This window comes from Homo sapiens, chromosome 8, assembly GCF_000001405.40.
Source record: "Homo sapiens chromosome 8, GRCh38.p14 Primary Assembly".
Classification (NCBI taxonomy): Eukaryota; Metazoa; Chordata; class Mammalia; order Primates; family Hominidae; genus Homo; species Homo sapiens.
In genome coordinates, this window is record NC_000008.11 from 86015775 (window position 1) to 86076722 (window position 60948).

The window sequence follows — 60948 nt, forward strand, 5'->3', positions numbered from 1 at the left end:
TTAATATTTTCATCTGCAAAGATACATTCTCTACTGGTCTTGTCTCATTTCCTTCCATGAAACATAGGCCCAAGTCCCAAGTTTCTTGCTTTCCCTTGGCTTGGATCTAAGGGCAGCCTGACTTTTCTAGCTTTCCTCTGTAACTTCTACCATTACACCTCACCCCAGCCTACATGCTGACCTTTCGTTTCCCACCGCCTAGACTGAGAACCTGGTCCACAGTTAGTGCTAAATAAATACTAGTTGCTTTGTCCTTACCATAACTGTCACCATCGCCATCATCATCATCATGACCACCATCACTGTCATCTGTAGAAGTGCCAATTCCTTGTCTGGATTTCCAGCCCTTTGTTCCCCAGCTGGTTAGCTTCGGTGGGCAATCCTGTCTATTTAGGGGTATGGATTATCAACTTTGTCTGCTCAGAAATACATAACTTACCTGACCACTCCCTATCTTAGCCAATTTCCCTGGTCTTCAACCCCATGCCTTCCTCAATCCCTGGTACATTTATTTTCTTCTTCCACATAATCACAGCTTGTTAGAAGTAGAAATCATCTTAAAGATCATCTTGCTTAACCCCTACATTTTAAAAATGAGAAAAGCAAAATTTAAGTAGGTGTTATAACTAGCGGAGCCCACTTTCCATTCTCCAAGTCCAAGGTGTCTTTCTCTATGACCATGGTTCTCAGCCAGGGATGATTTCGGCACCCAAGCAGTGTCTGAAAACATTTCTGATTGTCAAAACGTGAGGGGCAGAGTATGCTCCTGGCATCTGCTAGTGTTTAGCAGTATCCTTGTCCTCTACTCACATTTAATCCTACTGCTGTAAATGGTGTTATATAGGAGACAAATGACGTTAAGAAATTAACGTAAGTACACTTGGCTAGTAAGTACAAAAGGCATCAATTACAAGGCCATCTGGCTTTAAGACACAATCCACTCTCCACAGTTGTGCCCTTGTCAAAAGAAAAGTAAAAAGGTGCTATATACTTCTGTTTCTGGCCCGGCCTCTTTCTTTCCGTGGTGATAGCACTCACACAAACATGGTGAACATTCCTAAAACCCGTCGGACTTTCTGTAAGAAGTGTGGCAAACACCAACCCCACAAAGTGACAAAATACAAGAAGAGCAAGGATTCTCTGAATGCCCAGGGAAAGCAGCGTTATGACAGAAAGCAGAGTGGCTATGGTGGGCAGACTAAGCTGATTATCCCGAAAAAGGCCAAAACTACAAAGAAGATTGTGCTAAAGTTTGAGTGCTTTGAGCCCAACTGCACGTCTAAGGCTATTAACAGATGCGTTTTGAACTGGGAGTAGATAAGAAGAGAAAGGGCCAAGTGATCCAATTCTAAGTGTCATCTTTTCTTTTATTATGAAGACAATAAAATCTTGAGTTTATGTTCAAAAAAAATGAAAGGTAAAAAAGTAACCCTCAATTATAGTATCATAATATTTTATATATTATAGTACATTATCATTTTTTCATTTTCCCAAATTTGGACCATTTATAGTTCTGAATTTCACAAGCATAAACTTATGTCCCCAGGGAAGAAAATTACTACTGTCCTTACTTGATGAGAAGAGGAATTGGCTTCAATAAGTGTTATAGGGCTCTGGGCCAAGTCTTCAGAGGAGTCTAAAATGATTTACTAGCTCAGCAAAGAAGAGGAGGACATCTTGCCGACAACACTGCAGTTAGAATATGTTACCATAGTTTGTTCTCATTCGAAAAGAAGTACATGAGGAAAAAGAAATATTTCCTGGACCCTGGACTTGTATGTACTTCCCTTTCACAAGTATTTCCTTTGTAAGTTGTTATTCCCCCAGCGGCCCTCTGCCAAAAATGGCAGTCTTTTTGTGTGCCCTTGGACATGAGGCAGGTGGCACCAGGCCCACAGAACCCTGACAAGAGTGTGGAATGACAGGAATGGAAAGAAAACAAAAATGAGAAACAATATCTCCTAAGAAGATCTTTCAGAGTTTATCTTGTCAACCACCTGCAAGAGATGGAGAAGCAGAACAAAGCCCATTGATGTCTATGATTGCATTTTAACAAGAGAGTGTGGCAGACAATTTCATTCCCGATGCTCTGACATGTACTATTTTTCAGACTCAGCGATCAGCACCCATGTTCTCTGCCCGTTTTGTTAATGATTCAAAGTGTACGCTTATTTTTTTTACCATATGTGCTATCTATATACACACACTTAAATCCATAAAATCATAACAGCATTTTGATGTAATCATGCTGTCTCTCAATGGTTTCTAATTGGTAATTTGCCTCTAATTTTTATAGTTACTTGAGTGACATGAATCCTAGAATAGTCAGGAAGCCCATGGTCTTGCCATAATACCGTAATTACCATAAATAATACTTTGATGAATCACAGCTTCTTTATTCCTTCTTCTTTACACAACATTATTTCTAACTTAGTACTGATATCTTTATACTGCTTTTTTGTTTACCAGACTGATTCTCCTAGAAGCTTGTAAATTCCTTGAAGATAGGAATCATGTCCTATTTTTCTTTTTATCCCCAGAGCCTAGGATAGTACACAGCACAGGTTAAGTGCTTAATAAATATGGGTCAGGCTGGGCACAGTGGCCCACGCCTATAATCCCAGGACTTTGGAAGGCCGAGGTGAGTGGATCGTCTGAGCTTAGGAGTTCAAGACCAGCCTGGACAATATGGCAAAACCCCATCTCTACAAAAAATTTAAAAATTAGCTGGGCGTGGTGGCATAGGCCTGTAGTCCCAGTTACTTGCGGGATTGAGGCAGGATGATGGCTTGAGGTTGGGAGGTCAAGGCTGCAGTAAGCCACGTTCACGCCACTGCACTGCAGCCTGCGTGACAAAGGGAGACTCCATCTCTTAAAAAAATCAAATTACATTAAATTTAAAAAATAAAATTAAAAAAATAAAGTTAATATTGGTCAGGTTATCTAATGAATAAATAAATAATTGCTTGAGTGAATAAATGAAATAACAAGTCATGACAACTGGATTTATCAGTAGGTCTTTATCTGCCATAATAAGGACACAGAACCCACATTTTGCCACTATCAGAGGATCAGGGAATGAGGCAAAGGAGAAGTTTCTGGACACCAGAAAGCTTTCTCTGAGAGTGAAAGCTAAACAGCTGCTGGATGCTTCTCAGAACTGTGAATAAAGATATCAGCTTTCTAGGGCTGCATTTACTGTATACATAAGTTAACTTGAGTATTACACTACTGACAAAGTATATACTTGCCATCCTAAACATCAACAGGAACTAGAATAGGCAGTATTGTTAGAGCACATTAAGTTTTGTGTCTTCTGCCTCCCAAAGGTTAAATATCTGTACACTGGTGGCAATGAACTGGATATATACACCACAATCCCTCCAAGCTCCAATATTCTGTCACCACTAGGGTGCTAGGCACCACTAGAGAACTTGGGAGATGCAATTCTAAATTAATCTTCACATTAGCATGTCCATTCTATGCAATTCAGCATCTCTGCACGACAATTGGCAAGTTGCTTATTTTTCTAGTCTCAGTTTTCTGGTCTGAAAAATGGAGACTATAAAGTGAGTTTATAGTACTTGGTGAAGAACCAGACACACGTTAAATAAATGTTAACTGTTGAGTTATGTTTATATAGATGTATTGTTAATGTGTTTCAGGATTTTATGAGATTCCTAAAATCTTGATATGTCTTAATATATGTTGTCAGTAATAATTATGATTATTATGTTAAGTTTTTATATGCCACAAAAATTACCAAATTTCCTTGTCAATTGTGTCTGTCCTGAAACTTTTGCATTCCACAATTGTTTTGCTTTGATTCTTTGCAAAAAGCAGCTTATAATCAGCTACAGTCCAGGGCTTTCTTCTCTGGGAGAGTTCATGAAAAGGACTCTTAAATGCGTGTTTCTCATAACTGGAGATTGTGCCACTGGACTAGAGAAAAATGTCCAGGACTCTAATTAAAAGGTGGATGTGTCAATAACATTTACAAATCCAATATGAAGCAGAGCAGAAGTTGATTGCATGGACTGAACTAATGGAGGACAGAAGTACTTTTTTATGGCTTTTTTCTTTGAAACATTGCTGATTCTTTTGCTTTTCAGAGTCGACAGAACTTTTTTCTTTGAGCTATTTATAGCCTTTAGCAAATAAGTAGAGTATGCAGAATTTGAGACATATTTCTCTCTTTCTGTCTAATTTCTCCAGAATTCATAAACTATTTGTGAATATTCTTAATTCATGACAACGTGGTTGTTTGCATAAGTTCAATAAAAATTTGTTTTCTTTCATAATGGGATACAGTTGGAAGAACTGGTTATTTTCCCAGGGCTTTGACTAAAATGGCCTTGTGAGAGGTTTCAGAAAAGCCAGTTTAGAAGAGCCTATATGGACAGTGATTCTTGTTGCACTTCATGTGGGTAATCAGGCCCAGTATAGTGGGACTGATGATTATTTTGCAGGTAGGTTGGTCCTGCTGTGATTTGTCTTTGGTGAAAGTTGGGGACTGGAGAGAAAAAAAAGTGTGCTTCTGAAGAAAATCATGATATTAGATCAACCTTTGATTCCTGAGTGGTCACATGGTCACCCATTGCATGGAACTACCCACAATGCCCTTCCTTAGCATGAAGCAGCCAGAAAGATGAACGATCAGATTCCACACGAGTGAGGAACTGATAAATAGGGGAAACTGAAACTGGCCCAATTCTCCCATAGAAGTGACATTTACAGTTTATTTTGAATAAACATAGAAATTGATACTCCCAATCTTAAAACTTAAGAAAGTTACATTTATCTTATCTGAGTCCCTTTCTCAGGAAACAAACCATCAGTCCTCCCAGATAGTATCAAGAAACTGAAACTTACCAGATCACTGCATCTGAACAGTAAGATGCCAGATCTCTCACCTGTCATGATTGCCTATCTGACCATCTGCTTCCTGTTGGTTAATTAACTCCTCTTCCTTACTCAACCCCCCAATTCCTGTTTACACACATGTAGTTATGTTCCTTTCCTGCTATATAAACCCCCAATTTTAGTTGGTCAGGGAGATGGATTTGAGTCTGATCTCCCATCTCCTCTTCTGTAGCATTGGATTAAAGCCTTCTTTCCTGGCAATACTCATTGTCTCAGTAATTGGCTTTCACTGTGGCAAGCAACTTGACCTAGGACAAACCTGTGGTGTTTTGGTAACATAATCTTTGCAAAGGTGGTTTCATTCCCCCATACCTTGCTCTATGTACCTCTTCCATTTGCCTTTTCCTGAGTTGTATTCTTTATAACAAATAGGTAAAGATAGTGTTTCCCTGAGTTCTGTGAGCCATTCTAGCAAATGATCAAACCCAAGAAGGGGGTTATGAGACCCTCCAGTTTGTAACTGGTCCATCAGAAGTTGTGGGTAACCTGGGAACCCACTACTTGCAATTAACGTCTTACATGGGGGCAGTCATATGGGCCTGAGCCCTTCACCTGTGGGGGTGTGCACTAACTTATGTTGGTGTCAGAATTGAATTAAATTTGGAAAACAAAAAGTATCTGAGACAGGTCTCAATCAGCTTAAAGGTTTATTTCGCCAAGGTTAAGGACTGTGGCCCACAACACAGCCTCAGGAGGTCCTGAGAATATGTGCCCAAGGTGGTTTGGTTATAGCTTGGTTTTATTTCGAGAGACAGAAATTACAGGCAAAGACTTAAATCAATACATGTAAGGTATACATTGGTTTGAGCTGGAAAGGCAGGGTATCTCAAAGCAGGGGCTTCTAGGTCATATGTGGATTCAAATACTTAGCAATTGGTTGGAAAAGGTGAGCTCTGCCTGAAGAGTTGAATTCAGCAGAAAAAGTGCTTAAGTTTAGATAAATGAGGTGTGGAAGCCAAGGTTCTTGTCATGTACATGAAGTCTCTAGGTAGCAGGCTTCAGAGAAAATAGATGGAGAATATCTCTTATTTGACCCTAAAAGGTGTCAGACTTTGCTGAAAAGACCTAGCAAGGGAAAGAGATTCTCATGTTAAACAAATAAATTTGAGGATAAAATTACTTTGATTCCCTTCAGGGCCTGTTTTCTGTCATGTGATGTGATATCAGAGTCAGAATTTGGTATATCTTGCTACAAAGTCTGTTTTGTGAATTTTAAGATATCTGTTTTAATGTTAATGCTGGTCAGTTGGGTCTAAGTTCCAAAGGGATGAGGGTGTAATGAGGTATATTCACCCCCTTTCATAGCATGGCCTGAACTAGTTTTTCAGGTTTCTTTGGGGTACCCTTGGCCAAGAAGGGTTCCATTCAGCCTGCTGGGGAGATTAGAATTTTATTTTAGGTTTACAAATTGTAGGGCACCCAGTTGGTGTCTGCAAAGAATTGGAGAATTGTGTAGTAAAGGAGAAATCCCCATGTTTTGGTGACCCGAAGTGTTCTGAGAGTATAGAAGAGAAAAAACATTTTTCCCCCAAACAATCTCCTTTAATCTTCACTAAAATGCTAAGAAACAGGTATAATTGCTATTATCCTTATTTTACTAATGGGTGAACCAAGACCAAAAGAAGTTAAGCAATTTTCAGCAGAGAAGCAGAGCTGGGATTCTGACCTTATGTCAGACTCAGAGCCCCACACTGCACCCTTACCTGCTACGACCCTCCCTCTAGGTCAGAAATGGTGGTGACCATCTCATCACAGGAGGGATGCTCATCTTTCCACATAAAGGAAGATCTGAATTACTGTATGTCAAACAGACATAGATTATTAAAACAAGCAATGGAACTTAGTCTTTCAGGCAAATGCCAGAAAGACAAAAATGGTTTGAGAATGTGAATGCCACATTTGTAATTCAATAGAAATGCTGACTGCATAAAATGAGATCGTGATGGCCTTGATGTTCTGTGCTAACAATCATTCAGTATAATAATCACCTTCCAAAGAAATGCAGCCAGCAGCACAGAGAAAAATGAAAAACATCATTTTGCACAAATGTTTGCTTTTCAAAAACACTTTGTGTGCATTTCCTTGGAATATTTTTGTATTTCTACAACTAGAAAATGCAGATTTATAACAGCAGGATATGCACTCCAGAGCTGATCATCTGCCAATGTGAGGCTTCCTCAGGAACAGCCAGGCAGCACTATGAGATGTGACTCCGAGAGCAACCAGCAGGTTAATTGCACCTGAGACAAGTTTAAATTCTTTTAGCCTGGACACATTCCAGAGTGATGGCCATGTAATGGACCTAAACAAACAAAATGTATGATCAACACTAGCTGTAGGCCTAGTAAGCTTCCAGAAGAGAATAGAAACATCTAAGACCAAAGATGATCTCAACATCTCTCCAGACTGAATGACTCCCTTCTCAGTAGGCCTTGGACAAAGCACCAACCTCATGAATCTGTTTTCTAATCTCTGAATAACAAATAATAGTATCTTATATCCAACCTTATGTCTAAGAGTTCTGAGGATCAAATTGATGGGTAAAAAAGAGTGAGGCAGTGTCTTATACATAAACCTTGCTCAACTGGTGTTCCATAGTTTTTCTTGCTGTCATATAGGTGCTGCTTTTAACTGCATTTCAAATAATTAAGTTTATTCCTACAAAGTATAATCAAAATGAGGTATTCTTCAACAAATATGATGCAAATATAAAACAAGGATGATGTAATGAGAATATTGTTGCTCAATGACATCTTCTCTGAGAAGGTGGGGTCTTGAGAGGCCCCAGTGTGAAGCCTGGGACTGAGAAAGCTTCATGAGGTGGTAGAAGCAACAGGGCCAGGCAGGTCCCAACTAGATAGAGGCTGCGCAAGACGATTAATCAAGCAAGGGCTCTGGAGTCCAACATTCTAACCATACCTGCCCAGGAACCACAGAAAAGGTACTTAGTGCCTCTCTGTATCCTCATCCATACTAAGTCTCAGGACTGCTCAGGTCATTTGAATGTCTTACGTGGACACTGCTCTCCTGTCTATGTGATTTTACGACTTTAGACATTGTAACTCGGTTCTGACTCCACCAAGATCCCAAAAGGTGCTCTTTTTGTTGGATTCCCTTTGTCATCCTTTTCTTGGAAAATAATCTTTTCTTCTTGATTGAACACACAAATGAACAAAAAAAGACAAACAGCCTGGGAGTAGTGGCTCACTCGTGTAATCCAAGCACTTGGGAGGCCAAGGCAGGGGAATCGCTTGAACCCAGGTCTATGAGACCAGCCTAGGCAATTAGTGAGACCCTGTCTCTACAAAAAATAAAAAATTGGGCAGGCATGGCGGCACACACCTGTAATCCTAGCTACTTGGGAGGCTGAGGCGAGAGGATCACTTGAGCCCAGGAGGCCGAGGTTGCAGTGAGCTGTGATTGTGCCACTGCACTCCAGCCCTGGGTGACAGAGTGAGACCCTGTCTCAAAAAACAAACACACAAGCACAAAACAATAAAAACCTTCAACATCACATTTATCTACCTCATCTGTACCAGATTGCGTTCAAAACACCATTTACTTTATTTCCAGATTGTTGCTTTGGGATTGCATTCTATATTGTTGCAAACAAGCCTGACATGAAAACACAACCATAACATAAACACAATATGTGTAAATACATGTAAATCAAGCAATTACTTACCAAAAAAGCTGACCTTTCATTTGTGATTTATTTATCTACAGTCACATACTTGCAGTTAGCTTTTTTATTAGTAAAGAGCTGTGAAGCAGAGATCTTGACTTCTGTCTTCCATAATCTTGGGCAATCTAAATAACCTCCCCTTTCATGGTTTATTTAATTGGAACTAATGTTTGATGGTTACAGGTAGCCACAGAGTTAATGAACATAAAATAAAGTAGTTTTATGGGCTTGTGACCCCAAAAAGATATACAGAAGTCCTAACCTCCAGTATCTTTGAAAATAGGGCCACTGGAGATTGATTAGTTAAGATAAGGTCATACTGGAAGAGGGCATGCCACAAATCCAGTATGCTGGTGTCTTGTGGGAAGAAGAAAGACAGACATGCAGGGAGAAGGCTATATGACAATGGAGGTAGAGATGGAATTGCTGCAGATACAAGCCAGGAATACCAAAGATTGAGAGCAAACCACCAGAAGCTAGGAAGAGGCAAGGAAGAATTTTCTCCTGCAGGTTTCAGAGGGAGCATAGCCCTCCCAATGCCTTAATTTCAGGCTTTTAGCCACGAGAACTGTGAAACAATACATTTCTGTTGTGTTAAGCCATCTAGTCTGTGACACTTTGTTACAGCATTCTAGGAATCTCATCGGGGCAGCATGATAAAATCTTTGAGAGATTTCACCCTCTGAGTGAAAGGTCTAGCAGGGCATTTACAAACATTGGGCAACATATCAGCAAATAGAGCTCATGGGTCAGGCACTATGATAAACACTTCACTTGAATCATTTCAGTATATTATCACAAGAAATAAATGATGTTGGAGCTACTACCATTAATATATAGTAGCTAATGAAACCATGGCACAGACAGTTCACATGACTCACTTGAGGTCACATTATTGGTAATTATAGAGTGTTGTGGGAACATCATGATGTTTCTTGCCCTTAAGGACTTGAAAATCTAGTAGGTAAAAACTAAAACATATGCACATTGGTTTAGTTATTAATTGGTTGTGTCTTTAATGTTTACTCCCTGAAATATTAACTAAAAGTATTCAACAGAAGGATCAAGAAATGTTAAGAGAGAGAGAGGCCAGGCACAGTGACTCATTTCTATAATCCCAGTATTTTGGGAGTCCGAGGAGGAAGGATCACCTGAGACCACATGTTCAATACAAGCCTAGGCAATGTAGTGAGACCAGGTTAAAGAAAACTGGGATTACAGGTGTGAGCCACCATTCCTGGCCTCTCTCTCTCTCTCTTTCTCTTTCTCTCTCTCTAAATCTCTCAATCTCAGCCTTACTATGTTGCTTAGGCTGGTCTCAAACTCCTGGGCAAAATAAATCCTCCTGCCTTGGCCTCCCAAAGTTCTGGTATTACAGGTGTAAGCCAACACTCCTGGACCCTACAAAAAATTTTTCAAAACATCAACCAGGAGTGGTGACATGGGCCTGTTGTCCCAGCTACTCAGGAGGCTGGGGAAGAGGATCACTTGAGCCCTGCAAATTGAGGCTGCAGTGATCCAAGATCATGCCACTGCACTCCATCCTGGATGACAGAGCAAGACCTTGTCTCAAAAAAATAAAAGACAGAGAGAGAGAGAACATGTAATGGGGACATCCAATCCTTAGCAGGCCTAAGAAATATAAATACAAGCCTGCCAAGTTCCTTATATAATCATCACATGTGGGAATAATTCATTTTCATAATCCCCACAGTCATCTCAAAGTCCTGACTTGAGGCAATTTTCTAAGTTAACATCATTCTTGTTCTTGAAATTTTCCAGTATTCTACCTGTGATTGTATTTGCCTGGCTCCCACTCACCCAGGGAGTGGGCATTCTGCACATAATTGCTTCCCTCCATTCTCTGTGTTCAGCCCAGCAGTGAGTGGAGATGGGCTGTATGAAAAAGATTTTTCCTTTCATAATAAAATGCGAAGAGGCACACTTCGCTCCCTTTACCAAAAGAATAGCTGGCATATTTTGTTCTGTTTTCTCTTCTTTGTTATAAATTTAAGATGTCTAGGGCCTTTTTTCTAAAAGTTATCATTGTGCTTGGCTATGCCAAGCCAGCCTCTTAACTAATTCCTCCCCACTCACTCTCCTTCTGCACTCCTTCAGGGAGAAGACAAGGAGAGGCAGAGAGAAAGAGTTAAAGAGCTGTTCTTACCAGCCATTTTTCTTAGAGCTCTTCTGCCATGGCCTTTCTTAACCACATTTTTCTTCTTGCCTAGCTACTACAACCTTTCTTTGAATTTTCTAAGCCACGTGGTATAAAAACTTATGCATGATCCTCCGTTAATTTGTGTGTCTCAGCTCATTTTATTCTATCATTTTCATGATGACAAGAGTAACGACTGCTCCAAAGTCACTCCAACTCTTTTGCTTCACAGTAACCACAATGTAATTTTTAAGTCTCTTAATTATTATTTTTTAGATAGTTAAGACAAAACTACCTGTACTGAGATTATCTTAATGATGTCAGTGTCTCGGGGTGACTGACATGCCAAGTAGCTGTTGTTCATCTACCATTGGAATTTCTGTGCAGATTCTGGCAAGGAACATTTAATATAGCCCCAGAAAAGCAAGTTTATTTCTGATGTTAGTGAAGTTCCAGTGAGGTAACTCTCAGATTGAATGAGTGCTGATTTAGGCTTTATGGATAAGAGACTGGATTCTGATGTGTACTGAATGCATCTTGAATGTTGACTTCTTGTTACCTAATATTGATTATTTCCATTTGTGGGAGGCACTGAACTGAGTGTTTTACAAGTATTATTTCAATTCTCATGCAAATCCGTGAAGTTAAATAATACTATTTTCAGGCTGGGCGTGGTGCCTCACACCTATAATCTCAGCACTTTGGGAGGCCAAGGCTGGTGGAGCACTTAAGTCCAGGAGTTCAACACCAGCCTGAGCAACATGGCAAAACCCCATTTCTACACAAAATACAAAAATTAGCTGGGTGTGGTGGTATGTGCCTGTAATCCCAGCTACCTGGGAGGCTCAGGTGGGAGGATTGCCTGACCCCAGGGGGCAGAGGTTGCAGTGAGCTGAGATCATGCCACTACACTCCAGCCTGGGTGACAGAGCGGAATCCTGTCTCAAAAAAAAAAAAAAAAGAAAGAAAAAGAAAAAAGAAAAAAAAATTATATATATATATTTTTTTCCTTATGATTTCATATTTTATTTTAGATTCAGAGAGTAAATGTGCAGGTTTGTTACATGGGTATATTGCATGGTGGTGAGGTTTGGGGTACGACTGATCCTGTTACCCAGGTAGTGAGCGTAGTACCCAGCAGTTAGTTTTTCAAACCCTGACCCCTCCCTGTCTCCCCCATCTAATAGTCCCCTGTGTCTATTGTTGTCATCAGTAATACTGTTTTCAAGTCCATTTCACAGATGAGGCTTTAAGGGGTTAAATCGCTTAGTCAAGAGAGAGCCAGTATTCAAACTCAGATCATCTAAAGCCAAACTTCTATGTTCTGAACTGCTGTGCCGTACTGCTACTTGTCTCATCCCAGAACTCTGCTGAGGAACCACAACATTGGTTACAGCATTTGAGACTCTTTTAATGGCCAGAGTAACAAATGCAGTCATATTTATGCTAAATGGTTCTCTTCCTTATTTTCCAGTGTGGAAACCTCAAAAGGGAAGATATATGCCAGCCAGAAAATATATCCTCTTCCAGACAGTAGTTAATTGCAATGCTATTTTGTAATGTAAACTGTTTTTCCACTGCCATCCCTGAAAGCATAGCATGAAAGGCTCTTCCCAGGCCAGCCACAGCCTCACCTCCCAGCCTCCCTTTTTATCACTGCCCACCACCTGCCCCTACCCCTTCACACTCAACGTCTCTCTGATCTTCAGATAAGCTGTGCTCCCAAACATCATCATGCCATATGCATACATTTCTTCTTCCTAGAATTCTCTTTCTTCTTTCTGCCAGGTGGTGAGCCCCTACTCATCTTTGAGGACCTAGTTTGTGTCACCTTCTCTCTATAGCCTTACTTGACTCGCCTAGGGAGAGTGAATTACTCTTGTCTGCACTATTGCGTGTTTCCTTGAATATCACAAGTATTGCTCTTATTTGCTTTATTATCACTATTTTTTCAGTTATTTATTGTCCCAAAAGCTTGTCAGTAAATATTGGCAATATTGTAAGCCCTGCAACGGAAAACTGTGATTGCAATTGCTATTCTCTGCATTTCAATTTCCTTCTGTCAACATGTGCTTCTCTGTTATGCTTGTGAAACATAAAGTCTTACATACACAAAATAACAGATGCTTTCTTTCCCACCCCAGGTTCAACCAACCTGTTACCTTTAAATTCTATTTAGTTTTCAGCTTCAAGTTCATCATCAACCTCTGATGACTGGGCACTCACTTACAAATTAATAATTAGAACTTAGACATTTTCTTGGCTAATAAAGAAATTGGTCTTGAGCTGTGTGGGTTTGAGTGGAGTCAAATATGTATTTTCAAATATTGCGCTACTCCCAAAGAGCCATTTCTCCCTATAACCGTAGCTGTTAGTTGGCAGAATAATTTCTTAAAGGAGCAAGATTCATTAATGTCTTTACATAATAAATATTTAGTGTGCCTTCCAGGTACCAAGCACTGTGTGAGATCCTGAGGAAATAAGAGCTTCATAGACTTTACAGTCTAGAGGAAAAGACGGGCTCAATTAGCAATCATTCAAACCAATATATAATTCCAACTGTACAAATGCAATAGTGAATATGGGTGCTCTGGACAAAAACAAACAAACAAACAAAAACAGAGACTAAGGATTCCAATCAAGTCTCTCTCAGAAAACAACATTTAAATTGAGACATAAAAAGTGAGCAATAGTTAACCAGGAAAGAGAGGAGAAAATGTTCTGGAATAAGATAGTAACCAGCTGCTCAATTTTGTATGGTCCAGATGTATATTTAGCTTGGCTTCTAGACATGACTACTAAAGTATAGAGTTGTTTCCTAAGACAGTGGACATAACTCACCTTTTAAAATTTCTATTTAAAGAAAATATTCACTACATTTAAACACACTCCTTGATCAGTTGGCTATTAATCAAGATTAATTATTGCTATGCCTTAAAAACTGTGGGAAAGAATTATGGGAAAAGTGACTATAGAGAGCTAGGCTGAAAAGAGTGATTCCAATTGGGTCTTGATTGGTTCTATGAAATCATGAAGAATCCATCTGAATCTCAGTTTCTCAGAATACATGTGGTCCATCATGTATGGAACACTGGGGAGTGAAGTCAAGGAGCTAAAGAGGAGAAAGGAGTCCTGAGCAGAGAGAAGGCCTGGAGTTGGTGCACGGGGCAAAGTGGTCTGTAAGTCAGAGAGGAGCAGTCAAAGCGGAAGATGCAAGCAAGGGAGCTGCGCCTCTTCAGCCTTTCAAAGACTCTTGGCACGCCCACATGAAGAGCCAGCAGACTCAATGTACCCATAGCTATGCTGGTTTTATTCGCCCTCTCTGCACTCCAGCCACCTCTGTAGAGAATCTCCTTTACATTCTAGGTCTTTTCCAGATCCAGGAGAGATTTCAGTTAAGAGTCTGACACCTTTTAAGGTCCATCATGTAAGACATATTTACCATGTATTCTTTCTGAAGCCTGTTACCTGGAGGCTTCTTCTATGTAACAAGAAACTTGGCTTCCACAACCACCCTTATCTTAACTCAAGATTTTTTTCTGCTGAGTTCAACTCTTCAGGCAAAGCTTAACTCTTTCAACCAATTGCCAATCAGAAAATCATTGAAAGTGCCTGTAGCCTGTAAGCTCCCACTTCAGGATGTCCTGACTTTTCATACCAAACCAATGTATATCTTACACATATTGATTTATGTCTTTGCCTGTAACTTCTGTCTCCGTAAAATGAGTAAAACAAAGCTGTAACACAACCACCTTGGGCACACGTTCTTAGGACCTCCTGAGGCTATATCCCAGACCATGATCACTCATATTTGGCTCAAAATAAACCTCTTTAAATATTATGTAAAGTTTGGCTTTTGAAGTCAACACAAGAGTAAAACTCTTAAAAAGCAATTTCTGTTTAGCTTCATAGCTTTTGGAGGCCAGGATATGAAAGGATTAGATTGCCGGGAGATAACAAGTGAGGGCTGGGCAGAGTGGGGGTGGGGGTGGGGGCTAGTGGCCCCTGTGCCCTGGGTGTGTGGCAGTAATGGAGAATGTGTTGGAAACATCTGGAATGCAACTTATATGAGCTCTTGTGGGGCTGGGAGCAGCAAGGATCACACTCCAGGGACTCACAAAGGGCATTGGCCAAACTGAGCAAGTCATGTCACCAGTGATGGGGGATAGAATTGTGGAGGGGGATTCCCTGAGGGAGGCACAAAACCCGCCTTATCTGCCAAGCTGCATTCATAGACAGGGTGGGAATTCTAGGGAGCCACAGATTGCTTTATCCGGAAGAAAAGAGCAAAGTTGTCGTTGGGACCATACAACTGCAGCAGACAATATTCCATTTGTGTAGGCAGGCTTGGAAGATGCCAAGCCCCACAACCCACACAAGAACAGCCATCACTCACTTCACCTCCATCTAATTTATCTTTCTCAATGCTGGGTTTCTTTTTCAAATGGTAAAAGTGGAATTCCAGTCCATATGGTGGACTGAGCTAGTGGGAAAAAACATCCCACTCTTTCAAAAGCATGATAATTCTAGATAACATTTAAGAATGGAATATTTTAAAAGTATGCCTGAGTGCAAATGGGAAAAACTTCTTAGGCATGTTTTAAACAAAACCAGAACTGGGTACCAGAGCCACGAGCAGAAGCAAAACCAGAGAGGACAGTGAGCTTTTGTGCTCATCTAAGGCCTCAGGGCTAGATGTCAGCTTTGATCCCTTGAAAGTGTGATGGTCCCCTGAGTATGGAGGAAGATGGGACACTGAACTGAGGAATTTACCTGTTTAAATCTGAGAGCCATGAAAGGCTATTCAGTCTCCAAACTAAGACAAGAAGCTGAGCCACCCATCCTTTGGGCTCAGGGACACAGTGTGAGAGGGCCTTGGGTGGAAGGAGATTCACCCCTTAGAAATCAAAACATCAAGTCCCCACCCTGTGTTAGTGTGGGATCAGAGGTGGCCTTGTCTACATGAGGCCCTACCCAAACTGATAACTTATCACCAAAGCTGGTTCAGACATGCAGAGGCAAATGTGACCTCACCCTATAAGGACACCTTGGCAACCCATGGCACCGCAGGACATCTGTGGAAAACAATTCAATTTCACTTGGATAAGCTCACAGTCAAAAATTACAAACTTCTGGCTAGGCATGGTGGCTCATGCCTGTAATCCCAGCACTTTGGGAGGCCGAGGTGGGTGGATCACCTGAGGTCAGGAGTTCAAGACCAGCCTGGCCAACATGGCTAAACCCCATCTCTACTAAAGATACAAAATATTAGCTGGGTATGGTGGTGGGCACTTGTAATCCCAGCTACTTGGAAGGCTGAGGTAGGAGAATTGCTTGAATCTGGGAGGCAGAGGTTGCAGTGAGCCGAGATCGCACCACTGCACTACAGCCTGGGAGACAGAGCAAGACTCTGTCTAAAAAAAAAAAAAAAAAAAAAAAAATTACAAACTTCACAAGGCAATGAGTAACCATAGAGAAAGCCAGAAGATGCAACGAATGACATAGGCTGCTTCTCAAGAACTTCTGATCATGGAGAAATCATAAAAGGAACACACCCTAACAAAGCTAACATTTATTGAGCACCTACCTAATATAAAGTGCTATGCTGATCGCTTCACATTTGTGATTTCATCTGTTGCTCAGAGTGACCCCATGAGTAGGTTTTACTACCATACTTTACAAGAGGAGACTGGGGCACAAAGAGGTTAAGTAACCCACCCAAGATCACACAATCAGGATGCAAACCAGGCAGTCTGACTCCAGAACCTCCACCTTTATTTAACCCTTGGCACTAAACAACTTCTCCAATAGGATCCCTAAGACAAGATCTAATAAAAAAAAAGAGCAGACCAAATAAAATAGAAATAGAATTATAGAAATAAATGCTTAATGAAAAGATTAAATAACAGATTGAACAGAATTGAGAAAATTAGCAATTTTGGAAGATAGATTTGGGGAAATTACCTAAAATATGGTATGGAGTGATAAAAAAAGGAAAATAAAATATTTGGAAGATAAATGAAGGAGCTCCAACACTTATTTAATAGAAGTAGCAGAAAGGGTGAATATAGATGGCAGAAGATAGATATTTGAAAAACAAATGAAGAAGATTTTCAGATATGTTAAAATTCACATTAAGGCATCCATTTGATCTTTGACAATCTGACATTATTAGTCATCCTGGCATTTATTAACAATATGATCTACTGCAAATTACTAACTTCTTGGAGACTTAGTTTCCTCTATCATAAAAAGGGAATCATGAATCATGATAATTATTTCAAAGGGTCCTTTTGAAAACTAAATGATATTTTATGCTTAGAAAGCACTTAGCCCAGGTTATAATACACAGGAGCATTCAATAATTGCTCATTCATTAAATTAGAATTTAAATAATAAATATGTTTCTATTATAATTCTATTATCTGTTCTTACGGCAAAGTTTCCTGAAAATAAAGAAACTCATTAGAATGCAAATGCTTCATTACTGGGAGTAATACTATCTAGACTCATAACTTATAACATCTTGACATAGAAGACAGTGACCGTTTAATAAAGATTGGACCTGAAAATATAAAAAACACCAAACATTTTGCTGTATGGTAATATCTATGTATAATTTTTAAACAAAAAATCCACTTTGTAATCATCTAAAATGTAGGTCTACAATTTATTTAGTTTTTGAAGAATATATAAATGTATGTGAAAGTAAAAAATGTTAGCTCTGTAAACTGTACCTTTTCCTTAATAAATTTTTAACCTCAGACTTCTGTTTGAACTAGTATTACTCCAGACCTACAAAGTGCTAACATCTGAATGTCTTATGGCTCCATCTAGTGTCAAATGCTTATTAATACAATCTGCTTTATTAGGAATAAGCATCTGAATCTTAGATATATAGAGAATTCATCCATCATTTAGAAGGGGCCACACCGGCAATACTAGGTCAGAAGTCCTTTGTTAACATCATGCTCTGTACACATTTCAAGACAATTACCTGTTGAGTCCACGTGCTTTGTTCCCACACATGCCTATTTCCACTGTCCTAGACAGGTAGGAACCCAGTCTCTTTTATCTTTGTGGCCACCAGGCTGTATGCAGTGCCTGGAACAGACCAAGTGCTAAGTAAATCTGAATGGACAAGAGTAGAAATATCAACAATTTGGTAGAATAACACTGCCATTCAAAAGGAAAAATTTTGATATCCAAAGTGATTGTCTTACATGAGAGAGGTGTATCCTTACAAAGAATATCAAAAATCTCTGGAAGTACAGCTATACAAAGTCATTTTTATGTAACTTGGCCTTAGTTGAGTCTTTCAGCGATTTGATATTGATGGCCTGATAGTGTGGCTGTGAAGGATCCTTACTCAAAAAAAATGCCTCACATTAGTATAGCACTTTAGAGAGAGGAATTGAGGTTAGAAATATGCAATTATAGCATTTGCCTAACCACAAGCACATGCAGGTCTCAGCTGTCTAGGTCTGTAGCCTTAAAGAAGAATGCCCAGTTTCAGTGAAGAATAATTCACTCTGCTTGCTTCCTTGCTTTGTTTGTTTTGCAGGACTGGAAATTGGTTTCTGAATTATAAATTGAACTGTCTCTAACATTTCAACAAAGTAGAGTTAAAAATTGGTATTTTCATTCCTTGTGAGAAGTTGCCAGCTACTGGTGATAAGAGTTCTTACATTTTCTACTTATTTTATAACCAAGAGCCTGTTAGTCACCAGCAACTTCCCCAAATGGAGGAAAGCCACTTAACTGTATCCTCCCTGAAAGCATAACTGCAGAATTCTGATGAGAACAGTTGTAGGCACTACAAAGACAAAATAAATGCAATTTATTTTCTTTTATCAACATTTTATTTCACAGAAGTTTTGAGGCAAATGAGCAGTCTATTCCTGCCCCTGCCTCAAATTGAAGGTCATAAACCATCACTGCTTATATTATCTTGGTCCTGAGTTTAGACACATCTCAATCTTGACTACTGAGTGAGCCCTGAACCCTTCCCCAAGCTCTGATGTCAGCAGCAGAGGGAAGAATATGGGATTGCCAAGAAAATCTCATTAAAATAAGCTATTGTATAAAATTTGTCAATAAATTATAGTACAAGGCATTTCAGGCTTGACTATTTTGTTTGTTTTATTTTTGATAGGCAAATAAAGACATGACAGGGGTTGAGTAAAGACGGCTTATCAAAGTAACATACACTATCCTTCCATACATATGTCCTGAGTTCTAGTCTCTACCCTCAAATTCATCTTTGGGCTCACTTGCTGCTGGAAAGTAAAGAAATCAAAATTAAGTCAAGATATCATTTTTCATCTATTTGAGTAGACCAGATTATTTTTAAACTACCAGTACCCAATATCTTGGCAAGGGCATGGGAAGTGTACATTTATGTAAACTTTTTAGAGGGTAAAAAGTTCATTCTCTTTGATCTGCCAATTACATTCCGAGAATTTATCCCAATAACAAAAATGGAAAGAAAGACATTACAAGCATTTTCATTATACCATTTATTTACAATAGCAAAGTTTTGGAAATAAACTAAATGCTCAAAGGTAGGACAATGGCTAAATAAGTTATGATATATCCACGTGCTAAAGCATCAGGCAGTCATTAAAAATGTGTGGAAGAATATTTAAAGAGATAGAAAAATTCCACAATATAAAAGTGGAGACCAAACAGCGCATACATAAAGTATGGTAATGTGGGCAGTAGATATCTCTGAGTATTGTAATTATGGGTAATTTGATTTTCTCTTTGGGGTTTACATATTTGCACAATGAGCATGTACATCTGTTATAACCCAAAAAAAAACAATAAAATTTATACACAAAAAAATTAGTCATGAGTTGGATAAAGTCATGAGCCTGAATGAAGAAACAGGAATATCCATTGTTCTTCCAAAAGAACCATGACTATAACTGCAACTCAGCAGTCATAACACAGGCTAGCCAAGTGTCATCACTGTTTAGAACCCAGGTGATGAGATCACATGAATCTACTTCAGATTTTATTTTCATAATAGCTTACACTAGTGTTGTTCTGGAGCAGGACCAGATTAGGCAGTGATAATCTAGTCTAGATTAGGCTAATCTAGACTAATGACTAAGACAATTAGTGATTGTCTTACATGATAGAGGTGTGTCCTTACAAAGAATAAGAAAAATCTCTGGAAGTGAAGCTATACAATCATTTTTATGTAACTTGGCCTTAATCGAGGCTTAATGCTGACAAACAGTAAAAACAGTAGGCACACAGCTGTGGCAAGACATTACAATTGGAGTCACTGAAAGAAAGTGCAGCACCCACAGAGTGTTTCAGTGACCTGGGGTCTGCAGTGTCACCACAACACATGGTGGGTATGCAGGCAGGACGAGGGTGAGGAGATGACTAGAAAGATGGCATGAGAAGACTGTAGTTGGAGTTTCAATATATTCAGTGGATTATTGGTAGGCCTTTTCTTTCAAGGATTTTAAGAATGCTGATGCCACAATCAAGATCTGTGTTTTAGAAGTGTGTGTGTGTGTGTGTGTGTGTGTGTGTGTGTGTGTGTGTAATGTGGAAAATGAATTAAAAAGAAAAGAAACTGAAAGCAGAGCTACCAGTCTGAAATCTACTGCAGTAGTGCAGAGTTTGGAAAAAAAAAAAAAGATCTAAAACGGGAATGGATAAAAGTAAATGAATGAGAGAGACATTGTGGAGAGGCATTGTGGAGGTAGAGGACAGGGCTTGGTGATGAAATTGAAGCAGAAAGGGACAGACGGGACATTTGTAAGGTGGCTGCTCATGCTGTGATAATGCAGCTAGCACAAACCTTGGATGTTTTTATCATCATAGTTTATATGAACGGAAAAAGTCCTACAGACCCTTTAACAAGTGACAATGTGCCACCTCCACTCATAGCTTATTATAGCTACAAGGAGTTCCTTAGAACCCTAGAGGACATGGGTTCTTCCCGACAGGTCCAGCTACCTCTGCATTAAGTACAAGGTCAGAAGAGCAGTGGCATGGTTAATCTGAAGAGTTATCTTTTAAATATTGGGTTTGGAATATTTAAACCTGTATGTTTTTTAAATAAGCAATTTTTGACCTAACCAAAAATAAAAAAGAATTCATTATATTTATAGGTTTTATTATTATTGTTGCTGCTGCTGCTGTTTTGCTAAGTGACATGTGAAGCAGACACCCTCAGCTCTTTAGTTCGGCTCAATAAAGTAAATAAAGAGCCTCAGGCCATCTTTCACTTGGGGTAGAGGGGAATGGGGGTGTTCAGCTGAGCTAGACAGACATAAAGAGGCTGATGGATGAGAGTCATGGTGAGTCATCACCCCACAAAGAAGCCACATGTGACCAGGAGTCCCAGGCCTGCCACACTGGCTACTCCAAAAAGAGCAATCAATCATTTAGGCAAAGTGTCTAAGGATTTTCTGATCATTGACTTGTGTAGGCTGCATCTCACATCTCATATTTCGCCCTTATATCTACAATGGAAATGTTCATTGGCTTAAACAAATTTCAGAGTTGGCATTTCTTTTGAAAGCATAATATTTATCATCACTTGGAAATGCTACTAAAATCTATTGAAAATTTAAAATAGAACTGGTGGCTCTATTTCATGGTGGCTCTCTCCTGTAATCCTAGCACTTTGGAAGGCCAAGGTCATAGGGTTGCTTGAGCCCAGGAGTTTGAGACGAGCCTGGGCAACATAGTGAGATCCCATTTCTACCAAATTTTTTTTTATAAATTACCTAGGTATGATGGTATGTGCCTGTAGTCCCAGCTATCAGAGAGGCTGAGGTGGGAGGATTGCTTGAGTCTGGGAGGTCAAGGCTGAGGTAAGCCATGATTGTGCCCCTAGGCACGATCCCAAGCCTAAGCAACAGAGCAAGACCCTGTCTCAAAAATAAATAAATATATAATAAATAAAAATAAATTTAAAAATAAAACTGGGTAAATACATAGCTACAGTCAGGCGCAGTGGCTCACACCTGTAATCCCAGCACTTTGGGAGGCAAAGGTGGGTAGATTGCTTGAGCCCAGGAGTTTGAGACCAGCCTGGGCAACATGGTGAAACCCCAACTCTACAAAAATAAAATAAAATAAAATAAAATAAAATAAAATAAAAAGTAGCTGGGCGTGGTGGCACACGCCTCTACTCCCAGCTTCTAGGGAGGCTGAGGTGGGAGAATCACATGAGCCTGCGGAATCGAGGCTTCAGTGAGCCATGGGCGAATCACTGTGCTCCAACCTGGGCAACAGAGCAAGACCCTGTCTCAATATACATAACTACAGCATTCTTAAGGATTGAAGGTGATCTTAGCAGAACAAAACTTTGTGAAAGAAAGTTTTAAAATAGCAGTGCTTTGTATACAGAGAAGGCTGAAAAAAAATGGATGTGCATTGACTAACAATGTGATGCTCCGACCACAGAACTACTTAAAGACTATTAGGAAGACTGGGCTTCCATCCTGGCCTCTGACTATCTTTACAACTTCTACAAGTATATCCCTTCCTTCTGCAACTAGAGGTGGGCTTTCCTATCTTTAAAAAGGTAATCTGTTTCTTTCCCTAAGATGTAAACTATTAACTTATCAGACACTGCAAAAAAAAAGATTCCATTTTCCCGTTTTTCTCTTCTGATAAATTATAGGCTGGGATATAAACAACAATTATATTCTTAATCTTCTTGTGAAAAAAATCTGCTAGGAATAACAAAGATATTCTGTGGCTTTTGTTGGCCTTTCCTTTGCTTTTGACTCTGTGGACAAAATTCAGTTGAGGTTGCATTCCTGAGTCCAAAGCAAACATCAGGATATTCAATAATATCAATAACTTTAATCCTTCTGAGTGTGCAGATTATTAGAAATGTCATTTGATAGCTTTGATTAATGGTCTCCAAACTTTCTTATTTAGTCTTTATCAGTAAATATATTTACTTATTTTTGTTTACTATTAAATTATCTACATATGCCATTATATGAACATACACTTCAGGAAAATTGTGCAAAACTAGAAATTTCAAAAAGACAAGCTAAAAATAAAACAATTCTTTAAAAGTAATTTTAACTTGTCTTTATTAATGGTAAAATATAATTATTTATTAACATAGGATTTATTTTACTTTCATAAAAATTATATTTAATAAGACAAATATGATGAATTATGCTTCATTATTGCTGAAAAGCTTGTTTACTACTTTGCAATGTAGTGGTTAGATGTCTGTTTCTCAACGAGATTTACTTCTTTCCTTGTTTTGAAAAGCTATCAGAATTTTTTTTAAAAAGTCTGCATTTTCAAAATTACAACACCCATGTTTCAATCCATCTACCAATTTTGTAAAGGCTTTTGATAAAATTGTGCTCAGAGATTTTTTTCTTCCCTGAAGTCTGCATAGGTATGAATGTTAAGAGCCCAGGCCTGGACTGATTTCGCTTCTTTTCTCTTATTTTGTATCCAGCAGCCACAGGCTATTCTTCACAAAGAGGTCCTATTTTCAGAATCACCCATACTGCAATATAGAAAACAGTTGTTTCAGTAATTCTTATCTTTCATGTACTATAGTTCCACTGGGGCAATGCACTTCTTTCCACTAAGAAGCCTACTTTCTGTGCTGGCTTTTGTACACAGAGCACTTTGAAGTTGGCATTTGTGCACAGCCACATTTCCAAACTGCCTCCTTCTTCCCTGGTTTTCCTGCCAGAGAAAAATAAGCCTGGTCCCCTCAGCTGTTAGTGTCTCCCGCTTTGTCTGCGAGTGCCAATGGAGACTGGCCATCTCTTGGAAATATGCCAGTCCCAGTCCCGGGTCCTCTGCCTTGGTTGGTGCCTGGATTAGTGAAACCCTCAAACCTAAGCTGTGATTCACAAATAACTCTGGGGTGGCTTCTCCACTCTGGAGGGGGGCTTTATTTCAGATGAACTCTGGCAGAGGAAGAAGAGTCCCTGGGTTGCTTTAAGGACATTGGAGTGTGTGCTAAGAAGTGGTCACGTTCTCGATTCCTTTCCCTTTTGCTTTCTTTTTCCCTTCTAAGCACAAGTCTGTCCTAAAGGCCATGAAAAGCTCTCTCCCGCATGATCCACCCCCTGCTCACTATTCTGCTTGTCTCTAACTCACACCTGTGGGTAGGGGAAAATGGCAGTGACTGTGGCCAGGAATGTCCTTAGCGCTGAAGCAATGCTAATGCAAGGCGCCCAGCGCTGAGCTTCGCTAATCGCTTCAAAACTGAAGCCAGCTCTGGCACAGAGTGAAACAGCATGCTTCTGAAGTTGCTCTAAACTGTGGCCAGAGCCGCCACACCAAGTTGGTACCAGGAGACCTGCCTGGGGCATGAATCTAACTTTAGACATTTTGTGAGAACAAGGAGATCTCCGCCTCTAGATCCAAAAGAGAACTACCCAGCTGAACCCAGTCGGTTAATCCCCTGGACGGCTCCGTAAACACGCAGCAGCCTCTGCATCCTCCTGCTACAGACTCACTGCCCCACTTTTTAAATGCCGGAGGTGTTGATGTTGAAGGGGGCTAGGAGGTGTGGGTGATCAAGGACTCAATATAAAAGTCCAAGATTTTCCTACTCTCCCCAAACCTTTGCAGCATCATGGGAAGCAAATGTAATTGGCTTCTCTCTGGCTTTGCTGTGGCATAAAGTATCCAAGGAAAAGCTTCTTGCTCTTACTTTTCTGCTCTTCTGCTGAGACAAGCATTTGCCTTCACCAGTGGGAGGAGATTCCATCTGTGCCTAGATGATTTATTATCAAGAAAATGTGTTAATAATTGATAAGGAATCCTATAAAAATAAAATCATAAGTAGCCAAAATATAGATGAAGAGGCTCTCTTATCACAAACTAGGTATGCTTTCAATAGATAAATGACCCTCCTATAGGATATCTGCTGGGAAGAAGAACTAGAGATCTATTTTTAAATCCAAGTCATCATTTTCATCAGAGGTTCCCCAACTTTTAACTAGCATAAAGATATTAATTCTACATAACACACTAATTCATTCAATTTCCCTAGAAACAGTTCTTTATGCCAGTTTATTTTAGAAGAAGGTACACCAAGAGGGGACACTAACAATAAAAATCATGTGACACTTTATGAAATTTATTTTATGTATCAGAAGTAAGTATTTTGCCACAGTCACTTTAAGGTTTTTCAAATATTAAAATAATCCATGCCATTTACTGTGGAGTTTTGGTGGCCTTTGTTGCCCCTTCTTTTGGGCACTGCAGCAGGCTCCAATTTCTGAAGAAAATCCTGGTGGCATCCAAGGATATGCCCTCATCCCACCTCCATGTGGAGGGGAGGCAGCTTCTGTCCAGCGTGTGTGTGGCACAGGTTGTCAGCCCAGCCCACTGGCTGCCAGCTCACCCACATGGCTGTGCCCTGAGCTGGCACTGCAGGCAGCCACCTTGCAGGTAATGTCACGTGTAGGACCTGGAATCACTGCTGTGCAGTGCAAACCAAAATCAGGGTGAGAAACAATATTTCTGGAATATTATTTGAAAAGCAAGTAAGCTATTCCTTCATTTGAATCTTCTAAAAATCCCTCTCTCCAGTAATCCAGACAAACATGGAGCTCCATCCCTGGACCATGTTCTTTTGAGCTCCCTGGACTTGTTTTCATCAAATTACCCACTGGCCGACATTGAGGGACATTATGAACAAGAACCTGTGGAAACTGCTCACTGTGTTTACTACGAGGATGTTGCTGATTGCATTGCACTTGTTAATTACATTGTACATCCTCCCTGGGAGATCCCACAAGAAATTCTTTTCAGTCTGGGTCAGGAATGAATGTGCTTCCCTCAAGCAACTAATTAAAATTATTTGTTGTAATTTTATGACCACATTGAAGCATGTATCTGCTTTCTTCTTTGAAGGGATTACCAGAAAACGAAGTCAAATATAAAGTCGCCTTCTGTAATTTATGGGTTTAAATGTTTTATATTTTTGTTTCTAATTTTTATGTGAGAATATTATCTTAGTTTTTCCTATCCCTCCTACTTTCAGGGGTTTTTTTTCCTGCATTCCTTTTCCACTCAATTCAAGTGGCCTTTTATCTCATTTTTATCTATTTACGTAAGATACCTTAAAACCTTTAAAACAGGAAAATGAATAAATAAACAGACAGTAATATCTGGTACTTTCAATTCATTATTTCTCAGAGGCAAATAAGATTCTCTCTTTTCCTGAATTTATATACCAAGAAATAGAATGTAATTACATAATTTTATGGAATTGGAACAATTACATAGAATATTGTTCTGAACAAATCCACTAATTAATACTGAAAGCACCATTTCATAAAACATTGAAAGTAGGGCCATAAAGCCAAGGCCAGAGACAAGAGAAAGACAAAGAAAGTGGTTTAGGACACCAGGGCTCAGGGAAGATACCACATATTTTCTTCAAAGCTGCAAACCACAGATGATGATTTCCATGTGTAGTGGGTGGCACAGTGACCCCTAAAAGATACATCCAAGCAGAACCTCAGACTGTGACCTTATTTGGAATGAGTCTTTTCAAATGTAATTAAGGTAAGGATCTAGAGATGAAATCATCCTGAAATAGGATGGAACCCTAAATCCATTGATGAGAATCCTTATAAAAGACAGAAAAGGAAAAGACACAGGGACACACAGAGGAGAAAGCCAAGTGAAGACTACAGCAGAAACAGGTGGGCAGCCATGAGCCATGGAGCGCCAAGGGCTGCTGGCCACCACCAGAAGCTGGGAGAGAGGGACAGAGCAGATTCTCCCTCAGAGCCTCCTGAAGGAACCAAACCCGGAGACACCTGGATTTTGGACTTCTGTCCTCCAGAACTGTGAGGGAATGAATTTCTGTTGTTTTAAGCCACCTGGTTTGTGGTATTTTATTACAGCAGCCCTAGGAAACTAATGCACCGTCTTAGGTCTCAAGATTGAAATTGAGGTCATATTAACTCATGTTTAAGGTTTTAGAACCTCCCTCTGTGAATTTAATTCTTGTTAAAAATCACTTTTTAAAGTAAAGCTTCTAATGGCCAGTTGTGGCGGCTCACATCTGTAATCCTAAGACCTTGGGAGGCTGAAGTGGGAGGATTGCTTGACGCCAAGAGTTCAAGACCAACCTACCATTATAGTAAGACCTCATCTCAAAAAATAAAAAAGTAAAATTTAAAATAAATAAATAAAGCATCTGTAGTAAAAGTTTTAAAAAAATCCCAAGCACAAGTCAATCATTATTAGTCATATTAAATGGAAAGTGTACATTAGCCTAAAGATTTTAACTTTCCAGAATTCTATTCATTTTTCACCATCACGTATTTATATGTAGCTAATAGACAATGGTATAATATACAATAGTATGAAAAGGTGACTACAACTCATGTGAGCATGATTTCTGTTCTACAGGTTATGTTAAACATTATAGAACCCTTCAAAACATAGTCATTAACATTCTGTATATGTCATTGAAGTAGATCTTTTAAACAAACATTTTTAAAATATGGCAAGCAAAGCTGTCTTCCTCGGTACTGCCTATGGAGATGGCAGTCATCTTCTCCATGGCATCATGGCCGTTCTCAGATCCCTCATGAAGCCCAAGATCATCAAAAAGAGGACCAAGAAGTTCATCTAGCACCAGTTAGACAAACATGTCAAAATTAAGCGTAACTGACGGGAAACCCAGAGATATTGACAACATGGTTCGTAGAAAGTTCAAGGGCCAGATCTTGATGCCCAACACTGGTTATGGGCGCAACAAAAAAACACAAAGCACATGCTGCTGATGGCTTCCGGAAGTTCCTGGTCCACAACGCCAAGGAGCTGGAAGTGCTGCTGATGTGCAACAAATCTTACTTTGCTGAGATCACTCACAATGTTTCCTTCCAGAACCGCAAAGCCACATGGAAAGGGCCACCCAGCTGGCCATCAGAGTCACCAACCACAATGCCAGGTTGTGCAGCAAAGAAAATGAAGAGACAGCTCATGTGCATGTTTTGTGTTTCAATAAAACCACCATAAAAAACTGAAAAATAAAATATGGCAGGCAAAGATGACAATGAACTATCACATAGCTTCCAGGAAACAGAAAAAGGGTGAGAGAGAATATACTAAGTAAGAGAGCTCAGAACAAATAATAATATAAGACAAAACCTAAACGAGTATTACATAGCAATGAAAGAAGTTTACATTATCATTCAGGAGACACTTGTTTTTTCTATTAGGAAATAAGTAAAAGTGATTCCACAAAAGTAATAAGAAAGGTAATAAGAAAAATGAAACATGGCTGGGTGTGGCGGCTCGTGCCTGAAATCCCAGCACTTTTGGAGGCCAAGGCAGGCAGATCACTTGAGGCCAGGAGTTTCAGACTAGCCTGGGCAACATGGGGAAATTCTGTCTCTACTGAAAATACAAAAATTAGCCAGGCATAGTGATGCGTATCTGTGGTTCCAGCTACTCTGGAGGCTAAGGTGGAAGGATCATGTGAGCCCAGGTGGTTGAGACTGCAGTGAGCAGAGATCATGCCACTGCACACTGGTGTGGGCAACAGGAGTAAAACCTTGTATCACAAAAAAAAAAGAAAAGAAAAGAAAAGAAAGAAAAGAAAAGGTGAGGTTTAATGTGTTTATTATAAAATAAACTGAGTGCTCTTTTCACTCTATTGATATTAACCCTGGTCAAATAAAGAAAAGAATATCCACATTTAGAAATTGATTTGCAATACCTAATTTCACCAGAGGATGGTAGAATAGGGTCAAAATAGATGAAAAAGTGCTAGTTTATCTATTTTTCTCCCAGGAGTTCACAATAAAGCTGAATGATATGTCTAATTTGTAGGAATGTAAAAATCTATTTATTCGACTGTCAAAATCTATTTATTCGAAAGTACAATTTAGAAAGGTAAGATGATTGGTTGGTTGGTTAATTTGCTTGTTGGTCTGTTTTGTTTGCAGTAGGAAAAGGGAGGGGGGAGAATTCCATTCTGGGGGATAAACTGACATAGAAGTTCCTTGTCACACCAAATCAAGATAACAGGAAACTAAGCCTCTGAGAGAACCACGAGCTTATTAGAGAAACAGTTAAAAAACAAACTGAGTTGATTTGTAAGAACTTTACAAAAGCTGGAGAGAAGAGAACTAATAACCCAATCACAACCTTCCATTCAAAAGTCTTTAAGGTTGGGAGGATTCTTAGCGAGGGCCCGGGGGTACTCAGCAGGAGAGAGAAGGATTTTTTTTCTACGAATGAAAATTTCCAGTGTACATCCCGCTAGGCATCTTGTCTCCCTCGTCATGCCTCTTCCTTTCCCGTCTCATTCATCCTTCTACACAGAGGCGAGTGATTTAGAAGATCTTCAAAGGGAACTCTGGCTGCTGAGCAGAGAAAAGGGGATACAGACACCAGTCCACAATTCATTTTCAAACACTAACTGAGTGCCTGCTATATGTGGGCTACCAGATCCCAGGGTTTCAAAGATAATAAGACCTGGTCCGTGCTCTTGAGAACCTAAAAACGTAGGAGTCAAGAGGCACTGCCTACCTCTCAATCCTCCTATCCTGTAGGCTGTCTCATTAATGGTCCCCCAGTCACCATGTACACAAGCACTCTGACCTTGAGAAATCTTTGACTCAGTGTTAAGCCCCTCTTCAAAGGCTCTGACACCCAATTGTTTCCCTCTACCTGGGTTATTGAGCCTGGGTTGCCTGGAGCATGTGTCTGAGATTCTTCTGATCTCGTCTTCTGCAGACGGCCTCTCCAAATTACAAACTCCCTGACTTTGCTGATCTCTGAGGCTTGACCGTCTTCCTAGACCAGCCCCACTTCTCCTAGACCTCGCGCCTTGCCCTGCATTTAATAACCTTTGTTGTCCCAGCAATAACCTAGTCCTGCCCTTGGACTTCAGGATGCTTGCTGGGCGGGCTCGTTACGGCTGGTGAGGGTAGAAAAGCACCTCAAGGCAACCTACACAGGCAAAGATGAAAGTCAATTATCCGTGGAAACTAGAAATATTTACACCATAACTCAGCATAATATTGTGTGGCATTGTTTCTTTGTGGCAGCATAGACAAAATCTAAGTCATCAGAACCTGACTTTTGCATTCTCAATTCTTGGAAATATCCAACAAAGAGATTAAGGGAAAAGTTCTGAGTTTCTGATTCCATATCTGCTATTTACCTACTGATGACCTTGGATAAGTTACTTCACATCTGTGAGCCTCAGTTTCCTCAGATAGAAACCAAATTAAGTATAATACCCTATAGCTTTGTTGTGAGGAGCAAATGAAATAATGTATGTTAAAGTCTTAGCATAGTACTAGGCACAGAGTAAGTTTTCAATAAATATTAGGATAAAATGACCATGGCAGCATGTGAAAGCGACTTCCTGATCACTTAAGAAATCTGAAAGTATTAGCATTAGAAATTTTGATTGCTTTTTTTGTATTCTAAAAACTTCAGGGGGCAAATATATGAAATATTCAATTAAAAAGAACCAGTTTTCACATCTCATTAGTCAATCCCCAGTTCCTATCGGGGTGCTTATTCAAGCTTCTCCCTTTTAGATTGTTTCCCTTTTGCCACTTGCATTTTTAATTGCATTTTCTTTTTACTATAGACTTAAAAGAAATACATCAATTTTTCTGTTTGTTTGTTTGAGACAGGATCTCACTCTGTCACCCAAGCTGGAGTGCAGTGGCATGATCTCTGCTCACGGCAACCTTGACCTCCCAGGATCAAGTGATTCTCATGCCTCAGTTTCCTGAGTAGCTGGGATTACAGTTGTACACCACCACGTCCAGCTAATTTTTGCATTTTTAGTAGAGATGAGGTCTTGCCGTGTTGGCCAGGCTGGTCTCAAACTCTTGGCCTCAAGTGATCCACCCGCCTCAGCCTCCCAAAGTGCCAGTATTACAGGGGTTAGCCATTGCACTCAGACGAAATACATCAATTTTTTTAATGTTAAGGTAGAAATAGGTGTAAAATGAAAAGTAAACCTTTCCCTCCCACCCCAGACTTATTCTTTTTTTCTCCAGAAATAATCACTGTCTCCTTTATCAAATTCTTAGCAATCTTTCAAGCTTCTGAACATATTTTTTTCACACAAATACATACTGTAATACTTCTGTGCTTTTTGCTTATTCATTTAACACAATAACATGTTATATAACAAAACTTACAGATCTACCGCATTATTTTTAATGGCTACATAGTAGACCTTTGCTTAAAGGTAACATGCTTTAAGGCATTCTCCTACTAATAGGCATTTATTTATGACTGTTAATATAATAACAATGTTTTATACCTTATGCACAATGTTTTATACACACTTTGGCAAGAATATATGTAGGACAAATTGCTACCAATGATGCAATTAGATCAAAGGTCAATGCATTTTTAATGTGAGTAGATATTACTACCAAACTGTCCCCCAAGGCCATGAGGTGGCACCAAATTGCACTCCTCTCTCTCTGCAGGGCATGAGAGTATCTGCTTGCCTGCAACCTTCTACCATATGTAGTATCCAAGTTTAAAACTGTTTTGATCTAATAGGTAAAAAAAAATTCTTTGCCTTTTAAATTTTCATTTTCTTTGTCATTTTTATTTTCATTTTGTAAATTACAAATGAAATGAAGCATTTTTTTCATTTACTCATTAGCCATCTATATGTTTATAAACCACCTGGTAAAATATTTGCCCATTTTTCTATTATTTATCTAATGAATTTGTAAGTGTCTTTCTATATTAAAGGAATTAATCCAGGTCTGTCATATATCATGTGATACAGCATTACAACATAAAAAGAAAATAGTTGTGTCACTAATTACATATTCTTATCTATATATCAGATATATAGCTGTTCCATCTATATAGCCTAAAAGAGAAAAATAAAATGAAAAAATTGAGACTGATTTTAAAGTTACAGTAAATGTCATTCTAACATTTTATTATTTTTCTGAATAAAATAAGCAATATCAACTAATTAATCATTTATTTACTATGTTTACCCACACATATGAGTGACTCACAGATATGATTAATAATATTTCAATCTTTATATCATTTTACAAAAATTTACCATATAAGAGATCAGGCCATATGTGACTTGCCTAGAGAACTAAGTTTTGAAACTTACCCCTTTATTGCATTACCTATAATTATTTCATGGTGAGTGTTTAAAGTCATCAAGATATTTGATTAAATAATTCTAAAAGAAACCAGTACATACTGAAAAGAGTTGACAGTAGTGATAAGAAGCAAGATGTTTATATTTTTTTGTAAACCCTGGTGGTTGATGAATGCTAACATTAGAAAAAAATCACTATTTTATGATTCTTAAAAATCTCTATTTTTCCCGTGAATAATGCCCCAATTAGACTAAAAGTTTCTGATAGATTGAAATTATATCTTATAGTTCTTTATAGGCCCCATAATTAATAATTTTTCATAAATATTTGCAGACTAAATATGAAATTAACAGACATTTATAACTACTTCGAGTGTTACCTAGTTAACACTGTATACTGGGGCTTAAATAAAAATCAGTAATTTCAGGATAAATACATATATTCCCCATATCTAACTATTCCTGCTATGTCTCTGGTTCACCATGCCTTCACATATACATCCCTTATTTCTATAGTATTGTATTTTATTTAATCCATTACATACTTTAAAGATTTTCTTATCTATTTATTGTTTCCAGTTATCTAAACATAGCTAGTATTTACTAAACTGTTAATCATTTGCAGCAGTATATTTTGGGAAAATGAATACAGGTATAGGAAAAATTATAGAACAAGAAAATGTTAAAAGTCAAGATCAATAGTATCCAACAATACCATGGAGTCCCGTGTCTTTGGAGCTTGAGGGTGCCCTAATCATGATGAAATGGTCCTAAAATAGGCAAAAATAGTTTTAGAGGTCATCTGCTTACAAAAGCGCAGACAGTGGCGATTCTACTATCCTTAAGTTTCTCTTGCTCCACATATGCCTGGATTTGTGAGAATAATGTGACTTAGAAGACTGTGCAGATCCAGGACTCTGAGAGTGGGGAGAGGCCCTCTGCATGAGGTTTCGGGATATGGCCCTCTGGAGATTCTTCATGGAAGACCCTGCAGCCATGGTGATCACCCAGGGATGGTCCAGGGCCTGGCCAGCTGACATGCGATGACCAGCCTCCAAAATCAGTAGTTTGTCTATAAAGTCCTTCGCCAAGTGGGAAATGCTTGGCCAAGGCTGAGAATAAAAATAAATAAGTTAGAATAAAATAAATAAAATGGAAATATACACAAACACAAAGAATCCTATTCTTAATTACATAGATCAATGCCAATCGAATCCAAAAAACTTTTTCAAATAAGCAGTTTTAATACTGTGTCATTACATATATAGAGGAACTAAACCACTTTTGAGGGAGGAAAAGAAAAAACTTTCACAGAAGAAAAAGACAAACACAAACACAGAAATTCTCTTCCAAACTCTTTGTCCAATGAGTGAGAAAACCTTCTCAGAAATCTGTCCATTGTGCTGTTGTTATCAATACGAGTTCCCATACTGCATTTACGGGAGCTGGACAAGGCAAAGCAGCTGTCTTTTACGAACTATGTCAACATCAGGTCAGTGTTTGCAACACTGTGGTCATCTCACAGAGTTCCTGTGACTTCAAGAATGAGAAGGAGTAGAAGGGGAAAGTGGAATGGATTGAGAAATCATCAACTTTTCCCTCCCTTTGAAAGCTTACTCTGAGCCAGGCACAGTAGCTCACGTTTGTAATCCCAGCACTTTGGGAGGTTGAGGAAGAAGGATCGTTTGAGTCCAGGAGTTTGAGACCAGCCTGGACAACACAGCAAAACCCCATCTCTACAAAAAATGTAAAAATTAGCCAGGCACAGTGGCACATGTCTGTAATCCCAACTACTCAGGAAGCTGAGGTGGGAGGATTCCTTCAGCCCAGGCATTCAAGGCTGCAGTGAGCTATGATGGCAGCACCACACTCCAGCCTGGGTGACAGAGTGAGACCCTGTCTCTAAAAAGAAAGAAAGAGGAGAGAGAGAGAGAGAGAGAGCGAAGAGGGGAGGGGAGAGGCAGAGAGAGAGAAGAGGGGAGGGGAAGGCAGAGAGAGAGAGAGAGAAAGAGTGAGAAAGAAGAAAGAAAGAAAGAAAGAAAGAAAGAAAGAAAGAAAGAAAGAAAGAAAGAAAGAAAGAAAGAAAGAAAGAAACGAAAGAAAGAAAGAAAGAGAAAAGAAAGAAAAAGAAAGGAAGAAAGGAAGAGAGAAAGAGGAAGAAAGAAAGGAAGAAAGGCAGAGAGAGAGAGAAAGAGGAAGAAAGAAAGAAGGAAAGGAGGGAGGGAGGGAAGGAAGGAAGGAAGGAAGTGAAGTGCACTTCCTCAAACACACTGGGCCCTCACTGTTCCCAATCAGCTGAGAACAAATAGATTCAACATGTAACAAATAGATTCAAATAGATTTGACTACAAATAGATTCAACACGTAACAGCTATGACACAGTACAATATGCACAGCTAAGTAGTTCCTATTTCAGGGATTTATAGTGGCAGTGTTTACAGCAATTGCACATACTTTAAATACAATAGCAGCACTTCATAGTGGCATTTCTGAGCATGGGAATAAGAAGGCTGTTGCTTTATATTCAAATTTGCTTTCTGCATTATCTGCTGAGAAAGAAAAGAAACAATTTAATCTGAGGAATGCAAGCCCCTTTAAATTATCAGGCCAAGAGAGGCACTGAAATATAACAGCCTTCACTTCTCATTCTCCTCTTGTGCTAAATAATTACCTCTTGAAGCCACTTGCTATGTGGGCTCTACGCTATCTAACACCAAGTAGCCATAAAGTGCCATAGGTTGGACACCATCACTCATACCCCACAGTTCAACAATATAGCCAATCACTAATCAATGTTATTTATGTAAACCAGTGTTAATTCCTCTCAAACAACTTTGTATCAGCCCAGACCTAAGAGCACACGCCCCACAGAAGTTAGGACGTTTTCCAGAGCAGCTGTCCCCACTTTGGCCTGATCAGACAAGCTCTTAAAAACTATATTTTGTGCCTCAGCCTCATCCTGTAGGTTGACTCTACCAGCACATACCGTATACCCGGAAAACACTACAGTTTAGTGTCCTTTGTCCTCTGCAAAAGAGAAACATTGAGAAAATTGCCCATACGTTTGCTGTATCTCAAACACAATTTCTAATTGATGTGTGTTTTTAAAAGATGGTATTTCCAAGGAAAGATAAGGGAATCCTTCCATGTATTGTCTCTGCCATTGTGTAACGATAAAGCAGAGTCCATACATAGACATCACATTCTCCAATCTCTTAGCACCCTATTAACTCTATGTTTTGTTTTTTGTTGTTTTGTTTTGCTTTTTTTAGAGATGGGGTCTTGTTATATTGCCGAGGCTGGACTTGAACTCCTCCTGGTCTCAAGCCATCCTCCTGCCTCAGTTTCCCAAGTAACTGTGACTGCAGACCCACTCCCACCCCCACCCATGCCAACTTAACTCAGAATTTGTTTGTTTGTTTGTTTTTGAAATGGTGTCTCATTGTGTTGCCCAGGCTGGAGTGCAGTGGCATGATCGTGGCTCACTGCAACCTCCGCCTCCCGGGTTCAGGCGATTCTCGTGCCTCACTCTCCCATGCTGGGAGAGTGCCTCACTCTCACATGCTGGGATTACAGGCATGTGCCACCAAGCCCAGCTAATTTTTGCATTTTTGTAGAAACCGGGTTTCGCCACGTTAGCCAGGCTGGTCTCAAACTCCTAACCTCAGGTGATCCGCCTGCCTCGGCCGCCCAAATTGTTGGGATTACAGGCGTAAACACTGCCCCCCGCCTTAATCCAGAATTTGAATAATAAGAAACCAGTAAAAGAACTCTTCTTTTTTTTCCTTCAGTGTATTTAGGTAAATGAGACATGAGAAATATTTATCCCAGAAATAAAAGTTATAAAATAAATAAGCATATCTGACAAATACTCAAACACAGGAAAAACAAAATATAAACTCTGCAAGTCTAGAAAAAGCACATCAGTGACTGACACTCACAATGCCATGCCCTCTGGTTCTGGCTAGACATCTATTTGGCCCTGAATCCAGACAAATCTATCTGAGCTCAAGACTATTTAAATGAAGGTTAAATTAGATGGCTCCTCTGGAACATTTTAAGACAAGCAACTGAATCTTTCTGAAAGAGTATAAAATATGTGCAACAAGGTTTATGGAGAGCTTATTAAGATGACCCCAAATGATTGTACGTTTAAAATGCAGTTGAAGAAAATAAAGTAACCGGAGAAAAAGTTCTTCAGCCAAAGCTTATTATTCAAACATGAGTTATAAATTGCAGAATTCCTGAGCCATAAAGGACAACTGGAGAGTATCTAGGAGTCAATTTCACATTTCACATTAGAAAAGGGCAGCTACAGAAAGAAAATGAACTATTTTATTTTTCTTTTATTAATCTAAAATTGATTTTCATCTATGTTTAGTAAAGTATAAAATAGACTAATATACATACACGTACATATCTATTAATGAATAAAAATGGAGTGTGCATGCCCCCAAATGTTTAATAGTGCTATATAACCAAAAACAACTAGGAAACCATAGGTTGAATCGAATACCCACTCTGGACCAGCTGTCACCTGATGACATCATTTAGTCTTTTCACCAGCTTTCCCATCCACTTGATGTCCAATAAACTTCCTTAGAATTTCTCCTCCCAAATTCGGCCACCCCCACTCTTTGCTTCAAAATTCCCCTTTGTTTGGCGTTTCTCGACAGTCTCAGGTAGACATGACCCCGAGTCCCACTGCTAACCCATCTTACTGTGGAAAAAGCATGAAGTCCTTGGATCTGGACTAGACAGGCAGTCTGACCACACACAGCTCTGCAACCTCAGGGTCTCAGTTTCCTTGTCAGAAAAATGGGGATCATCATATCTCCTTCACGAGATTGCCATTAGGACCAAATTAGACCAAGCATGTGAAAAAGAGTTTTCAAACTGTAAATATTGTTGCTGTTGTTCTTGTTACTATTAAATCCTCACACCTTAATTCCTTCCTCAGTTCTTTTGTGGATAGATTAACTGACTGCACTTAGAGAACTGGAATATGAAAATTATCCAATAATTCTCAAACCAATTCCATTCACAATAGCATGACAAATGTGCACCCTCAAAAAAAAGTTATGTGTTAAGAGGTAATGAACCATTTTACAAAAAAAGGAGAACTTTATTTTATCCCAAGATCATTAAATTAATTTAGTTGCAAGTAAATTGTAATATTTGTGGATATTTCAGGCCTTTTTCCCCTTTTCTTCTTTCTTCCTCTGGTTCTTTGCCTATTTTTCTGTCTTTTCCAATAGAGATTGGCTTCACTGTATAAAACAACAGTGACCCAAAAAAGGCATAAAACTGAAACTTACACCAGGAATCGCACTACTTATTAGCTTTAAATGATTCAAAGGAATTCGGAGGGATGGTATCTTACATGCTGTAGATGTCTTGACTCTCACCTTCAGAGAAGTCAGAAATGATTGTAGTTTACGGCTTTCCAGTTTTTTGATGAACAATATTCCTCTGTTGTTTGCCCACATCCAGGCCCTTTAAAAGAGTCTGGCTCTCCTCGCACAACACAGCCTGGCCTGCCCTGGTGAGGACCTTGCTGGACTCTTCTCCAGCATGGTTTCTCTAACTTCCCCTCAGTGGTGACTCTCTAACCCATCTCCCCAGCTTGCCACTTGCTGACTCTGTTCTCCCTCCTATTCTGCCCTCTTCTTCCTTTCAGTTGCCTTCCGTGGTCTGGTAGTCAGACCCCACTTCCCTCTCCAGTTTTCTGCATCAGCTTCCAAATTAAATGTTCTGTTCAGGCTTCTCTTTATCTAGCGGTCACACATCACTTTGTGTACTATAGACCCCCTATCTCCCCTCCTCACCATGAGCCCCAGGAATCCCATGGAGATTGGTGGTGCCTCTTCAAGGAGACAAGAATCATATATTCAAGATTAAAATTTTCATTCTCTTCTTTTTTATGAACACCAATTAGTGGGGCTAATTTAATATCTTGTGCAAAAGATTGGTAAATATACAAAAGCTAACTAGGTAACTGGTTTAAAGAATGACTAATATTCCTACAACTAGTCAACGCTTTAATATTTCTCAGTTCCTTTGCATAAATGCCCACAAAAAATCATTATAAAAATAAGTATTAGGACCAGGAGTGGTGGCTCATGCCTGCAATCCCAGCATTTTGGGAGGCCGAGTCAGGAGGATCACTTGAGCCGAAGAGTTCAAGACCAGCCTGGGTAACATAGTGAGACACTGTCTCTACATACAAAAATTAGCTTAGCATGGTGACACGCAGCGGTAGTCCCAGCTTCTCTGGAGGCTGAGGTGGCAGAGTTGCTTAAGCCTAGGAGGTTGAGGCTGCAGTGAACTGTGATCATACCACAGTAACCAGCCTGGGTGACAGAGCAAGACCCTGTCTCAAAATACAAAGAAACAAAAATTATTAAAAAGCTAAACACTACACACACAACATAGACCCAGTCTCTAAAATTCTAGATGCAAACCTTTGAATTTAAGATTGTAATTAATGTTACAATTTGCTAAATATAGAGCTCTTGAAGTATAGGACAATTATTGGTGGATTTAATTAAATAATTTTTTTAAAGCTACAAATATCTATTTTTAAAAATAAATAAATAAGCTATCATTCAATTCCTTGCACTAGAAATAATCATTGTCACATTTATCTCCACAAAAAATCATAAGTTTTATTAAAAATTTCTACTCATGACAACCTTCTGATGAATTTTCCTTCCTTCTTTGAACATTAGTGTGTGGTCTTGGTAGAATTTAGCTCAGGCTTTGCAAATAAATTTTATGTAAATATGCCCCAAACTGATTACTCTCTATGACTTTGTTAGTAGTAGGCATGGCAAAAATTATTCTTCCACATCTCAGGAAGCAGAAGATTCCATATATCATTTTTGTTATAGATATTTAATATTTTTATTTCTTTATTTCTCAATCTACAAAGCAGATTTTAAATGCTTTATCTTGACAAAAACGAAACTGCAGAAAGACAAAGCATTGACTAATTATGTCAGAATGCTCTGTCTGCTGGGGCATTTGTAAATTCTGGGAAGAGTGAACACATATTCACAAGTCACAGGTGCCATTTAATTTTAAAATGGAAAGTTAATTAATCTTACACTAGGCTCATAAAGAGTTTATTTTTGTGTGTGAAGGGGTTCTGCTTTGAGAGAAGGAATGCTTCCATTTCTTTACTCATAAGGAAAACCCTAAATTTAAGTAAAATTGGGTACAGTTGAAGTTTTTTGAGCACCTACTATTTTTCAAAGCACCAGAAGTTAACAAAAGGAGTGTTCCATTTTCTCCAAAGAAAAAACAACGTAACAGTGACCAAAATAAATGGGTTGGCCTTTGAACCCCAAATCAACAAATGACTCATTCTTCTATGCATAATATACATTTATTATTCATAACTGGTGCTTATAGTATAAACATATAGAATAATGTATTTATATTTATAACTAGTTCTTGCAGTGTACATCTATTAAAGTATAATATAAACAATATAAACATAGTATTAATATTAAGTCAGTTTCTGGAAACTTAAATAGTTCCTTTCCTCTCAACTCTGTGAATTCCACTGATGATATCAAGGTCAAGATACAACCTAATCAAGGAAGCAGATAGCATAGCTACGTTTATACCCTAATCACTAATGCAAGGTGACATCTACACAGTCAAAACAAAACACACCACCATCATTTCCCTTCCTAGAAACACTTATTGTCTGTGATTGAGTTTAAGAGATGAAGGTTTATATCCATTCAGTTTAAGGCAAGTCAGAGAAGAGATGAAGAAAGTGATAGAGCAGAAAATGAAGTTACTCTTGTAAGATTTAAAACCACTAAAATTATTTTCTATAAAGTAACTTTTAAAGTAAAAATATCATTAAAAATAATTAAGCACCACATATTTTGGTGAGCATAAGTACTTAGGAACTAAACCATAGGAATGGGAACCAAATTACAGGAATTACAGCTTAGCAGACCTATCTGAAATATGGTACAATATTCATTCCAAGAATTCTAGTCATGATGGAAAGAGAATTAAAGTACTGAATGTTCTGCTTTTCTTTCCTTTTTTCCTACTTAATAACCTGAATGGAGAACAAGAGAATAAGAGAAGTTAGTGGAGAAAAGGAGACATAACAAAATTGGGATCATGGCTGGTGAAAATGAGCATAATCAAACAGACATGTTACTTCTAAAAGAGAATATCAGCAAAAGTATTTCCTAACAGTATGAGAATCACAGGTGAACCTAAGTAGATAGGGACCATTTTCTATCAATATCCATGTGGGATTTAAAAATATATATACATATATATGTGTGTGTCTGTGTGTGTGTGTGTGTGTGTGTTTAGGCCAGGCACTGTGGTTCACATCTGTAATCCCTGCAACTCAGGAGGCCAAGGTAGAAGGATCACTTGAGACCAAGAGTTCAAGACCAGCCTGGGCAACATAACAAGACCCTATCTCTACAAAAGATTTTTTTTTTTAAATGAGCTGTGCGTGGCACATACCTGTAGTTCCAGCTACTCAGAAAGCAGAGGTGAGAAGATTGCCAAAGCCCAGGGAGTTTGGGGCTGCACTGAGCTATGATCACGCCACTGCACTCTAGCCTCCTGGGTGACAGAGTGAGACCTTGTCTCTCAAAAAAGAAAAAAATGTTTTTAATATCAGTGTCTGTCCTCGTCAGCTAGCTAATATGGTTATAATTCTCCTTTTTTTAAAATCAATGCATTGCTCACCAAAAAAAGATGACTGTGATACAGTGGAATATAATTAGACAAGAATATATGATTCACAACTCATTGATGAGAATTCTTGTAATTTATCATTAATATTAAAATTCTAACACTAACCTTTCTTCACTATTCCATGTAAAAGATTTAAAAGGTGCACTTGATAAATGAAGTTTGTACTGCAGAAAAAAAGCCATAAAACTAATAACTTACTTAGGCAAAATTCAAACTTTCAGTCCTAGTCTCCCAAGTTAATAGTAACAATAACAAAAATAATGAACATATATACAGCACTAACTCTGTATATACTAGCATATGAAAATAGTCTCAGCACCTACATCTATTAGCTTATTTGATCTTCACAACAACCCTTTTAGGTAGGTACCACCATGATTACCATTTCACAAATGCAGAAACTGAGATACAGAAAAAACTTTTAAATGTCCAAAGTTACACAGTTAGTAAATTGCAGAGCTGGTAGTGGAATCCAGCCAGTCTTGTTCCAGGTAGTTGGAGTTTTTTTTTTTTTTTGGTTTGTTTGTTGTTGTTGTTGTTGTTGCTTAGAGAGAAGGTCTCACTCTGTTACCCAGAAGACTGGAGTGCAGTGGTGTGATCATAGCTCGCTGCAGCTATGATCCTCTTGCCTCAGCCTCTCAAGTGGCTAGGACTATAGGCACATGTCACCATGCCCACCTAATTTTTAAAAAATGTTTTTGGTAGAGATGGGGTCTTGTTATGTTGCCCAGGCTGGCCTTGAACTCTTGGGCTCGGGTGATCCTCCCACTTCAGCCTCCCAAAGCACTGGGATTATAAATATAAGCCACCATGCCTGGCCCAGATCGTGTTCTTAATTATTATATTATACAGTTTTTCAAAATACTTAATATGCATGCATGTACACACACACACACACACACATACACACAAATGCATGCATCTGAGCTCTAAAGTTTTTTTTTGTTTGTTTGTTTTCATTTGTTTTTGTTTTTGTTTTTGTTTTTTTGAGACAGAGTCTTAATCTGTCACCAGGCTGGAGTGCAGTGGCTGGAGTGCAGTGGCCCGATCTCAGCTCACTGCAACCTCCACCTCCCGGGTTCAAGCGATTCTCCTGCCTTAGCTTCCTGAGTAACTGGGACTACAGGCACGCGCCACCACACCCAGCTAATTTTTGTATTTTTAGTAGAGATGGGGTTTCACCATGTTGGCCAGGATGGTCTCGATCTCTTGGCCTTATGATCCGCCCACCTCGCCTCAGCCTCCCAAAGTGCTGGGATTACAGGCATGAGCCACCATTCCTGGCCTAAAGTTTTTACATTTTACTAGTCAATGTATTCCTTTATGTGCTTTTGCATATATTCTGTCTATTTGGAATCTTCTTCCTTCCAGAAACTCCTTCCCTTCCTGCAAGATAGCACAAATGTGGCCCTTTTCATGGACCCTGACCCAGTTTTCCTAAGCAATGATAGATTTTCTTCCATTGCCCCTGTGAACTTTGAGGCTTTGTTCCCACTTACATTAAAGCACTTGTATTTGAAGAGATATATAATCATACTTGTCTCTCAGCCAAGACCACGAGGCTCCTAAGAGCAGAGACACTGAGCTGAACAAAATTTCTGGCACGAGGAAGGCCTGACCAGAAGGAAGGGGTGAAGACCACATAAAGATGCCTTCAAATGGTCTCCATAATGAGTCCTTTACTTAGCGTCTCAAGCACGAGCTCTGCCACCATCCAAAAGCCATTGTGATGGCACTGGCAATCAAGTAGATAAGTGAAGGCCTTCCTTGCACACTGGGGAGGAAATCTTTGCTCTCTTCCATCCCTTCTCCACCATCTGCTGTACCTGTCTACCCTGGCTGCTCCTCCAGCATTGCAGAAAAAAACTAGAAAAAGGAACTCCTATGCCTACCCTGCAAAACCCAGTGAATACAGTAGATGTAGCCTTTCAGACCACCTACCTATTCCAGAATGGACCTAATAAACTCAGCAACTAAGGATGTTAATTATCATCTACCTAACTATAAGTCAGAAATTCTATGCTGTGTTCAAAACAGTTATATCTGAGATACACTTACTCATGCAGTTATAAATCAGAATCTTTTAATATTTTTCAAAAGCAATTTATTTGTAATTGAATGCATTCTCCATGCTTATTCCTTTTAGATGTCTTACTGAATGCAGAGAGAAAATATGGTAGTATCCCTGCCTTTAAGGAGCTTATAATGTCTTAAAGCAGCAACCTATAGCAACCAGATTAAATTAGAACAAATGAAATTAATCGTAATTCTAAACAGTATTTGGAAAAGGGAAAGAATGACAGAAGTGGAATGATCATTGAAGATTTCATGAAAAAGAATATATTTCACAACAAAATCCAAAAAAGTTAAACATTAATATTATGGCTAACTTTTACTTATATACGAGTGGAGCTAGAGTATGGCTCTGTTAGATATTAGTATAATATTTAGTATTATATTAAACACCTCACTCCCCTTCACCATAAGAGGTATACCACATAAATCTCTGGAAGTTTTCATCCAATTTATTTTATTTTATTTTATTTATTTTTTTGAGACAGGGTCTCACTCTTTCACCCAGGCTGGAGTGCAGTGCTGCAATCTTAGCTCACTGCAACCTAGACCTTCCAGGCTCAAGCAATCTGCCCACCTCAGCCTCCAGAATAGCGGGGACTACAGGCACACATCACTATGTGTGGCTAATTTTTTGTATTTTTTGTAGACATAATGTTTTGCAATGTTGCTCAGGCAGGTCTAGAACTTCTGAGCTCAAGCAATCCTCCTGCCTTGGCCTCCCAAAGTTTTGGGATTACAGGTGTGCACCACAATGCCCAACCTATTTAATTTGATGTTTATACCTGAATTCTGGGGAAAATAAGTGATTTATACAATGTGTCATATCTGGAATTTCAGTTATAGGCAAAAGAAAACCTTTCTGAAAAAAGGCGAATTATTATTTTACAGTTCTGCAAATCAGAAGTCTAAAATGGGTCTTACAGGCTAACATCAAAGTGTCACCAGAGCTGTGTTCCTTCCAGAGGCTCTAGGGGAAAATGCATTCCTTGCTTTTTCCAGCTCCTAGAGACTGTCCTTATTCCTTGCCTCATGACCCCTCTCTCCATCTTCAAAAGCACATCATTTCAACCTGTTTCCATAGTCATATCTCTTCTCTCTAGCTTTGACCCTCTTGTCTCCCTACTATGAAGAAACTTGTGATCGTATTGGGCCTCCAAGATTATCCAGAATAATCTCCCAATCTCAAGAGTTTTAACTTAATCACATCTGCAAATTCTCTTTTATCACATAAGGTAGCAATCACAGATTCTGGGTATTAGGGCATGGACATCTTTGGTGGGCCATTATTCTGTCTACCACATCTATGCTTCCAGACTTGACGATATGGGAAACCAAAATATATCCACCAAAATATACTTCTTTGGCATATTTTGAGATGGCTCTTTAGAGGGGCTGCAGACATAACAGTGGCTCTGAAAGCTGTCCTTTTGTGGAAAAGATTTGCATCTGTAGAGGAAATCTACATTAGTGAAGTAAACAGTGGATGCAAACAGGATTTCTCTGAGACCCATTATCAGCCTTATCCTAAACTAGGAAAGATTAACTCATAGAAAATATCTGACAGTATTAAAGTTCCAACAGGGAAACTGTCACCACTGGATTCCATCTATTCTTTCTGAGAGCTGTTACCTGAGAGATTTCATCTGCATAACAAGACAGCCTTTGCTCACCATGCCTTTTCTCCCCTCCCCCTCCCAGAACCTGTCTCCAAACTCCAAGTCTCTGTTCCTTTCTGTACAGTATGAAAACTTCAGTCATTTGGCTCTTCTTTAAGTCTCATCTTTTGTGTGGCTCCTGTGCACAGAAATAAATTTATATACATTTTCTCCTGTTGATCTGCCTATTGTCAGTTTGCCTTATAGATTCAAATTATATTCGGAAGAAGGGGAAGGAAAATTCCCTTTACTCTACAGTGGTCACCTGGTTTTAAATAAAATTGGTACAATTAGCAATTACTAGACTTGGCAATAGACGCTAAATATATGGTAATATGATGACAAATGAAAACATGATGATATACTTTTCTGAGTCTACCGATATATGATTCCTTGGTATTATGGACTGAATATTTTATTCTCTCAAAATTCTCTGTTGAGCCCTAACCCCCAGTGTGGCTATGTTTGGAGATGAGGCCTCTAGGGAAGTAGTTAAGCCACCAAACCTGTGTTATTTTATTATGGCAGCCTGCACTGACTAAGACACTTGATGATATCAAAAGAAATGTTAATATGCTAGACATGAGTGCCTGACAGACATGGGGAGGGAAATCAAGATAATATAAATCTAGTACTTTATTACAAGCAGTCACACTCCTCTGTGGTGCATGTTGTCAGTACTCTGGTGCTATAGGCAGACATTTCCTCAAGAAACAGAGGGTGCCTTGCACCTCCCACCATGGAGATGCTGTTAATGCTCCATCTAGACCCTGGGCCCCTCTTTCCTGTATGCATGCACGCACCCTTCTTTTGAAGTGCTTTGCTTCTAAATCCCAGCCCCCTGCTCTTTTTCAGCAGACTGCCCTGGGGCTCATGGAGTCACTCTGCCTTGACCTCAGAAGGCCTGAGAATTTACCACCATTACCAACCTCAGTGACCAACAGATAGGTGTGGTGTGAAAACCCTGCCCATTAGCCTCTGGACAATGCTGAGAAATATTAATATCTCCCCTGCTGAATAAGGCCTACCCTCTGTGGCCTTGGCCTCTTTGCCTCCCTTGTCCTGCTCCCCTCACTCCCTTACCTGTCTCCCCAGGAGTCTATCCATAATAAATCACTTGCACATGAATCCTCTTCTCAGTTGCTTTTGGGGAAACTGACCTTAGGAACTCTCTGAATTAAACCTAACAAAAGGATTTTTAAACAGAAAATATTGTATATTGTTTATTATTCTTTCACATTAAAAATAATTATAGTATCTAGTCCAAATATGGCCCAAATGGACCGCACCCCCATATCACACTCTGTGTAGTTCCCCCCAACATTGAATCATGGCTGGCCTAGGACTCAGTAGCCAATAGAATGATGCAGACATGGAGCTGTGCTATTTTCAAGTTTAGCCTTGAAGAGGACTGGCAACTTCCATACCTCCCTTTTGGAATATCCCCTTCCCTCAGCTGTCATGTAAGAAATCTGGCTGCCCTGCTGGAGAAAGCACATGGAGAAACCCGTGGAGGAAAAGAGAGCCAGAGATGCATAGAAAGAATGAGAGAGAAAGGCCTAGGAGTCCCAGTGATCTAGTTGAACCCAGATTCCAGCCATCCGCACCAAGATGCCAGACATTTGAGTGGGGCCCTCGTGGATATTCCATCCCAGTCAAGCCCCCAGATGACTGCAGTCCCATCCAACATCATGTGGCACAGAAGATTCACAAGCTGAGCCTTATCAACCACAGGTTCATGAGTCATAAAAAAGTGATGATTGTTTTAAGCCACTAGGTTTGGGGATGGTTTGTTATGCAGTGGTAGATAACGAAAACAGAAATATATGTTCTTTGTAAACAAAACAAAAACAGAAATACAAAGATATTCAAGCTATAAAGAAAATCAAAATGATCCAAATCACCATACCAGGAGAAAAGCCCAGTAAACATGCTATTATATTTCCTCCTAGTCTTTTCCCATGCAAACGTTTTCCCACACGAATGTGATCATAGTGTATACACAGTTTATATCCTGCTTTTATTCTACTTGGCAGTATATTGTGAAAATTTTCCAATGTCATTACAATTTTTAAATGTGCATGAATTGGGGACTATCATACTCTATCATATGGATGCTCAGTTATGTGTTCAAACATTCTCTCAGGACTCTTTAATTTTTTACTTTTGTAAACATAGCTTGGATTAGTACTCTTACAGTGAAACCTTTGCTGCATCTGGGATTACTTAGATTCTTACAAATCGAATTATAAGATCAAAATACATAAATTTTTTAAAGTTCTTGATATGGTTTGGCTCTGTGTCCCCACCCAAATCTCATCTCAAATTGTAATCCCTGTAGTCCCCGTGTGTCAGGAGGGGAACGAAGTGGAGGTGATTGGATCATGGGCAGTTTCCCCACGTTGTTCTCATGATAGTGAGCGAGTTCTAACGAGATCTGATGGTTTTATAAAGGGCTCTTTCCGCCTCTCTTTTTCTCCTGTCACCGTGTGAGAAGGTCCAAGCTTGCTTCCCCTTGGCCTTCTGTCATGATCGTAAATTTCCTGAGGCCTCCCCAGCCATGCAGAACTGTGAGACAGCTAAACCTTTTTTAAAATATAAATTACCCAGTCTTGAATATTTCTTTACAGTAGTGTGAAAATGGACTAAGACAGTTCTAGATTCATATTTTCAAACTACTTTCCAAGAAACCTGTGACAATTTGTCCTCTACTAGTACTTAGTGAGAGGGCTAATCTCTCAGTACCCTTCACAGCCATATGTAGAATTTAGTTGTTTGTTGTTTTATCTTTATGAATTTGAAAGACAATAAAAAGACATTTTTGTGTTCATTTGCATTTCTTTGGTCATTAGTGAGGCTGGACATTTTTCAGACTTTTAATAATCAGTGGTATTGCATTGTCTGTGAATTCTTCCCATCCTTTCCTACTTCCTTGTATAAATTTTAGCTCTCATTTATCAATTTGAATGAGTTTGTAAAAACATATACATGTACCATAAGGCACTAAAGGTCTGTCAGAGTGTAGAAAACATTATATTTAAATTTGGTGTTTAACTTTAATTTTGCTTAAAGATGTTGCTGTAGATATACACGTTACATTTTAAGTAGGTATAAGCAAATATCAATGTTTTTCTTCATGAGAAATTAGAAGTCAAATAAATTTGCTCATCTGCTGTACATGAAATGAATTTCCTATTTTGTCAGGCTTCCCACACACAAGCATTGGCAACTTTCCTTCCCTACCCAAAACAACAAAAAAGTTAACACATTCATGAACACTGGGAGTTTCAAGTTTAATCAGTGGATAAATATTTTACACAAGCTGTGAGGTTAAACATTTCGCTGAGAAAACACTTCATCACAAAAAGGGCTTGGATCATCAAGATTTAAGGCAGAAAAATCTCTCGCTAAACACCCAAGCGTCATGCTGAGTTTCTGTGAACACATTAGTCTAGTCAGCCAGCTCAGGCTCTGCACAGATTGGAGAAAAAAACTGCAGAGGAACTCATTTATCTACTTGATTGTCAGTGTCATGTGCTAACCACAGGCAGCTAGTAATGGAGGCCCTTGCTATCTTGAGTCAAATGGCTCTCAGTCAGGGGCGATTTTGCCCCACAGGGGACATTTAACAATGTCTGGAGACATTTGGGGGCCCCACAACTGGGGGAGGTACATTACTGGTATTTAGAGTAGAGGGCAGTGATGCTGCTAAGCATCCTACAGCACACAGGACAACCCCAAAAATCATCCAGTCTTAAATGTCAAAAGTGACAAGGTGGAGAAGCCCCACTCTAAACCAACACAATAGAAATAAAATAATGCTCTCTTACCTCTCCTGTATAATTATATTTGCCTTTCAGAATCTTCCTGTAAAGCCTTGTCTGGCTTTCATCATCAAAAGGCAGGAATCCGCTAAGTAAAGCATATGTGATCACACCAAGAGCCCACATGTCCACTGCACTGGTATAAGGCTTCCTTAGCAAAACCTCAGGAGCTATGTACTCTGGGGTCCCACAGAGTGTCTTCATTGTCCAGTCACCACTTTTTTTCCCGGAGTATGCCAAACCAAAATCTGTAATTAAAATTTTCGACTCTTCACCTGGATGATAGTATAAGAGGTTTTCAGGCTTTAGATTCCTATGAGTTATCTGCAGCGCATGCAAATACCTAATCCCATCAGCAACCATCTGGAGGATCCTGACGGCATCCCGCTCTGTAAAGGATCCCTGAGCAATGAGTCGATCAAAGAGCTCCCCTCCGGTAGCCAGCTCCATTACCATGTAAACTTGATCCTCAGTCTCAAAGATCTCCATGAGCTGGACAATGTAACGATGGCTAACCCGCCGCAGGACGCTCAGCTCAGACACGCACGCTTCTCTACCTTCCCTCTCTCTGGTTTCCATCACTTTTATTGCAAAAGGTTTCTTGGTGGTCTTCTGCTCTACCCTGACAACCCTGCTGAAACTGCCTGTCCCAATAAGAGCTTTGATGTCATATCTGTTGGGAAGAAAAACCAAACATGTTATCCCCAGAAGTGATGATTCTCAAAATTATTTAAGTCCATGCTTTATATCATCTTTTCTATCCTTCTATTCCTCCCATCAGATTTATTTGTTTATTATTACTTGTGTTTATTATTTTTTGAAAGGTACCCCAAATCCTGTTTTGAAATGGAGGAAAACGATATAAAGGTAATTTGTTGGTAGAAAGACAATCTTAATACAATAACTACCATTTATTATACAGTTATTATATGCCAACAATTTTTAAAAATCTTATCCCTACTAAAACCCTGCTGGGTAATATAATAATATCCCCCTTTTTCAAATAAGGAAATTCAGACTTAAAAAGAAGTTAAATGAGTTATCAAGGGCACCCAGATTGTGGTTGGAATGGATGGGATTCAAATCCAGCCCTTTCAAATGCATTTCACAAAAACTGTTTCAAGAATGTTAAGACCCCCCTCTACCAATTTCTTTCCTTCCTCTAGCCCTTGTTTTTGTCATTCTTCAACAACAAACAAATCAAGTGGGGGAGAATAAAGTAGAAGCTTACTCCTGTTTATAATTTCTCAAAGGCTGAGGATCCCATATCAGAAGACAGAGAATAAACAGTATGTTTCTTTGGGTTGCTTGACTGTGAGCTCAGCCCCAGGCTCATCTTGTACACAGTAGCTGTTAATAAGGAAGAAGTAAATGCAGCTGTGCTATTATAAGAGCCGGTTTCAGCAGTCTGGTGGGAGTAGTGTTAGGGCCACCTTGCAGCCAGTAGCTTCTCACAGTCTCCCTCCATCCCCATACCCACACTTGGAATTTCTCGGCAGTAAAGAGAATTTTAACATGGAATGTATGTCAATAATTTGTAAACCAATTATCCCACAAAAAGGCCAAGAACATATGTTTACCTACGTAACAAACCTGCACATCCTGCACATGTACCCCTGAACTTAAAATAAAAGTTGAAGAAAAAAAGGCCAGGATATCAGCTCAGATTTCAAATGCTAGGGATCTTAAGCTTTAATTATCTGTGTAAACGTCTATTAAAATTTAAGAATCTGGCCAGGCACGGTGGGCTCATCGTGTAATCCCAGCACTTTGGGAGGCCGAGGTGGGAAGACTGTTTGAGCCTAGGAGTTTGAGAGCAGCCTGAGCAAAAAACTGAGACCCCTTCTCTATAACAAATTTAAAAATTAGCCAATCATGATGCACAGCTGTAGCCCCGGCTACTGAGGGGACTGAAGCAGGAGGATCCCTCGAGCCCAGGAATTTGAGGTTGCAGTGAGCTGTGATCAGACCACTGCACTCCAGCTTGGGTGAGAGAGCGAGACCTCTGTCTCAAAAATTAAAAAAATAAAATAAAATAGAATCCTATCAAATTTAACCCTCTACCTCATATTTAAGACATGTTGAGAAAATGCTAGACTTAAAATCACGATTGTATAGCTGGAAAGAATATTAAAGTTGGGTATTTAACCCAACTTCTTGTTTTACTGATGAGGAAATTTGAAGACCACATTAGCCAATTGGTTGTTTACGTTGTAGAGTCAGGATTAGAACGCAGGTCTCCTTTTTTTTTTTTTTTTTGAGATGGAGTTTTGCTCTGTCACCCAGGCTGGAGTACAGTGGCATGATCTTGGCTGACTGCAACCTCTGCCTCCCGGGTTCAAGAGATTCTCCTGCCTCAGCCTCCTGAGTAGCTGAGATTACAGGTGCACACCACCATGCCTGGCTAATTTTTGTATTTTTTTTAGTAGAGACGGGATTTCACCATGTTTGCCAGGCTGGTCTTGAACTCCTGACCTGAAGTGATCTGCCCACCTCAGCCTCCCAAAGTGTTGGGATTACAGGTATGAGCCACTGTGCCTGGACTTCATTTTAATAAAACCTCTCCTAGCTAAGGATGACAGAGAATGGAATGTACTCAGGGAGTACCCAGGGAGAAGGCACGTTTTTATATCACATATTCAATACCAAAGATTCAAATGCAAATACTAAACTATGCTTTAAATAGTCTTACTTCTTTTATTGAGCTTATTTTTCCTGTAACTTTTTTTTTTGCCTTCTTGTTTGTTCTTTATATTCCTGTGTGTATTGAATAAAAATGACATTTGGCTGTACCAGATTACAGAAAACAGCTTTGTTCTCCACAGAGCATTTAATTTTCTGGCCAATTACCTTATCAAAACAGATAGCAATTTAGTAATCTTAAATAGATTCTTTCCCCTTTTCCCTTTCCAACTCTGCTTTTCTATTCACATGCATTCTCAGTGTGATTTTGAAGATAATCACAGGCATTTCAAATTCTATTGCTTTGCAGACCAACCAAGTTTTATATTACCTCTATTGTGGATGAAAGCACTTTGTAAATGCTAATTTATCGCTATGCCCTCAAAGCTGCCATCAAACTCATTTGTTCACAGAATTAATCATATCAAACAAACTACCATTTCTGAGAACTACACGCTTTTGCTCAAATAAAAGAAGCTTTATTCAATACTGTTAAGGGGGCTTCATATTTCCAATATTTGAAAAAATGCTAGTAATTTGGCATTGGAGGAAACAGTACACTTGAAGCCAAGATTTAGAGTGGTGGAAATAAATGCCTCAGATTGTTATTCAATTTGTCCCATAACAAATTCTTATAGCTACAGCCTTGCTCGTGAGTCCTCAACTGCCATGAATGGTGACCAACTTTATGATTTGCGTGGCTATACCTTGTAAAGTGCCTAGCACAGAGGAGTAGCAATAAACACTGAACAAAAGAATCATTCACTGAATACATATTATTCCTGAATCATCATATATATTTTGCAAACATTAAGTAAAGATCACATCAAGCTGGGAAGAATGCCTTTATAAGGTCTTTTCATTTCCTTCACTTTTACCCCTCCACTCTCTTAAAGAGTAGCCTCAGAGTCAGTTTAGTAGGTTGGACAATTTTGTATCATCCCAGAGACTACGTAAATTGGAAATATTACTTTAACCTCAGCTGCTATGATACAAACTGGGAATTTTTGAACATAGATTAAAGATTTGAAACAAGGAAATAATAATAGTGTTACAATCTGCTTGAGAGAAACAATTATAATAAACTCCCAACAAGAAAGTAAATATACTCATATCTAAATTCTATCATCTCTTTTCTGCAAAAGTTATAGATGGAATCACAACGGAGAAGGAAGACGACTGTGTTCTAGTCCCAATTCTACCACTAACTTGGACAAGTCACTTAACCTTTGGGGACACAACTACTCATTGGTTAAAGATGAGCCTTGAGTTAAAATCTCTGAAGCCCTTATAATGTTGAGATCCTCTACTTCTGTGATGCCTTTACACTCTATGGGGCTGGGTCTACCCCTGGATTGGGAATTAGTAGGGTGGATGAAAACTAGACCAGACTAGCATCATCTCTCTGACTACAAATGACCAGAGATGCCATTTAACCAATTCAGTCTTGACAAGACCCTGTACCTACTCAGATTCAGTTCAGTCATATTAGCCAGCCTTGTTCTTCTGTAAGCTTAGCAGCCACCGAACTAATCCTCCAGGAGTCACTGTACTAAAAGTTCTCAAGGAGGCCAGGAAATGGCTCTGCATAGATTCTGGACAGAGCACTGTGACGAAGTGAGCATGCAATTCTAGGACCAGCAGTGCCTTGGGAAGCCAGCTGAGCCACCCATTATTGTGTCTCCCCAAACACACAGAGGAGAAGGGGATTCCGTGATTTACTTGGTCAAAATGTCCAACATGTCCAACATGGTACACTCAGGAGGCCAACCAACCTGAAATCTTCTACATAGGAAGGGCTTATTTGTACTTCATGAAAACAATAATCAGCATTGCACTAATGTCTGCATGAGGACTGGTACCATGCACTGTGCAGCATAATTTACATGTATTACTTTAATTATGCTCACAACAGTCTTATGAGATAGATACTCCCATTTTACAGAGCTAGAAACGAAGGAAGGAAAAAAGCTAAGGAATGTTCTACATGGTACATGATAGAAGATATGGAACTGGACCTCAAGTCTGGCTGACTCAAAGGCGCATCTCTAGTTCACTCGCTGTAATCCCAATTTTTAGAATTAGTGGAAGATCCTTCACACACCAGGTCTGGCAGGACCCAGCCCCAGGATATTAGAGGCAAAGCCGTCTTCCACCGCAGATGCTGGAGGTTGGCAGACAGTCCTCTCACACCCCCACCCCCCACCTCCGAAGATAGGAATTCCTTCCCTTGTTTGCTGCTGCTCCTGCTCTCTTTTTTCCCATCCTCTGAACTCCCTGTTCAGAGATGTCAAAGAGAAATTGTACTGGGCACTTATGGAACACAGCAAGGAAGGCTTATCCCAGACTATTGCAATAGGAGTCGAGGCTTCTGCAACAGGGGAAAGAAAATGGACGCCTTCGAAACAAAAGGCAAGAAAGTTTTTAAGCGCTGGGGTGAGCCAGTGGAAAAGAATGGGAGAAGCTTAGGGAGAGGTGGTCAATGAGATCTGTGTTTGCTACCTGGCCCTTATGGAAGTTAGGCTCCTGCCCTCCCACAGAGACTGGGAGACAGTGGCCCTAACTCTCTTGATGACTACATTTCAAAGGGATGGCTGCCAGGTGCCTGAAAAAGACACTCTTGGGTTGTAGAAGATTTACATCTCAAAAGGGCAGAGAAAGGGGGAGATCAGTGCCTATCATCCGAAAGAACCCTGTCCAAAATTGAGTCAAGCTGAAGGGAACCTCGAGGCGGTCTTGGCCAGGGGTTTTTCTTTGTCAGCCCAGTCCCAGGCCAGTTCCTCACGTGGCGCTTTACCTGGCAAGGACCCGGGGGTCGAACTTGGCTCGGAAGCGAGCCACCTGTATCCTCTGCGCCGCCTGGGCCGCCGCCTCGGGCCCAGGCCCCGCGCCTCCGACGCCGGCTTGGTTTTGACCTTCGTGCTTGGCCCAAGCCAGCGCTGGTGGCCCCGGGACCACCTTCCTGCTGGCGCCGCACCCCATACCCGCAACACGCCCGCCGCTCGCGGGACCTGGGGACTCGGGAAGCAGCCAGCCCCGTTCCTCCGCCCTTTATCAAAGAGCAGCTGCGAGGGGCGGGACCCTCGGAAAGAAACCCCACTGGGGGGTCGTGGTCAGGGAGACAGCCCCCAGGATACCCGCTAACGACCGAGACGCCTGGATCATCGCTGGTCACCGTCTGTGTGTGTAATCTGACGTGATGAAAGCAAAGTCAACCAACAGGCAGAACCTGCGCCTAATTGTCTGGGCTTCACTTTCTGCATCTCTAACCTGACAAAGTGAACATATAAAATTATACGATTGTATAAAGGATATCGTCCCTCTAAAGAACTTTTCGCTGAGCTCATATTCGGATGACATGAACATTAAACATACATATATATATATATTTAAAATTCTAAGAGCTTATAATATTTAAAGTATAACTTCACTGCCTTCTATTGCATTAAACGGATGACAAAGGCCTGTGTCTGGCACTCATGACCTTCATCTTCCGGGTAATCCATCTAAGAGAGAAAAACTGAGGGCCACGATAGATGTCTAGAACCCAGACGAACACCCTAAGCAAATACAGTGAGAAAACCTGTATATACATATACAGTGTATATACAAAACCCGTATATACAAATATAGTGAGAAAACCTGTATATAGATATAAATATATATAAATAAATATAAATATTATGTATGGTAACTTTACATTTTCTATATATTTCATTCTTGTATTATTTATACATATTATACATGTATGTGAATGTGTGTATATATATTATACACACACAGTATTATAATACTTATAAATATTTATCATTTTGATAAATGTATATTGATTATATCACTATATTGATTAGATTTCATTGATATTTGTCAATTATATTCATTCACACACACACACACACACACACACACACACACAAATGATGTGTGGGAAATGAAATCCAGTCACGACCAAGCAAGTCAAGATCACATGCCTCCCAAGTTGTAGAACCGGAACTGGAGGCTGCTTCCCGATTTCCAGGCCAATGCTACTTCAATTTGTGTAATTTCCTTTCTAATTTCATTTAATTTGTAGTTTGGCTTAACAGGGAATGTCTGTGATGAATAAATTAGTCATGAACTTTCCCAGAGCTATATTTTGATGGAAAATTTAAAATACGGCTTGCATATAGCTGAGGGAAAATTAGTTCATCCTGCAAAGAGAGCATAACTACCAAATAATGGACTTTTCTTCCTAAAGAACCCTCAGAATTCTCCAACTACTAAGAAACAAGGAAAGAAGGTTTATTTTAAGCAGGTAAACAACTCGTTCTTATATGTCTCGAGCTTTTGAACTAATTTGCAGAATAGGCTATCTATTAGGTTAGAGCAAAAGTAATTGTGTCTTTGCCATTAAAAGTAAAGGCAAGGCCGGGCATAGTGGCTCACACCTGTAATCCCAGCACTTTGGGAGGCCAAGGCATGTGGATCACCTGAGGTCAGGAGTTCCAGACCACTGTGGCCAACATGGTGAAACCCCATCTCTACTAAAAATACAAACATTAGATGGGCCTGGGGGTGCGTGCCTGTAGTCTCAGCTACTCAGGAGGCTGAAGCAGGAGAATTGTTTGAACCTGGGAGGTGAAGGTTGCAGTGAGCTGAGATCGCGCCACCACTGCACTCCAGCCTGGGTGACAGAGCAAGAGTTCATCTCAAAAGGCAAAAGCTGCAATTACTTTTGCACCAACCTAACAGTATAAACAGAATGGAAGAGAGAAATAAAGGGAACAAACTGAAGTCAGATGTTAAGGTACTACTCAAAAAAACACAAAATTTTTTCCTCAGAGAGCCTGTTGTAAGGATTGTTTGCATAAGGATCGCACAGCAAATAGGAAGCATCTGCTATAAAACCTAAACCTGGGCAGCAGTGAAGGCGCCAGACACTTCCACGAGGCAGGCAGTCCCTCTGCCTGTCCACCTTCTCCCAGCAGTGAGGGCCTTCATAGTAGGCTGCAGAAACCTCTTCTGTCCTGTCTGCAGCTGGCCGCACAGCAGAGAAAGCTTTGTCACAAGCCTCCCACTAAGTCTAAACCATGTTCCTTGAAAATTGGAAAACACAGTCGCTGATTTTAAAGCCCTTAAAAAATGAAAACATTGATGAAACCACTGATTAGTTCTCTTTTGGAAAGCCCCAACTATTAACTAGAAGTGTTGTTGATGTAAATACTTTGCCTGGAGACAAAATTTAAGTACCTGTGCATTTGAAACTTTCACTTTCAAGGACTTCCACTAAGCTCTGAAATGTTAAAATGGTCATAAGTATATCCTTTTAATATGACTAATCTCAGAAAGAATAATTCATAAAGTAACATATAGAAAAATATCCAAATACATAGACTCTCCTGCATGTATTTCTCTTTATTGTGTATAATTGCTTGATTATATGGAGACCACTCAAGCATTGTTTGGGACCATTTGCTATTCACCCATTAATTAACTATTCATAGTTATTTCAATTATATATTTAACTTAATTAAAGTAATAAAATGTTAAAATAGCTCTAGACTTAAGGCCAGCTTTAAATGAAGCTTTATTTTTATATCAATGTGTTTAGTGCTTTTAAGTGGCTACCTGTGACACTTAAAGCAACTGAATAAATGGAAATGGTTCTGTGACATGGTATTTATTATAAAAAGTAATTAGATTGGACCTCCTTCTTAATAAAAAAAAATCGTATTTCAACTGCCATTTATTGCCCAAAAGTCACAAATTCTTACTAGTCAACTGTAACATTCATAATAATGTGTAATACATAGCTCCCATCACCTGATACCAGATTCTACTCTACACGAAGTTTTTAAAGAGAAGAATTAGAAGGACACAAAGAATTAAATCCAGAATGTGTCCTGGACTATCGAGATTCTGAAACTATAGAAACTTCCTAGAATAACTTTCTGACTTACATTTCATACAGTGATTTAATTAAGTGGCTTGGTTTATGACAGATATTCTTCACAAAGTATAATCCAACCCCTAAAGAGTATTTCACTGTAAGGATTTAAGGAACTATGCCAAATCAAAAAATCATTGCAGATTTAGACTAACATTTAGGGAAAACACACTTCTTTCTTTCATGAACAATATTGGTGGAAAATATGGAAAAGAATACAATCGTGATATTCTGTCATCAGTTTTTATTATACTCCAGCAACATGAAGAGTACAAAACAAGTAACTACGGATACCCTAAGGAGTGATATACCAGGAAGCCCTACAATATTATACCCTCCTTTACCTTACAGCTAAAAAGATAGAACCTTCATTTTTAACAGGTAAAATGAAGAATTTGTTTCACTTATTAGTTCTGCTTGAAATAGCTTCAATGTTGTTGCTTTTCAAGTTTTAGTTCTCTTTAGATCCCCCCCTACAGGGATTAATTTTCTCTAAAGTGATCTCCTGCCTCAAACATCAGTTTGAAGGTATACATCTTATCAGCTTCCTTTTCCCCAAGGTGTAGGGTCTGTGTTTGTCATGACAACTGGCATGGGGCTCTTTTAAGCCAATTTCACATACACCATGACGTGTGAAACCAACAATGCAAAGCTACTCTCACAGTTTTCTTCCCATAAACAAATAATAATGAGCTTCTAAGTAGGATGTCTTTGTGTGAAACTCAGAGATGGTGGGCACTTTCCTGCCACCCTGCCAAACTATTTTGCACTATCACAACACCTTACAAAAATAGGACTGTAATAATCCAGGCAAGTCAGTAATAATTTTTGAATTACTGAGAATATTTTTCTGTCACTACACTAATGAATAATTCATGTTAACTTGCATATCTTTATATTTAGCACCAAAGAAAGAATATTTAGCTTTAGTAGAATTTCAAGTTTTATGTTTTGTCTTGTAACTATAAAAAAGAAAATAAAAATTAGTATATAGTAATAAGTGATAGAAAAAATCTCTGCTGTCCAGTAAAAACATAAATTTCATTTTGTTATTGTAGTGACTTAAAGAAATCTCCAGGCACAACAGGAAATGAAGTTTTCTTATTTTGATGCACAAATTTAAAAAGATAAAGTGATAGGGTATTTCACTGTATTTTTGCTGATTTGCCTAAAGGATTTCTGCCTTTTCAAGTTGGCAATTTGCACCCAAAGCTTTCAAAAACGATGGCTAGAAATATGTTTAGTTGCATGGTAAAATAGTTACAATATGTTGCAAGGTAAAAAAAAAAAAAAAAAAAGCCTACATGGCATGATCTCATTTTTAAAATCACAGATAAAATAAGTTCCTATGGTGAGGAATGGAGGCCTCCAGCTGACAGAGAGCAAAGAACTGAGGCCTGCGACAACTATAGGCGTGATCCTGGGAACCGATTCTCAACCTCATCTGAGCCTTGAGACGACTGCTGCTCTGGCCGACAGCCTGACGGCAACCTCCTGAGACAGCTCTGAGAGGAGATTTTCCAGGTTCAAGTCCCGGTACACCACTTACCAGTTCTGTGACCTTAGGAAAGATATTTAACCTCTCTGTCTTCTCAGTTTTCTTATCTGTGAAATTGAAATAATAATAACACAAATGTTATAGGGTTGCTGGGAATCATTTAATTCTTTTACTTTTTATTTGTTATTTTTTACAGACTAGGTCTCTTTCTGTCAGCCAGGCTGGAGTGCAATGATATGATCACAGCTCACCACAGCCTGATCACAGCTCACCACAGCCTTGACCTCTGGGTTCAGGGCTCAAGCAATTCGCCCACCTCAGCCTCCTGAGTACCTGGGACTACAAGTGCACACCTCTACACCTAGCTAATTTTTTTTTTTTTTTGTACAGACAATGTCTTGCTATGTTGCCCAGGCTGGAAATAATTTAATTCATGTGAAGCACTTACATCAGCACCTGGAATATTATAAATGCTCATAAATATTATCTTGTATAAGTGAATGGTCCTAGGTGTGGTGGCTCACACCTGTAATCCCAACACTTTAGGAGGCTGAGACAGGCGGATCAGTTGATACTAAGAGTTTGAGACCAGACTAAGCATATAGTGAGACTCTGTCTACACAAAAAATTATCCTGGCATGGTGGTGTGCACCTGTAGTCACAGCTTAAGCAGGAGGATCCCTCGAACCCAGGAATTTGAGGTAGCAGTGAGCTACGGATCACACCACTTCAGTCCAGCCTGGATGACACAGCAAGACCCTGTCTCAATAATAAATAAATAAATGGCTTCAAGGGGTTGCATTAGTTATCTATTGCTGCATAACAAATTTCCCCAAAATTTTACAGTTTTAAAACAACAAGCATTTATTTTCTGAAGATTGAGTATATGAGAGGGTAGATCTGGCTCAGGATTTGAGGAGGAAGGTTGCGGCCAAGCTGTCTGATGAGGCTACAGTCATCACAAGCCTTGACAGGAACTGAATCCCCTTCCAAGTGCATGCACGTGACTGTCAGCAGGCCTCAGTTCCCAGCTGGCTGTTGGCAGAAGGCCTCCACTCCGCACCACGTGGGTTTCTCCATAGGCTGCCTGAGTGTCCTTGCAGCATGGCAGCTGGCATCCCCCATAGCCAGTGAGGAGTGTGAGTGTGCCTGAGCAGATGAGCAGGAGAAAACACAAACAGAAGCTTCGGTCTCTCATAACTCAATCTCAGAAGTGGCATGCCATCACTTTTGCCACATGTTGTTAGTCATGCAGAGCAACTCTTGTCAATGTGGGAGGAAACTCCGCAGGGATGTGGCTACCAGGAGGTGGGGATTTGGAGAAGCCATCATGGAGGCTGGCTTCTACTGTCATGGAACTGGGACTGATGAGTGAAATTTCACTACAAAGAGAATTCTTTTTTTTTGAGACAGGATCATACTACGTTGGTCAGGCTAGTCTCCAATTCCTGGGCTCAAGTGATCCTCCTGCCTCAGCCTCCCAAATTGCTGGGATTATAGGTGTGAGCCACCGCACCCAAAGGGGAATTTTGAAAGTCAAAGATAAATCTAGAGATGAACACTATGCTTAGGAAATTGCAGGCTGTCGATCACCAGAGCTGTTTAAGCAGCCTGGGCACCCCTTGGCCTTGCTGAGGAAAAGGATACTCAAGCACAAGAGTGATTGGACTTGAATCTTCAGATCCCTTCCAAGTCTGGGCTTCTGTGACTTTTTCTTTCATGTGGTCAATTCTAATCATAACTAGGTAGTAAACCTCTTGAAAACCTAACTCTTTGTGTCCAGCCTAGTATTCTAAACAAAGAATGATCTCTATAAATTTTTTTATTATACTTTAAGTTCTGGGGTACATGAACAGAATGTGCAGTTTGTTACATAGGTATATACATGCCATGGTGGTTTGCTGCACCCATCAACCCATCACCTACGTTAGGTATTTCTCCTAATGTTTTCCCACTCCTAGCCTTCCAACCCATGACAGGTCCCAGTTTGTGATGTTCCCCTCCCTGTGCCCATATGTTTTCATTGTCCAACTCCCACTTATGAGTGAGAACATGTGCTGTTTGGTTTTCTGTTCCTGTGTTAGTTTGCTGAAAATGATGGTTTCCACTTTCACCCATGTCCCTGCAAGGGACATGAACTCATCCTTTTTTCTGGCAGCATAGTATTCCATGGTGTATATGTGCCACATTTTCTTTATCCAGTCTATTATTGATGGACATTTGGGTTGGTTCCAAGTCTTTGTTATTGTGAATAGTGCCACAATAAACACATGTGCATGTGTCTTTATAGTAGCATGATTTATAATCCTTTGGGTATATACCCAGTAATGGGATGGCTGGGTCAAATGGTATTTCTAGTTCTAGATCCTTGAGGAATCGCCACACTATCTTCCACAATGGTTAAACTAATTTATACTCTCACCAACAATGTAAAAGTGTCCCTATTTCTCCACATCCTCTCCAGCATCTGTTGTTTCCTGACTTTTTAACAATCGCCATTCTAACTGGCGTGAGTTGGTATCTCATTGTGGTTTTGATTTGCATTTCTGTAATGACCAGTGATGATGAGCATTTTTTCTATGTCTGTTGGCTGCATAAATGTCTTCTTTTGAAAAGTGTCTGTTCATATCCTTTGCCCACTTTTTGATGGAGTTATTT

General features: G+C 39.5%; 1 protein-coding gene and 2 pseudogenes across 2 annotated transcripts, besides 1 other annotated feature; 2 read left to right on the top strand and 1 right to left on the bottom strand.

The window, feature by feature from the left end:
- On the top strand, positions 1012 to 1404 carry RPL36AP31 (ribosomal protein L36a pseudogene 31; annotated as a pseudogene).
- RPL32P4 (ribosomal protein L32 pseudogene 4) lies at positions 27263 to 27769 on the top strand (annotated as a pseudogene).
- Positions 31335 to 54213, bottom strand: PSKH2 (protein serine kinase H2). Of its 2 annotated transcripts, XM_017013929.2 has the most exons (5): positions 54137 to 54213; positions 53664 to 54057; positions 53073 to 53143; positions 48191 to 48857; positions 31667 to 32993 (listed from the first exon to the last, which is right to left on the bottom strand). In XM_017013929.2, the coding sequence occupies exons 1-5, from the start codon at positions 54211 to 54213 to the stop codon at positions 32688 to 32690; spliced, it is 1515 nt and encodes a 504-aa protein (XP_016869418.1). In that variant the 3' UTR covers positions 31667 to 32687. The 2 variants fall into 2 exon arrangements, with proteins under 2 accessions (NP_149117.1, XP_016869418.1); NM_033126.3 differs by lacking the exons at positions 53073 to 53143; positions 54137 to 54213 and having other exon boundaries at positions 31335 to 32993; positions 53664 to 53894.
- Positions 48387 to 48888: an enhancer, noted in NCBI's record as "NANOG hESC enhancer chr8:87076390-87076891 (GRCh37/hg19 assembly coordinates)". NCBI's record gives its function as "activates a minimal SCP1, AML or CMV promoter by ChIP-STARR-seq in primed H9 embryonic stem cells {active_cell/tissue: H9 hESC(primed)}" and the evidence as "EXISTENCE:reporter gene assay evidence [ECO:0000049][PMID:30033119]".
- Positions 54214 to 60948: the final 6735 nt, after the last annotated feature.

Excerpts from the sequence above, each read along its gene's own strand:
- PSKH2 (XM_017013929.2), bottom strand. The coding sequence starts at position 54,213 with ATGAGCTCAGCGAAAAGTTCTTTAGAGGGACGATATCCTTTATACAAT. Across the intron at positions 54,058-54,136 it reads TTATATGTTCACTTTGTCAG|ATTACACACACAGACGGTGA; the intron begins GTTAGAGATGCA and ends TCATCACGTCAG. Across the intron at positions 53,144-53,663 it reads GACCCCCGGGTCCTTGCCAG|GGAGTTCAGAGGATGGGAAA; the intron begins GTAAAGCGCCAC and ends ATCTCTGAACAG.